Genomic DNA, 72089 nt, shown 5'->3' with positions numbered 1-72089 from the left:
ATATTACAAGTTTTGTCATTGTTTAATAGTCCAATTTTCTACATGAATTAAAGTACCAATAACACCAAATTTCTCGTATGCTCTACCATATTGATGCCACTGAGTTATCTGCCACCTGCTTGACAGAAGATGATCTTTTAAACCAAAAAACATTTCTAACTACTGTAAACATGATTGAACTGATTGAACCCACCACAATATTTTAAAGCAACAAATGTCCGAAGGCCTACCTTTTCCAGCTTTCGGGCTTTTAGGCTTCTTCTTGGGTGGATGCAAATCTGAAAAGAAATAAAAGGACAAAGATTTAAGAATAATCAAAACCTGTCAATACCGCCAAGGGCACAAGTAAAATAGGTAAAACAAAAGAAAATGTTGAACGCACAGACGCTGATGTTACCAGTATATTTTCAAACACGTCAAATGAACAAAATCAAGTTATAACTTTTTGGTTTGACGCCTTTATACATTTTTTGTCTGCTGCTGATATTCCATTCAACAATATCTCGTAAGTTACGAAAAACATTGAATTAAAAATTTAAAATTAACATTACCAAGATCCGGGGCGTCTTCTTCAGGTTCTGGATCTAGATCCTCGCGAGGAGGTCGTTCTTTCTTCACATTTTGCACATTCTCGTTCACATGCACCTTCTGTCGTAAAGCAGCCATGCATTTCGGCCACATGTACACTTTGTTGTCAGATACGTCCAGCTCCTACCAATAGTTTTCAAAGCAATCAGGACAAAAAAACAACAGCAGATCACATGTTGAAATATAGGGTATTGCACCTGGATTTATCACTTTAAACATAAAATTATATTTTTGTTGTCGTGGGGAGGGGAGGGAGAACGCAGCCGAATACTGAAAGTATCTTTTTACTGACCGAAACAACGCCCGTTCAACACCTAACGAGAGCAAGAGACTATGTCTTGAAAAAACACTTTATACCATGCTTGACAAACATGCTTGACAAACACTTTATAACATGCTCGACAAACCCATCAACGACGCCTTGCGTATTGTATCGGGATGCCTAAAACCTACACCTACTGAATTTTTACCAGTTCTTTCAGGCATCGCCCCTGCTGAGCTTTGCCGCAAAGCTGCCACACTCTCCCTGGCTCGCCGGTCACTGGAGCCACACCACGCGCTCCACAGCTACATCACCAGATCGGTAATAAAGAAACGCCTCAAATCGAGAAGCCCCTTTGTCGCTCAAGCACAATCCTTGCTGGAGCACAACACCAGTGCCTCATCCTGGATCGCCGATACCTGGCGAGAGGAGTGGACAGACAACACCTCCAGACTCCACACCTTTGTTCCCGACGCTGGACCCATGCCACCAGGAAAGGAGCTTAGCCCACCTGCCTGGGTACGGTTGAATCGCCTCCGCACGGGTGTTGGGCGCTTCGCTTACTTGATGCACAAATGGGGCCTATCAACATCTGCGGCATGCAACTGTGGTGCAGAGGAACAGACAGCAGATCACATCCTATGCCACTGCCCGACGTTTACTCCTCCAAGGGCAGTTGGCCTGTCAACGCTGGAGGACTCTACAATCAAGTGGCTGCTCGAAGAATGCCCGGACATTTGACCCCAATGAAATGTAGTCCAAAAACAACCTCTCATACGAAAGAAGAAGAACATGCTTGAAAGTTAGTATAAAGATTTTCTTCACTGTCTTCCCGTTTCTTTAATTTTGAATCACCAAATAACCTGAATAGGATCAAAACTAACATATTTGATTGAAATCAAACTTGCAACTAATTCTTTACATACCTCACCTTCAACGAAGGAAGTTTTCCAATAGATTCTGGTAAACTTTCGAGCAAATTATCAGATAAATCTAACTTCGACAGAGACTTCATTCGCCATATGTCATGGGGTAGGGCGGAAATATCATTTTGCGATAGGTTCAATATCTGCCAGCAATTGAGTAAGATAAATAGTTGCAATGTAACGGGTAAACTTGAATAATATTGAGGCATCGCAATTTTACATCACATTACAACGTTGCTATCACAGAAAACACAGCCGTCCAGAAGAAACGAGAGATTTACGTTCTTACGTTCAGTACGTTACGCTATTACGTTTAGCTTACGCCAAGTTTCTTTCTCGGTAGCTAATGACCAGTGAAAAGCCAAAAATTTGCCCAACATCAGCTACCAACTTTTGACGTGGTCTGGTTGTGAGTATACACGACTAGCAACTATAAAGTGGTGACTTGATACCCCCTATAACCTTTCAAAAGCCTGACGTCACGCGGAACCAACCGCAAGTGACAAAGGTGACAACATCTGCCGCATTGCCGGTAAGAGCTACTGAGTTACTCTTTGCAAAAAGAAATGCTGCTACTCTTTGTAACTGTGGTGGTGTTGCACGTGGTCATTTATGACGAACACAAGCTGTACATCCGTTTTTGCTTATTTTCATACTTCTTAACTGGTTCGAACTATAACATCAAATAACTGACTAACATGCATGCGATAAAGATAAGGCATGTCTATCGGAATCGATTTCACTCTGTTGAAGGAAATGTTGAGAGAAATCATAGAAGCCAAAACATCAATTCTGTCATTCGGGAGTTCTGGCAACCGGTTGTCTGTAAACAAAATAAATCGTTCATATGTGATGAAGTATAAAAGCAACTCGATAAAGAGTGCAGACAAAAATTGCTTTTCTGTAATCTTGTAGCCTTCATTGCTCCAAGCAGCCGTTCCAGCTAAAAATGTTCTTATTAGTCCTACATTGATTGATTCAACGTCCAGCCTACGTTGAATCTATGTAAAAATGACTTATTCATGACAAACATACAACACCAGCTCAGTGATAGAGCGGTAACGGTATTCAGTCTCGGTTTAGGCATGTAGGCTATGTTTTGTTTGATTCCAGGTTTGGTTAGATCTTAGATCGATCTTTATACCATAGACTCTCATAGACTTTAACTCGTGCTACCGATGGCGTTCTTTTTTGCAAATTGCAGTGAGGACCAGTCGGGACAATAAAGTGATTACATCACAAATATGACACAAAATTGAATAAGCACGATCGCTAAAAACCTTTTAGAGCGAAAACAATTAAGATATACTGTGATTAATAATATTATAATAATTAATGCTAAGATACAGATTCAGCCAAACTAAAAATACTGGAATTGCAACCTAAAATTTGTTTGAAAAAAGAAGAGAAAGTAGAATAAGTATTCAATCTGGCTGCCGAAAGTTGGAAGTTGAAAGGCTTTCAAAAACAATTCCAAAACAAAACTTCGTTACCTATCGAACTTTTCATTAAATCTTCTTATGATTTTACTGATGATACGATTAGAATACGGAGTTTGATAAAATATTTGAATTTAAATTTGATACTGTCTACTTTGTTTGAAAGGTTTTATTGCTATATTTCGTTGTTCTTAAGACAAGCTTATTATTGTCAAGACTGGCGTATAAGCTTGTATAAGGTTTGCATCAAATTTTGTTCAACAGTTGAACAATTATAGTTACTATAATATAACCGAGTTAATCAAAGTCAGACGCAACTCTGAAACTATACGGTACTATACTGCACAAGATCATACCAGACAGATCCATGGTAATAAGTTTCTTCAATTCTCCAAAATTGCTGGGCAGTCTGGCAATCCTGTTTCCACGGAGATTTAACACTTGAAGAGATCTATCAAAGAACGAAGCAATGCGTATCAACGTCACGTGATGTCAAATGCGACTAAAAGAAGATTTGTCATGTGACTTGTCAAACCGTACCTCAGTTTAACTAAGCTTGCAGTGAACTTTTCAATGTGGTTCTGTTGTGCGTGCAGCTCACGAAGCTGGCCCAACGAGCCAATTTGCTCGGGAATAGCCTCGATCTTATTGTTGGAAACGTCAAGAATTTGCAGCTGCCTCAATCTTCCGATGTTGAATGGAAGACCTGAAAAAAAAAATACATCTAAAAAATTATTCGATTAGAAATTATTTTAGTTTTTAACATCCAGCTTGAATGCCCAGCTCGAAAAAGGTGCCTTTTTTTTGGCAAGGTAGCAATTTTTAAAAGAGGAATCATCGATTTATGGCTGTAGATCTTACCTTTGAGTTCATTCCCAGCAACTCGAAGCTCTTTTAGTCCACGACAAATGCAAATGCTACTTGGAAGTTCTTCGAGTTCTACTGCTGATAAGTCCAGTTTAGTCATGATAATGTTAAGCTCTCTGCGAATTGAAAACAACTCATTGCTTGAATTAAGTATTATCAGGCTACTAAACATAGGTTTTAATCTGTCTCTATAGCGAAGTTTTGGTATTACTCAAATGATATTCTTGTGGCGGTAAGTGAATGATTAAAAAAGTTGCCAAAACGACGAAACAAACTCGTTTAAGTCTGCTATCTAAAACGCTATTTCTTCTCATTTAAACATGAAATTTCTGATTAAAGAAGCCAGCCATTTAGGCCTATACCGCTTAAATCTTTTTTCTACAGTAAGCAGTTTACGTGCTTTTTGTGTGGTATCCAGACTTATGCCTAGTGGTTAAACATTTAGATAAAGTGAATGAAAAGGCGAGGAAGCCAATCTTCGTGCCCACCTTCAAGCATGCCTTTGAGTGATAAATTTGCTAAAAACACAACCGTATGCTCGCAAGCAGTGACGAACCGGCGCCCATTCTAACCGGAGCACTAGCTTACCACTCGGCTATGCAACCGACAGCGAGTCACTATCAAGCCCACATTCTAACTCAATAATTTTACCTGTGAATCCTGGTTATTAGACTTCTGTTGTCTTCTCCTCCAATGGGTGGAAGTCTCCAAGGGTTGCCAGCAAGTTTAAGTGACTTTAGCACTTTGCTGGCTCCGTCCGGAAGAGCAAAAGTGACAAAGTTGTTGTTGCTTACGTCAAAAGTGTGCAACATTTCCAAATGCTTAAAACTTTTCGGCATTTGGCTCAGTCGATTCCCAGACAGGAGCAAAATTTCTAATGTCCTCCATTTTCGAATGTCATGCGGCAAGTCTGTCAGTTGGTTGTCACTCACGTTAAGCGTCTCAAGAACATGCTCGTCTCCTAGAGAGGTTGGAAGAAGTTCCAAGTGATTATTTTGCAGGAATAAGTGTTTCAAACACTTCATCAAGCCTATAGAATCCGGCAATTCGTCCAAGCCATTATTTGCAAGGTTCAATGTACTTAGCCACCTGAAAAAGTAACAGGCATAAAAAGAGTTATGATGACCATAAACTTCAGAAAGTTGAAAGATATTACGTTGACCATGTACAAAGGCCGGTGTGCTCTTTTTATGCTTTAAGTCGGCGCTGAAGTGACGTAATTCTACAACTACACGTACACACACGAGAAATGCACACATATATCGCAATGAATATGGAAGAGAATAAAGTTTAGTTTGCTCATCTTAGCTTTGATTTCTACCATAATCTACTACAATTAGCCTATATCAAGAAGATCATGATTGCTAGCGAATGTGCCGTGTTTACTGTTTACAGCCACACGGGCTTAGAATGTTATATGGGTTCGACACCCTACCAACTTTTACCAATTATTTTAAATAGGAGTAGGCTCCAGACACTTAATTTGCTCCTGCTTAGCAGTTAGAATGGTGGGAATAAACATAAGGAAATAATGTGCTCGACCGTGCTTCCATAAATATTACACAAACTGTCGGGGTAGGACAACGCTCAGAGCGAAGCGTATCCGCGGAAGGTACAGTGTGATATACAATATAACACATACAATCCTATTTTACCTCATCGTTTGAAGTTCTTCAGGTAAAGCACTAATTTCGTTGTGTGACAAATCTAACTTTTCCAGGTACAAAAGACCTATCAGTATAAACAAGATTAAAATTGCACATTCAACATGCAGCGGCACCTAATGAGTGGAATAATTCCCCGGCAAGATCACTTCAACAATCGGAAAACTTCACTCTGCCAATCTCGGTAACCGGCCCTGCGTCAAGAGCCTCTACAAGTATGCGAAACTACCAGGAATAACCTATCAAGGCTTTGTCAGTCCGAGGATAAAGATTCAAAACCAACCAAAACCAACCAACCACTGCTGACACATTATAAAAGGATCACCAACCCAATAATCAAATATTTTAACATGTACACTTTGTACAATGTAGGCCTACAATGTGTACAATAAGTTTGAGAAAAGTTCCATCCTTGCAAATTTCAGCCAATTGCAGTTCTTGGAGATATAGCTCGTAGCTTACAAATTGAGTGCTGTTATCATGCAATCATAAATGTACCACAAGAGAAGTTTTTTTCTTCAACTTTATATCAAATATCACTCTTCTTCAGCCCAAAAAAACACTGACCTATGATGTGAGTAATATCCGTAATTTTGTTGTTTGATAGATCAAGGTCTATTAAAGACACAAGTTCATTTAAATCCGCAGGTAGCTTCTCTATTTTATTGTTCGACATGTTTAAAGTTTTTAGCCGCTTCAAAGAACCTATCCCTTCAGGGAGAGTGTCGATTCTGAAAATAAACTTATTGGTTAGCAGATATTTCTATTTGGTTGAAATTGCGTCACCTCCACGAAAACTATGAGCAATTACAATGACATGCAAAAGTTTATCATGTAGGCTTACTGTGTGGTTCTCATACTACATGTAGTTGGAACAAAACTATTATTGCTCTAACTTCATAAGTTGCGACATTTAAAACATAAGACAAAAGGCTTTTCATCAAAAAAAAGCATAAAAATGAAGTTTTTCAACGTAATAGGCCTATGAGATGATGCTTATCAATTTTGTTCGGTGAAAGATTTCAGCAATTAGCCGATGTCCTTGTTGATTTGACAACGTGCACTTGCAACAGAGCATGATTCATCATTCTCACACAACCTACTCGAGACAATATCTTAGAAGGAATAATTGCATTATGGAACAAGAAGTTTGCTGCTTCTGTATGAAAGTGGTGGAAAAAACTTCACAGCAGATTACTTTCTAATCCAGCAAGTCAGCCTTTTTTACATTGATTCAATGTTTACAAACGTGAAATCAACGTAAATATGGACTAATTTTCTGGCCGGTAATCAGGACCAGACTGCAACCTTAGTTAAATGGAAAATATATTTCAAATACAGTAATCACCTGTTGTCTGATAATATCAACGTTACCAAACTGAAATTTAACGTAAACAATGATGGGGGAATAGCGTCAAGTTGATTTCCAGAGGCATCCAAATAACTTAAATATTTTAGACCTCCAATAGCTGAAACAACATACAACTTCGTAAATTCATTCAAATGAGTTTTAGATCAAACATTCTTAGTTTTAGAACATTCTTCCATTCGAACATCTTTAGTTGTTAGAACAGTTTTAGATCGAACAATAGACACTTTGAATCTAACGTCACTCGTTATTTGCACATGACCAGGGAACTGTGTTTCCAAAGCTCGTGACAAACCGCTATTACCACAGCGAACCAGCAGCATTAGGCAGAAAGAAAACGTTCAATCTGTACCGGCGGTACAAATCTACACTTGTGAAACAATTCTTCATTACATAAAACATTCAAGTGTGGCCAACGTTTTCCAGGTTAATCCCATCTTTTTACAGTTTAAAGTTGATTTATTGCATCAACTGTGCTCTAGTGCCAAGGCAAATGAAACCGATTATTTCTAAAGATCACATATTGCAAAGATTATTATGATTATATTGCACATACCCACAGGAAGACTTTCCACACTGTTTCTAGACAAATTGAGATAAGAAAGACGATGCAATCGATCAATTTCTTCGGGCAATCCAGTCAAGCGATTGTTTGACAAGTTGATGTGCGAAATGTTTCCCTTGTGTTTCTTCGTTACAACAATGGCTGGAAGATTTTCAATAAGATTTCCAGAAACATCCAAAGATTTTTGCAAGCGATAAATTGATTTTGGCAAAGTCTTGATGGAATTTTCTGACACGTTTAATAACGTGAGGTTTGGACTTTGACCAATGTTTTTCGGGAGCTTCTTTAATTTGTTGTTTGAAACAACGCATGTTGCAAGGCCGGACGCTTTGTGAATTGTCTTAGGCAATGATTTCAACTTATTGTCCGCAGCGTTCAAAGACGAGAGCTTTTTTAACCGCGATACGGATGCGGGAATGGCTCCTGTTGCACACAACACAAAGTTGATTGGTAAATTATTCGGCGGGTTATTTAGCGGCAACTGTACCGCACTGTGAAATGTAATCCAGCAAAGTAAAACACCATATACAAATATATGAACGATTAGACAAGGGTTACGTTATGTCTTGAAGCTTGTACAAGCAAACAGATTTGCTCATAAAACAAGTGTATCCTGTGAGAAGAGACATAACTCATCAACGGAAGATTAGCATTATAACTTGTAATAGCTTAATGCCATAATTACGATATCAATTTCCAATAGCAATTTAATTGTAACTAAAAATTATATAAATGATTTGTAGTTAGACTGCGTTTTACTTACACTGCGTTTTACTTACACAAGGGATTTGCAGTCTAATATCATATAGACAAAGCTTACCGATGTTATTATTTTGTATGTCCACTTCTTGTAAATTTTGTAATTCTGCCATCTTTTTAGGAAGCTTCTTCAGTTTGTTGTTTTGGGCGTGAATGATCTGGGTCTTAAATGCCACTTCTTCATTCGCGTATACTTCTTCAGGGAGAGTCTAATGGAAAAAGTAGTAAGGATTAGGTCTAATGACATTGAAGGAAAGTATGGATGGTCATTTATTTTTGTTTGGATGCGAAACGTACATAAAACAAAGACGTACAGTGTGCATTCAATGAGAGAGTAAGAAAGACCGTAGCCCTAAAGGCGTAGGAGGTCGTGGAGTTTGCACTCTCTCATTCAAACAGTTATACGAAAGAAAGTACACTATTGCGTTTTTAAACAGCAAATTGACACAAAAAAGAAGAAGGAAGATCAGAAATAAAAAGTAAGTAGTTTAAGTTAGAAATAAAGATTTATCGGAAACTAAACTGTTTTATTTTGATGCAAATTCGTTGATTTGATCGCGTTTCGAGTTATAGAATACGAAATTCGGCTTAGGCCTATTTGCACGTACACTAAAAAGATCACTTATCATTTCTACTAATTTTTCATGCCTCATCACACGTATACCTATAATCAGAAGCTTAGCATTGTTTTAAAAGTAACTTCACCAACCAAAAATAGTCTGCAAAAAAACATTTTACAAACAGTACAAATGACCCTTCTAGTGGGACAGATAAGTCAAAAGCGGATATAGTCTTGTAATTAATTAAGCAATCCTAAGCCACCACAGACACCTTTAGATTGACTGTATCCATGTTGATGACAATCTTGTTGCTATACAATTTCATGTGGCGCGATACGTTAGCAGGTACGGATTCATATTTGCTTCCTGGGCCTATGCGAGGGGCTGGAGCTTCGTTCTTTTTCCTTCCTTTGGATCCGGCGGATTGGGCCATTTTCCTGTCAGCAATACCCGGATGTTCCGCCGGCAATACGCTGGATTTAGTTATAAGTACCTAAACATACAAACATAAAAATAAGTAAATAAAAATATCAGTAACCTCTCAAGTAGCCTACATGTAGCTCCACACAAAGTTCAAATAGAATCATAATAAAATGATAATAATAAATAATAATCAAATAGACTCTATTTGAATAAAGCACTAATGATGCTCTACAGTAGTAGAGCGAAATGCATATGCCATAAATAGGACACTGCTGATTCTCCATGCATTTTTAATAAAAAATGCTGAACTGATACTTGATAGAGAATCGCTGGCCTGCTGCTTCGTAGTCAGGAGATCCCCTATCCTTAAGGAAACTCAATGAAACATTACAAAATCTAAATCCGGTTAAATCTGGCAATAAACCAACATTATAAATCTAAAAGAAAGAAACGTACACTACCTTGTGGATAGAAGCTCGTTGGAAAACAATCTATTGCAATTAAATTCAATCAAACCTTACACTTACACTGTAATCTGGAAAGAAACGAACTGTTATATAATCGATCACGCACAATTTGACCAACGGAACTTATAGCTTCTCATACATGATGTGTGCACTATACATAACAATAATACTGGTATCACATTAGACACGCTTTCACACTCACTCATGTGTAACGATTATAGTCATTGAAATAAAAGGATCACTGTAGTTAGAGGTTTTCGGTTTTCAATACAAACGATTTTATCAATAAAAAATGACGAACAATCACTTCTAATAGTTTTTAGAAAGACGTTAAAGTAATATCCACGCTAGCAAATGTCCAAATCCAGCTGTGGTTGTTAAATTAGCTCGAATCCAAAGCCGATCCAAATCGTCAAATGACACCAACAGGTAGAATTTAAATCCAATTTCAAGTTCGTCTCTGTTGGGCAGTGGCTCCGCAACCTTTTCACTCGCGGCACATCATTTAATTCTTTTTTAATTGGTGGTGGACTACACTTGGATCAAAAATGTCATCAAAATACAAGCAATGCAAAAGCGTTTTCTGGTTAGTGTTAGTAAGATTTTTACGCTTGTGTCAATAAAGACAATCCCTGTGCATTTGGTTTAACAGTTTTCAATAGTTTTGCATCAACTTCTTTTAAGCAGGATTGATAGACTGAGTTTGCTCAAAAAGAAAAGTAAAAATTTTTGTTGATGTATAGCGAGACATATCTGGACTACAAATTCAATAACATTTTCAAAATTTACTTATATTCTCTTTCAACGTAAAATGCATCAAGTGAAACGTGATCGAGTTTTAAACTTAAATTTCTGCAAGTTTGTAGCCTACTATAAGCACGTTACCCCAAACAGGCAACGATAATCTTGCCTTACTATATTCACAGTATTAACTGCGAATTGATTTCGGGACCAACTGTACAGCGTTGCTACATGTTAGTGGAGAAAACGTTAGCACCGATGAATAAAACGCCCAATTTCTCGAACGTAGTACCACCAAACGAATGTTAAACGTTTGGTGTATGCGCTTGAACCACGCTCTTCGTATCAGAATTCCATATTTCAATTTGAAAAAGAAATAATAGGATCAACCTCGCAGCATTTCTGCTCTAGAATTCATGCTGACTTCTGATAACGCATCACGCAGCCCTCTTGTATGACTAGTCCGCTTAAAAATCGCCAGTTAAAAAAAAAATGTTTACATACATAATTCTGGTAGGAAAAGCAGATTCTTTTCTTGCAGCGATTGTCTTTACTCCTATTCTCTATCTTATTTTGTCCATCACATCTAGGCCTACTTCTTTTAGTCCACCCTTGCCTGCTTCACTCTTCACCTGTTCTATATCTATGTTCTTTTTGGACGTACTCCTTTCGTATTTCCAGCTACCTTCACAGTCAATGCCTTTCGATCATCGATGTAAACTTCCTTCTTACCGTATATAATATATTTAGATATTTTTGCATATTTCGATCTCAGTTTTGCTAATTTCCTATTCTTTGCTATCACAACTTATCGTCGTGTTCGTGCACCTACACTAATTTTGTCGATTAATAAAAATTAATAAGTAGGTAAGACATCTCACATCTGATTCTGATCCACATCAACATCTAACGTTAGTTTCAAATGGAAGATCCTGGTACTCTAACTAGCGACAGTTTAATGAGTTTAGCTAACATCGTGCAATTTTTGTTGCTTGCAAGTTAGGTTTCTCTTTGGAAAGAGCAATGAAACCTTTACTCCCTTTTTTAGACCAAGAGCAACGAAGCAAGCAATGTCATGTTCAGTTGAAAAAGTGTTGTTGGTGATTTCCAAGTGATTCTCATAAAAAGACGAGTGTTTGTGAGGTTATCATGACAAACACATTCCAAGGTAACAAATTGGAAGGGCATTGTTGTAACATTTTCGCACAACAAAACAAGTTAAATGGCTAGAACAATCATAGAAAGCGGCATTTTTCGTGTCTGAACAAATCGCTTTTGTCAGATTTGTTTGCCTTGCCTTGGGGTGGTCTTTGTTCAGCAATTTGTAATAAAAATAATTCTGAATGGCTTTGGCTTGGAAAGTAAACCCTAAAAAATAACATCGATTAAACGTGGTGAAATGTTTGATCAATTAAGCAGTGACAACTTGTAGGTTATGGGATGGGCCCTGGGCATTTAAATCATTCATTACAAACAAAGGGAAAGCATGAAAATTGCTGATTAGAAAGTGCTGTGTAAAGCAGGCTGTCCTCCGATAAACCCGTTGTAGTTTTCAAATGCACCTTCATGGGGTAATTTTTTTTTAAAGTGAAGATGTCATCGGTAAATGTGAAAGCTAGCTCTTTGAGAAGTCTGACTTTTGTTGGAGATCCTACCGAGAAAAACCTTAAACCAATACAGAGGAATTTCGAATTAAAATAAACTTTCCTGTAAAAAAAAAAGGTTTTGAGGAGCTCCATTCACTGAAAAAATGATAAAGCTTTACGCCTAAGCTCCACAATATAAAATATCACCAGTTTGCTATCATGTGATTATAACCTCATGGACCATTGCCGCCAGATAATCATGGATGTATGGATATGAATAAGTTCCATTTCGAGGATAATGAAATTAAGCATTTAAGCAGCATGAACTATACTACTGACGTTCTGAAGGACACTTGTGGAACAATAAGAAGGTACATCAAAGCTGTTTAAGAGTTTAGTAATGAACATTGTAAAACCGCAGAATTAACATATTTATAATAAACAAATATTAAAGCACAGTGGTAAGGTAGAAAAAACGACAAGAGTTCTGTGAGAAACCAATAAAAATACCGGTACTTCACCTGCGGTAATCATCAAACTGCATGACATTTTGACTAAAGTTACGTAGTAAATTAGTTGACACTTTGTATGCGCGCAAACTGACGAAATACTACATTTTCAATCTTTGTTGAATTGAAATGTAATAAGTTTGTTTAAAAAATGCACAAGACTTGCCGTCTAGCGTGTGCGAACAAATTCAAAGTCAAGTACGTTTGGAACTATGATTCGGAATAAACAATTTAAAAGAAAAGTTGAAAACTGTGATTATTGTCCGACAATTCCATCTATAAACTGCTCAAAGCAGCCTGCACTTTTTGCTTTGCATAAACGTGCATTGAAAGCTTAAAATGTATCCTACCGCTGAAATAGGCTACTCTTTAAAAGGAATCTTTTGCAAAAGTGTAACTGTAGAATAACTTGTAGCACAGTTGTTGTCAAAGCAAGGCTTACCTGAGACATGACTTTGCAACAAAGAAATTGAATACAGCGTGAAAAATTTAACCACAAACGAACTTGAGATTGCTGAAAAATTTTTTCCTGGCAAAATAATCCTGCAGCCTTGCAATTTCCACGAGCAAAACATTAAAACTCGCAGCATTTCTTAAACTAATTCAGTTATCATTTTGAATTGTTACGTAACCATGAACTCGTTTGTTGCAAAATAAAAATATTGTAACCGCCACATGGATGGAATGCGCTACTCACTGAACGCGAAATTGGAGACATTAGGCTATCACCTGTCAGTGCAATATGTTTTTCTTTCAGCTAGCTTGAAGATTGACGCCATAAAAGCTACAGCAAGTTTACAATAAATGAAAATGACGCCACAAAAGTTAAATTCATGATTTCTGCTTTAGAAAATTTAGCATTGTGATCCTACGGCCTTAGCAAGAAGTGTAGACGCTTGTATTCAATACAAAACAAAAAAAAACTCACGTTCAAAGACACTGCAATCCTACCAGCAAGAATAAGCTATTGATGAAATTCTCTATGTAGCATCTATGTTACGTCCAGCTAGATGGAACTAAAATTTTACTAGAGTAGCTGAGTAGCCTACGACAAACTCGTTCCTTTTCACAACACAAGAGCTGGGATTTTCGCAGTTGGCTGTTGCAAGCTTCAAGCACCAAATTCAATAAGTAAACTCTCTCTCTGTAAGTATCATAGCTAATTCAGCCCTCCATGAACCATGATGTTCCGGTTGGATCGATCTCGTGTGCCTTGCCAAAGTTTAATAGGGTGTTTGATTAAAGTAGGCTACCGCATTTATAAAGGGAAATATTAATGCACCCAATGACAACTTGGTATGAAAGCTTTAAATATCTTGTTCAACAACAGAAAACAGACAGCCATTGTCCGCTGTGGTATCGGGTTGCTTAGGAACAAGACTCGCGCGTTTAACCACGATGTTTGTTTAGCTCTGGCAAAACCAACAATGCGCAAGTAGAAGAAGTAATCTCCACGTTGTGTTTCTTTCTTTGCTCTGGTTTGATATGACATTCTCATTTCTTTTAAAAGGCATTGTGCAGGGGTGGGCAAACTTGTTCAATAAAAAGTCACTAGCCGAAAACTACAAACATCCGCGAGCAGCAAAATGGGTAGTGCCAATAAAATGGGTAAATAATGCAAGCTTTACATAAAATAACCTAACAGAAACAAAAAACAACAAACACAATATTAGGTTTTGTTTGACCCAGACAGTAAAATCCGTCATTTTTGCATTGATTCGACGTCAGCAGACGTTGAATGTAAGTAAATATGACGGATTTTGCTTTGTGGGGATTTACGGATGTCTGACAATGAGGATGGTGTGTTGTGAAAGCTGAACGAACGGATACTGTAGCCTCAGGGGCGCCGGAAGCGGGGGGGCAGGGGGACGGATCCCCCCTGCCCTCAATTTTTCTGCAGATGGAGGGGCAGGGGGGGCAATGGTGCCCTTTTAAAGTTATGTAAGCTACTGCACATTTTGCAATATAACAATTTCTGCTTTTCGCTTTTAGCCTAATTATAATGTTTCATTTTTGCCTCAAAATAATATGTAGCCTACGGCACAAAATTTTGCAACACAGTTTCAGGCCTTAAAACTCGTTTTTTTCGGCAGCCATCGTGGCCTACCGGGAGCTCCTTCTCGGCGGCCAAATCTGCGTGCTTGCAGGCCAAAATACAAAATAAAAACAACGATAGCACAACTAAATAGCATTAAACTTGCAACAATGCTAAAATGATCACTTAGCGTTGTTGAAGTCTGGGCCTGGGCGACGTCCTACAATAGAATCGTTGCACCACGCAATAACTGCTTTATCGGGATTGTAATCCAGTACTGCGGGACCATCTAACGACACTCGCACGAGTGTCTCCAATGTGGCTGATTTTGAATAAGTTCACCACTTCCCTAGAATTCTTTTTAGCAACGAAAAACAACGTTCGACATGTGTTGACGCCGGCAAGGTAATAAGTATTTCAATGATGTGAAAGACATTACTAAAAGAAGCATAATTTTTGCAAAATATGATCAAAAAATGTTTTCCCCTCGGATGTCAACTAACTTAGTTCTCCTTTTTAACAACAATTCAATGTCCGACAACATCGAATCGACATAAAAACTACAGTATTGCCAGCAGATGCAAATTAGCACTTCGGATTAAGACTTTGTTAAAATAAACGTCGGGAATTACAAACAAGACTTACAGCGCTAGTGATCGCAGATGGATATATACCATCAATAACAAATAATACCATCAATAATATAATAATACATATAGTATAGAAAATATAAATAATACCATCAATAACAAATATTCCCGCACAATACAACAGTGGCGATTATGACGGGCTGACCTAATTTTGCGTCACTCTTTGATACTACATATTTTCGACATTTAATCCACGATCACTCTATTGCGAAATTAAATAATTGGCTAGAAGAAACCGGCGGCCAAACTTGGCCGATTGAGGAGGTAGCACCGGCGGTCATTCAAGCACTACTTCGCGGCCATGGCCGCAGGCTGCTTTAAGGCTTGACAGTAGGTGACATTACTCAATACATAGTGAGCTGATAGATTAGCATTGTCGCTATAACTTATCTTGAAACTTGAAAAAAAATTTGCCTTTTAGTTAAAAAAAGTGCCCTTTTTTCGTAATCCTGCCCCCCCAGTCAAAAATCGTTCCGGCGCCCCTGTGCAGCCTAACCATCTTTTTCACCAGAAGATCTCTGCTCCCCCAAGGGAGCACCCCATCGACTAAAATCAAGACATCCATTCGTGCCAGCCGATCAACTTCTGATCAACGAAGCTAATGAACAAGACATCTCTGCGGCTATTTGGGTGGATCATAAATGGAATTCTGAATGGAAGTCAAGTTCCACCAGACTCCATTCGTTCATCTCCGACACCGACACACGCCTCATCGGCCTGACCAGTGGCGTAGCCAAAGGGGGGGTGGGTTACAACCCCCTTTGGCACGCGTGTGACGTCACGATATTGGGAATGATGCTTTCAGTCTCTTTATGCTTGAGAATGATGCTCTCAGTCTAAAAAAAATTGCCTAATTTTAAACAAAACTGCATTAAAAGAGCGAGTTTTGCCAATATCAAACATTTAAACATCTCAGCTAGGAATTAGCAACAAGAAAACACAGAGACTTAGCTTTATTTTCAAAAAATGCTGAAGAAAGCATGATCTTATCCTTTTGCTATGCCACCGGACAGCACCATTTTACAGGAAGATTCATACCCACATTTTTGTTGGAAATGCTCTCAGAATGCACCAAATTCAAAGTAATTTTTCAAATTTTTCTGGGGAGGCCCCCCAGACCCCCCGCGGCTGGGTCGTCAAACCCCCCCTTTCAAAATTCCTGGTTATGCTACTGGGCCTGACACTACAAAGACAGGCGTGGGTACGCCTCAACCGTCTTCGTACGGGCGTCGGGCTTTTCCGCTCAACTATGCACGCCAATGGGAAATGGCCTCTTTCTCCTCTTGTGAATGTGGTGCCGAGGAACAGACCGCAAACCACATCATCAACTGACTGTACCATCTTCAAGCCACCTAACAAAGTGGATGGTCTGCGCGTCATGAATGATGAAACCAAAGACTGGTTGCTTTCTATAGTAGCCTTCCAGTGTGGTCCGAGAATATCGTGAATCTGGTGTGGTAAAAAGATAAACCCTCGGCCCCAGAAGCTTCCACATGTACCTAGACTCCCCAGCCTGTCCCCGTGATCTAAGCGGGTGGACTTCCCTTTCGAGTGCATCGCCACCCAAAAATCACGTCGCTCCCCGCCGCTGCGGGGTGTGGCAGGCCGGTTCTTTAAAGTCTCTGCCCTGACTATGTTTATTGTGTTCTTTTCGTCGTTTCAATTAACTTATTTTGTACTCGTGCGTTGTTTATCAAAACATTTTTTTCTTCGCACAATGCCCAGAGTTCCAAATAAACACCACTTCATCTTCCAGGTTTACAATTTTCCATATAAAATGGATTTGTTACCTGACTCATCATTAATGCGTCCTATTCGGGAGCCGTCAGTGTTGGGCGCGGTAACTCATTTTTCAGTCAAGCGATAGCGATAATCGATAAACGAAAAATGCCTAAAGCGATAACGATAAACGATAGCCTAAATCAAAAAAAAGTTAAGCGATAACGATAAATTATCGCCGATAATGTCTGATAACGATAGTTTTTTTTTTTTCTTGATTAGCGCTGCCCCATCCCATGCAGCACAAACTGTTTTCATCAACATGACGAAAAATCGAACATAATATAGCCTACTGTAAAGGGACAAAACTTTTTGTAAGTTATGTATGAATAGAATCGCAACAGCGGCAGTGGGTATCGAATCTTCAACCTCTTGATCCAGAATCAAACCACTGAGGTAACCGCCGTGCTTACAATTATACCTTCACATACCAGTTGGGAAAAGTCACCTGCATTCGATATGACCAAAAGTCTCTGAAAAAGTAGGGCGGGATCGATGGATCTATCTTGGGAAACTTTGATGCAACATGAATCACGTAAAGTGTTCACTTTGTCCTTCCGTTGTAATAACTGGCATATGTAAAAACTGACTGACCCTCCATTTTTTCTAAGATTTTCCTTCCGACTGTTCGATAGTCATCAACATTTACGCCATCTTTCGCAATCACTCCAGTGATGATGTTCCTCAGCGTTGGATACGCACAAAATGGACTGAATGATTGGAGTTTTTCTTTGATTTTTGCGAGGTCGACCTGATCTCTCTTCATCCTTGCCCCACTCATTTCCTTATGCTGTGCACTCGTTGTAAATGCATGCTTGTTGAAGTCCTCCATCGCATGATTGTAGGTGGTCACAGCGGTAAACCATAATCTCTTCGTGGGAAAATTGTAACGTAAGATTCCCAAATCCGTTCGTCTGCATGCAATGACCCAAAAATAAACACACTTTCGAAACGTCTATTCAAAAGTGTATTCCAGTAAAATTAGCCCGAGGCTATCGAAATGACTGGTGCAACGCCGTACACCTAAAAACTGTCACTACAATACAAATTACTTGGATAAAAGACGGAACTTTTGTCCAGCTAGCAAGCACTAAGCCAACAGTTAAATGTGCGGCCAACTTTCAAACAATCATTTTACGAATGACCAGAATAGATATCAATATCTCAAATTCACGTAGAAAGTAACTGTGACGCAATAAATGAAAGACAATTATGAAGTCATTCCAACAGGTGTTTAAGCTGATGTAATATTTCCTGTTTAAACAGGCCCAAACAGGTCCAAACAGGTCTTATGAACGATGGTGCAATTTTGTCACATGCTTTAGGAATTTCCATGACGTAATATTCAGTAGACTTGAACGGTTTTTATATGACGTTTGATTTGGTGAAAATTGTCGGGAACAGTAGGCTACTCTGAACAAGCTGGTGAGGATAACACCCACAAGGCTCGCTGCTCCTCGCTCATTCCACCACCCCTTGTCAAGACACCGGTTGTCTTTAGCGATCTCATCAATGTTTGTTCAATTGCATGGTCCGAACCAAGGCCAGCCCAGACTTTGTCGGTTCGCCTGATGACATGTAATCCATCCTGAAATTTCTTGAAGACAGCAGGGTCCTTCATTTTGAGGTTTTGCATGTTTTGCAAGTACAAGTATGCTGATTTTAAGTAGTTGTGGTGCCCTGCAGCAGCAAATATTTGTAAGCACTCGGCAATAGCACTAAGATGTCTATCCCAGGAACCAATTCGATCTGCCATCAGCAGCATTCGTGTACATTTGACCATGTTCATGTAAGAAATCCATGTAAGAAATCCAAAGCTTACTTGTCCTGGATTTACCAGACAAGCCAAGTTTCTTCTTGTCAAGTGCTTGCTGAAGTTTAGCATTTGTCTCCGAAGTAGCTACTGTTTCCAATGTGGTCTTTCCTTCTATCAACAAGGTGTACATGTCCTCACACGACTTCACTGAACCAGCTAACTCGAGATCACTATCCATCATTTCAGAGACCAGCATCCCATTCAAGCATTTTTCTATCAAGAGGTGGTCCCGCAAAGCTCTCTGCACAGCTTTGCCACCCATCATATGCTTTACTGCATTGTCCCCATAAACAGTTTCAAGAATGTCCATCAGATCTGACCCTTGTGGACACTGGACAATGCCAACTTGTGTCCTGTGAAAACCCAAACAATGTCCTTCTATTGGATCAAGACGACACAGACAGTACCGATGATAATTGTGACGACTACTAGTATGTAACAATCATAACTTGAAAAATGGTACTTCATCTCTGACATTCTCTGACGTTTAGTGCATATACTCTTCCATCATAGGCGTCGATTCCCGGGAGGCAGGGGGCGCGCCCCCCAGTAAAAATTGTTTGGGGGGCAGCCATCCTGCTTTTCTGTTCTTTTTTGTAGCTTTGACAGTGTAATTTTATGGAACTGTTCAAATTTGGGTACATATTTCACACTTTTTATCATCTTGCCCCCTCAGATTTTTTCTTAAATGTTAAAAAATCGACGCCTATGTCTTCCATGAGATCATAATGACATCACAGACGGTTTCTGATATGTTTATTTGGTGCATAGATACCATGTTTATATGTGTTTAATACATTTATAGTGTGTTAATTGAACTAAAAAAAATTTTGTGTTCATTGAAAAATTTGGGTGGTCACCATTTTCAAATTATGTAAATTGACCACTTTCCCGGGGTCAGATTTTTGTAGACTTTTTTTCTGGGGTATAGTACAACCTAATCATACACTTGGAACAAAAAAACCTTTTGTATAAATTTTTTTGGGGTTGCCCCCATATTTTTCATATATTGACCCGCTTATATTGTCAGCAAGAGGATTCAATTGTAATGTGGAACAGTCACTGCACACTAGCCTACGTCCATCCGTTTTTTTTTCGATAGATTCGCACATCGTCAAAAAGTCGAAGCCGAACCACGTTTTCGCCAAGTAGCAAAAACAAGAGTTAGTAAAATAAAGAGAGAATAATGAGAGACTGTCGCTCAAGCGTGACAGTGCTTCGCAATGATGACGTCACGATTGCGTCACAATCTATGTTACAACACGGAGACAGATAGCTGGGCAATACTTTCGTGAACACTGACATGGAAAAATCTACCAAGGAAGCGAGGGAGTTACTCTGGCCGAAGGGACCCACTGCGGTAGTAAAATCTGTAAGTGTAAAAAAAGTATGGTTATTGGCTGCCTCAATCTTGTCTTCCTGTCTCAACTTTTCTCTTGCTGATGTTGGAGCAGACTAGGAGATGGCAAGTCAAGATCGAGAACTAGCGCAGTTTGGTAGAGAATTGATTTTAATTTAATTTGAGTTTGTTTGTGTGTGTGCTTCTTCTTGATGCCCGCTTGAAGAAGGGCACCTGCTTGTGGAAAAAGGCCACTGCAGTCTGACATCTCATTTGGCGGAGATGCTAGAGGGGTGGTCAGAGGAAGGGTAACTTTCGCTGACCCCAGAGTCTTCTTTGGATGGGCCGCTGCAATCCCGTCATCCCAGGGCAAGTGGGATGATGGAGAGGGACGGTTAAAAATTTTCCGCTGCATTCACTCTTCCGGCATCGGGCCGTTTTAGATGAGTGAGAGGGACGGGTTAAAGATGGGTTGTTACGGCCTTGGCTGTCTAAGCTTCTTCAAAGATGTTCTACGTCCGTACTGTGCTAGTGAGACTCACCGCTGCAATCAGTCGTCTCTACCATAAAGGACGGCTAAGAGGAGCAGTTGAAGAGAGAGTCTCGACTGGTTCTTCTTTCTTCTGACCATAGGAGGAGGTTTGAAATGAAGGGAAATGTCAGATAACAAAGAAATGTTATGCTTTGTGTTATGTTTTATTATTGTCTTTTGTTTTCGTCATGATCACCCACAGGGCTTGGATGGTGGACCGTTTTGTGCTCCATATATGTATGTGTTGCCAATATCCAGAGATATTTTCTTTTAGATAATGGTATGCTTGGCGACATTCATCATGGTCAAAAGCATTTGGTTCTTTTTTGTCCGCCGGGGAATTGATTGTTAAGTATCATGTTCTTTGTTATTACGATGTCTTTGTTGGTTAGGTCAGAGTATTGTTTTTTCAGGCGCTCCCATATTCCTAGCGCAATTGCGCAAAGGAGCACTCGATGAGGCTCCATTTATTTCTGTCTTGCTTTTTGTTTTGTTGTAAACAAAAGACAGGTAGTTCATCATTATTGGTTTGAATGGTTTCACGCCGAGTATTTTCAGAATTCCATAAAGAGTGATTTACTCTATCGAAGACTTTTTCGAAGTCAGTTATCATGATATACAAGTCCCTGTGTTGTGTTTGAGATGTTTCCAGGGCTGCTTGTATGTTCATTGTGACGTGCTCTATTCTGCGGTTTGGCAATCCATACTTTTGATTTGGACAAATCAGGTTAGTGATCATGGGTGTGAGTCTGTTGGAGAGGATTTTACTCAGAATCTTGTAGCTTGTGTTGAGGAGAGAGATTGGTCTCTTTGTTCAGAGTCAACGGCAGTTTTTACTTTTTTTAGACTTTCAGCAGCTCCGCTGGTTCAGTTGTGTCTTCGTCAATTTTGGCCTCTCCCAGAATGTTCAGGTGTTTGTCCTGTTCTTGAGAGTTGATGTCGTCTTCCACACCCCATAAGGAGTGATAGAAGCTGTGTACTTTTTTAAGTATGTCGTCTTTCCTGATAAGAGTTGTGTGGTTTACATCGTGTATCTTAGTGACGGAGGGGAGCTGCTTTTACAATTTTGTTCTGCTTTGAAGAAGTTTTTGGAGGGTTCTTCATCGCTTATTGGAGTTGTTGTGGATCTGATTTTAGATCCAATTTCTTTGTAGTCGTAAAAGTTATTGATTTTCTCCAAGAATTTGTCCAGGTGAACGTCTAGAGTGTGGAGCATGTTTTTGTCCTGATTGCAATCTTCTCTTCGCTTAAGCGCGACATGTTGTTTCTTTTCTTCTTTTTGCGTCACGCTCAGAATTCATGATGGATACCACTATGATGCAAATTTCTCTTCTTCTGATTGCAATCTTCTCTTAGCTTAAGCGCGACATCTTGCGAGAGAGTCGATTTTTCAACGTTTGTTTGCCTTGATCCCACCACATAAGCATGTCTGGTGGTTTCGTTTGTGGTACGCAAATAGTCCAGTTTTTCTTGGCAGTTTCGAGCTCTATTATGACGTGTGGATATTCCAATACCCAATACGCTGTTATTGATTTTGTATAAATATTCACCCCATTCAATGTGATGTTGATACTGGATATGAATTATGGGTAATGTGGAATGGTCTGATGATGTGAAGTATTTATGTTTTATGTTATGATAAATTTCAAGTGCATATTCATTTATCTATATTCTGTCTATCCTGATCTTACTGTTGTGGTTTGTATACGTGAACAGTTTTTTGTATGGATATTCTTGTCTGAATATGTTTGTCACTTGGTTATGACGTATGAGTGTTGAAAGTGCTGTTCTATCCGGTCTAGTGGAGAAATATAGCGGCTTAGCTGTGTCCAACAGATCGAGGATCACGTTAAAATCACCGAGTAAAACCACATTTTGATATTAATATTCCAGCGTAGTCTCAGAGAGCAGTTCTATACAGGACTTTCTCTCCCTGCTGCTCTACGGAAGGTATACGTTGAAGATGTTATTGTTAGTGTTGCCACTTTTGATGTTGAGATGATGTATTCGGTTTTGTAATACGGTGTGGTGTGTGATTTCGGATTTGTCATGTAAGTCTTTCTTCACTACGAACATCGTCCCTGCATAGAAGGGGTTCTGTCAGATTGGATTTTCGCATATGTTATGTAGTTGTTATGTTATGCCCACGTCGAGTCGATCGGTGGAGGTCCTGTGTGTTTCTCGTATGGCTAGTAGGCCTACAGAAAGTCTGTGAGATGTAAAGAACTGTTTCGACCTTATAAGGTCTCATCAGTGCAATAAGCGAACACTGCACTTGAACGCATTATTACTATATAAGTAATCCAGCGTGGTGATTTTTCCATTTGTAGAAGGAAACATATTTGGCTACTTTCACCCACCTTGCCAGAGTGATCAAACTGTCGGAGCGGTGAGCTATGCACAACGCAACAGCAAGGTGTCTGTTAGCAGAGTGATCAATTGGCGACTGCAGACAGGACGTTACTGTTTCGACCTCAAGGTCTCATCAGTGCAGTCAGTGCAAATAAATATATTCTAATATGTTTTCCCGTCGTCTTGGAACCGTTTCAACGTGGTCACCTCAGCTGTAGCGCAGGCTACATTTAAGTCAGGAATAAAGCTCCTGAAGTTAGTCCTGGGGGACAATTATTCCCAAATTCTTATCTTGCCCAATGGATATGATAAATCCTATTTAACACCAATACAAGGTTGTTTTGGTACTTTTTGTCTGCTTTTAAATTCCATGCTATGAAAAATCTTCGCTTTGGTACGTCATGAGATTGAGTCACTCAAACCTTGAAGTTTCTAATTTCAACGTGAAATGTTACAAATATAACGGGTACTTTTTTGTCACGTTTGTTGGATAGACAAACACTTCTTTTATTAAAGGATAATATTTCCCATATGACTTCAATTGTAAATGCAATAAAAGCCCGTACAAATATTATTTTACAATTTTTGACGCTTTTTGGTCCAGGCGAGACATTAAAAAATATTGATGAAAAATTTTTTTTGATACGCACGCAAGGGATAAATTAGTTTGAAGCAAACCTTTCGGCACTTGTATACGTCCCAAAACCCACAAGGGTATTTCCACCACACAAGAACGTTAATCCATTACCTGTTTATCGAAACGATTATACAAGTAATTTGTCTCTTTAACAAAGGTACAAACTGAATAGTTGTCAAGTCATCCAGATTTTTTTAGTGTTTATGAATGTAAAACCATCTCGACTGAGAACGTAATTAGAAGCATACGCAAACACCTTCCTAGACAGCAAAATCTGTCACTTTTACATTGATTCAGCGTCTGCAGACGTTGAATCAATGTAAAAATGACGGATTTTACTGTCTGGGTTAAGGATGGCATGAAGTCAAACGAGTTAATCTCGCACAAACGTAATACATGCGAAAGCAATTTTCAGAATACGCAGTAAAGCGCTGAAATAGAAAGCCCCCACTAGTAATTTAAGAAAAAGATTAACGAAAAACAAAATGAAAACAACACTTTTTATGTGAGTTATGCAAATTATTATTTATCAGTAAAACACGAAAATCGAGCAAATTTAGAAAAGATGCAATATTTTCAAACCTAGATAATATGTTTGTCACGATTCTTAGAATTGAATCTTTTACGGAACAACAAACTTTAACAATTTCCTGGAGTGTCGAAACAAATCAAAACGTTTAAAACGAAACAAAAAGAAGACAAAGAACAAAACACAGAAAAGCTTTTAACATACTCTATTTCGAACAGGCGTGCATATTAATTTGTTTTATCAGCGCTGTATTTACCCACTTACAAAACGTCATGTGCGTCAAAACGTCAAAAGTGTTTTGTTAGTTGGTTAACGTCATAAAATGAAACGTCATAAAAGAAACGATTACAAAGCTACGCAACCTTTTTCTACTCTTGTAAAACTATTTATTTCTTATTGCTACTTCATATATATATATATTTAAAAACCTAGTCTTCCAACATGAGTGCAAGTCTAAAAACATCTTTTTTTGTATCCCTTCACTTCTTGATTTGTATAGAGCAGACAGGACATATTCATATGAATGTGAACACTTACAAAAATACGTATCTCACACGTTGGTTGTGTGTTTTCATGGTGCAGAAAGTTTTTTAAAACAAATCTGACGCTGTAACTTCAGTAACTTCTTTGTGGAGATTCTCTCGTTGAGAAAAGAATTGGCTGTGTTTGCAAATGTAGTTCAAAACAGCATTCAAAAAGAAAAATTGGGCAAGGGTGATCGGGTATAGACTAAACATCCGGTAATGGAGATTTTTCGTTATTTCTTCAAGATTAACAAAAAGATATGTTTACAACATAAATGTATATATACAGTACACCATAAGTAAAGCTACTATTTTAATACTACGTAAGGGCGCTGAAAATAGAAAGCCGATTTGGTTTCGCTTTGACAAAAAAATGCTTTGTTTCTTATTGTTTCAATAAGTTTCCAAGTAAAAATTTTGTTTAGTTTCATTTTGAAATCAAACAAATTTGTTTTGTTACTTGATCAAAATGAAAACGAAACATAAAAGAGCCGTAAACCCAAAAAGCGACGTGAAATGGAAAAGTGAACTGCTCATTACGATATATGTTCTTGGAATCGAAAGACCACCAATTTGTATTTAGGCTCATGATACAAGAAACCAAAATATTTGGAAAATTTTACGAAACAAAAGAAAATTTCATTTTAGAGAAAGAAGTATTGAGCCGGTTTGTTTTGTTTCAAATCGTGTCTTTTCAGTGGCGATTTTTTTATATAGAATAGATTCTCCTTTCGAGCATTTTTTACACATACGTAAAACTGAAACTGCGGTGTCATACAAGGTCAGACACAGACAGTTCGGTGTCAGTGGGTCAAATCACTCCTTGCAAAATCACGGCGGCAAACCTGAGAGCACGTTTTTAATGGATATAGGTCTAATATTATTTTTGTTGAGCCCTCTCTGTTTGCAAATTGATTGCTTCCAAACAGAATAATCTAGCTACAGCTCTATTGTTATCGTGGATTTAGATTTTATGGACAATACATCTGGATTCCAGATCTGCATTTAAAAGCAATTCAGTTTAATCAATATGGGCTTGATAATTTTCAGACCTTTATACAATTTTTCCAGGCTGTATATCCTTCGTTTGCTTTTTGATTATTTCGGATTTTAGACCAAATAGTTCCAAAAAATTCAGGTAAAAAAAGAATTGAAATACCCAGTTTGAGATTTCACGGCATCCTAACCCTTAACAGTTTGATTATAATAAATTTTGTAAAGTTTTGCCGATTTGACGTTACGCTACTATAATCACAGGCTACCTGATGAAATAGTTGATATGGTATTTGTAAAAATAGTTTTGAGCCTTGGGCTAAAACTTTTCAGCATTATATAGACTAAGAGAAATCGAGCGATATCTGCAGTGAAAATTTCACACATCTTTTAAAAAATATTTTGTCTTGTCAAATACACAGATTTCAAATATGAGCAAAATCCCAAAATACCAATGCGTGAGAAAATTTACGTTCAAAGATAAACACATTTCTTAATAAGTTAGAAATGCTGAATTTTGCAAGAACGTAAAATATTAGGTTTGAATTCAATGGCACAAAGCCAAACGAAACAACGATTGAAATCTAACCCTTTGTAATTTTGTTGACAAAAGGTCTGTGTGGCTTGCTAAAAGTTGGCTCCGCAAAATAGTGCGCAGTCACTACTGGATGTTTTGTGACAACCATGACAACCATGCACATATCAAGCAAGTATAGTTTGAATTCGAAAATAATTCAATTCCGTTTAGTTTCGATTCATTCGGTCGATGCTTATATAATAAACATACCACTCATTGCTACCAATCATCCAGATTGTTTTGTTTAGTAGCTAAGTTATTGAGAGGGTCTGGTACATTCGGTTTCGATACGTAAAAGTCAGACAAAAGGCGTTTTTGACCTTTTTGAATTGGTTTTAACCCTTCATAAAAAAGTGCATACCCATCGGATCACTGTGTGACAAAATACGGTTTGAGCTGTCAGGTGATGAGAGCTTCATAAACTGAAGTGACAAGATTGATTAGACATGAAAATTGTCAACTAAATATCAAGAATAAGGATTAGCACTTATTAGACCTTTACTTACTGTAGATGTGAACACTATGAAAACACTCTCCATAAAAAACGGAATCTGAGCTGAATGCATGAGCGTTTGGACGAAACTATTTAGATTTCCTTTGGTTTAAAAATTTTCAATTAAATTTAATCTATTGCATTGTTTCGTAGCGTACATTTCAACTATTCGATGTTGCTTGAATGCAGACTTACATTGTACTGATGAGTCATTGTAGTGAGTAATTGGTATTTGGTTCCCTCCATTTATCCACAAGCTTCAGATCTAAAGCAAATAAACGTTTTCCTTGCTCCAGTTTCAGCTCCTGAGATACCAGTTTAATAAAGTGGTTACTTATTCGTTAAGAATCTTACAATATATTGCATGCAATACCTTTCTTTTGATCATTTTAGTGTTATGTTACTCACGGAAACTTCTGAAAAAAATATGACGTCATATATTTAACCTGTATTATATGATCAAGTCTATTTAAAAGGAAACTAGGTAAGCTTTACGCAACATTGAAGTTTGTGATGAAATTTTGGTAGTTTTAGCTCCTTTTTCAGAGAAAATACTTGGCTTCACAAACCAAAACTTTCGGCTCTCTAGTCCTGGGTCTGGTAAAAATACCCAGTTCAAAAAATAAAAATTGAAATTATGAAAACTCGCGAGATCTTAATACGAAACCACCATTGCACTAAAATGTTAAAGAAATCTTAATATACATTTGCCAAAAAGAACCTTAGTATTGATAAATTACGTAATATACAGTGACTCTGGTATGCAAAACGATTAGACGTGACATCCTTGACAATGAAACGAGGAACGCAGACAGTTGAACGCATGAACAAGTCAACGATTGCGCTTAATATAAAGGAGGGAACTTCTGCCATTCAGGGAATATTCGCTGAAGAATTCTATGAACAACACATGCCAAATTCACAGAAGACCTGTGTAGCTGCTAAAACAGAGCAAAAAGGTAAAGGCTAGAGATGGAAAGTGATTAAGAAAAATTGCAGTAATTATCAAAAAAGTATAAATTCTTAAATATATTTATTGAGCAAGACTTTAGCCTACCTTACACGTATTTATGATATGAGGCTAACACTTGGCTTAAAATTGCTGACAATTAATTATTATCAAGTTACTCGTTCAATGATGAAAATACACATTTTTGAAATGTATGCAAGATTTTTAAAACACTGGACTTGTTACTGGTGGTCAGGGGCGCCGGAACGGTTTTTGACTGGGGGTAAGGATTATGAAAAAAGGGCACTTTTGTTGCTGAAAGGCCAATTTTTTTTAAGCTTTAAGATAAGATATAGCGACAATGCTCATCTATCTACTCATCACTGAGTAATGATACAAGTGTCCGGTAAACAGGCATCCGCCCCCTGCCCCCCGCTTCCGGCGCCCCTGCTGGTGGTAGGGTAAAGGCTACCGTGGGTCAGCATTTCGCTGTGAATAGTCGCTTGCAGGGCCTCTTTTAAGGAGAATTGGGGGTTTAGCGCCTCCACTAAACATTTTGCCCACCCCCACTTTATACAAACTTTTTTTACTTCAAGTTAAGTAAGATCAGTGATGGTCGCTATAATTTTTGCAAAAAGATTTGTAGTCTACTCTATCTTTTAGACTTTTTAGAATCTCTTCTCAGAATTAATCATTAATTCAGCATTATTCCTTTGCGGTTAAAACACTGTTAACATGATAGACGTGATTATCGGGCTAATAAAAACTGATAATGACTATCACTGATGACATTGCCCCTCAAGTTGAAATCTGTTAAAAGAGGCCCTGGTCGCTTATCAAAGTTTAACGCACTTAATTTAAATTTCCTTCGTGAAAAAACAGCAAGCTTAATACAAAGTTTTCTTGAATAGGAATCAGCTTTTTGTCTCCGTTTTTGTTTTTTCGCTAACGGATTTCCTCCTAAGTGTTTATCCTGTCCCATTAGTCTCTCCTGCAACTCAATTATGACGAGCCATGACGAGCCACGACGAGCCATGGCAAAGTTGGCAACATTCTTCGACGTGCGAGGTCCGACTCGTAGTCTCTGCATATACAAATGTGACTACATGGCTCGTCGTGTCATTTCGTAGTTAATTAAACTGAAAGCACTTTGGCCTAACGTTTGTAACGTTTTTGACTTTTAAAGCAACATATGGCTTAGCCTACTCTATACTGATTCAAAAATCAAAACTATGACTTTACGTACTGCAAGTAAATAAAAAAAGATTTGCAGAAGCATTTTTTTAAAGATTTGTAATCTAGCAAAAAACTAAAAGCAATTTTTTCTTTGCTGCCACTCTTAAAAGAAGACTAGACCTATTTAGTTTAAACGTTGAAAGATTTTTGAAAACGTAAATGTAAGTTGTAACCATTTATATGTCTAATTTCCAGCTTTTGCTCTTTTAGAAAACGTACAGAAGGTGAAGGATTTTTACTGTCGTGTTTATAAACACGTTGTTAAAAATGCATCTACGTAGAATGCAATTAGCAGGGCTTATCAAGTATACTTACCTGTTCTTCAAATTGTATTTCAGAGATGATTTTCCCTTCCACTATTCTTACATTGATCCCCTTTTGGGTGCTGTTGTCCCCTGTATGCTCCACACACACAGAACTAATGGTAAGCAGGACGGACAACGTGCGAAGACATTTTCCATCTTATATGCGGAAGAACCATCGTAATCACAAACGAAGATTGTCTTGTGAACCTAATGAGGACGATTGCCCGTACAACAACAAAGGTTTTCTGGATAGAATGAGCACAACCAAAGAATTAAACCTTCGAAGCATATCTCCTTGGGATCTCTACGAAAATCGCAATTCTTCCAGATCTCCTGAAGTTATCTTTGAAGCGTGTTGCGTGTGCAATCATTGCGTTAACATACGCTCAGGAAAGCCTATGACGCAATATCACAGCGTTGCTATCAAAGTTCCTTTTCGAATCAGATTAAGAAACAATGCAACGTCACATAAACGTTTTGTGGATGAAGATTTTGCTGTAGGTTGTACCTGCGCAAAAGCAGTGACACATCATCAGCCAGCCACCCATTTACCATAAACTTTTGGTTACAGCGGTATAAATTAGCACAAGCATTACGGAAGCACTCTATCTAAAACTTTTTCAAAATTCGCCTGTTAGTGTTGCAAACAAAAACTGTAAACGTTTTTATATGTTTTGTTTGCGTACAAATGTTTTGGAAGGATTCTCAAAGCTCATCATTATTGAGGAGCAATACAAACTCTCAACATAAAAGGTCTTCTGAGCAATATCGTGTGAATTGCATTGGGTTTTATATGTGAATGTTTGATGTATTTAGTATTTGTATTTCCTCTAAAAATAAAATATTTATTCTTAATAATTTTTTAAGAATTGGTTGCTTGATCCAGCGTGGTTGCAACTGACAGTTCAAAAATTACTGGTAGAAAGGATCTCGGTTTAATAATTACTCATCGAGTGTATGCATTTGTGTTTTAGTGAATGCTTGATAGGCTGTGCTTGAAACTGGAAACGGAGACTGCCTTACTTGCCTTTCTTACATGTAACCTGAATCTTCATCCTCCTGACACAGACTGAGGCTAGATTAGAGGGTATACTGTTTAATTATCTCTGACTTGAAACACTTTTTTAAAGTTTATTGAGCATAAACAATGATTTTTTAGAAAACTATTTAGTTTAATGGGCATAAATAATGATTTTGTTTTTAGAAAACTATTTGCATTATTTTTTTCCTTCTTCTACTGTTTTCTTCTAATATTGGAAAACATGCTCCGATGTTATGATACTGGTAGGCTTTAATTATATTTGATAGCCGATTTGGCTTGATCACCATTTTGTGATGTTCTTGCTGTTTTAGATAAAAAAGACAAAGCTTCATACTCGCTTGTTTTTTTTTACTGTTTTCTCGTCTATAATATGGTTTCTATGATGTAGGCTACGTGAAAACTTCTAGCATACGAAATACTTACGATCAAAATTGATAGAAAAGTATTCTTAACTTTAAGTTTGAACTCATTGCTATAAAATGTTAATAGGTTACTGCTTTACTCAATCCAAGTTTTGTAACCATAGTTGACTGTTTTCAAAATAATATTAAGTAATCAAAATTGTAATTTGATTGTATGAGTGAATTAAGTAGTGCATATTAGCCTACAATTACTGTGAAATTTTGAGAAATAGTAAGTAGGCTACAATCGCATAATAAACAAGCAATTGTAATAGCACATGTCTGTTTTGAAATTTTATAATAAATAGGCTAATTGTAATTGCAATCATAGAATGTTTAGTAATTAAAATTAATTACATTAAATTAGTAATTTAGTAAAATTAGCAATTGCATCATCCGTAGTTACACAGTTTTGTCAGCCTGCATATCACCTCTACAACACCTTCGGCTTTCATCATTGGTTCAATGCAGGATTGCAGGGTGACAAAACATATTTCCAAGAGGGTCAGATTTATTATTGCAAAAGTGCCCGTGAGCCAACAACTCTTGATGGCATTATATCGCACCACAAAAGATGTATTTAAAGTTGTGTTTTTCAATGTTGTCATTTTCATAACTTACAATTAAAATATTCTGAAACTTTCTGAAACACAACTGTGTTTATGTGAAGAGTAAGACTGACGACTTCAACAAACGTAACATTTTCAAACTGCAAGGGAATTTGATTTTATGGTGTGTCTGCGAATCATAAATACCGCATAATGCAGCAACAGGCACAGGCCACAGAAAACCGCATCACGGGGTGGACTTTGGAGACCCCTGAAAAACCGTAGCTTCCATCGGCAGCCCAATATAAAACATTACAGCAGTGTACAGTGTATACCAGGTGTAATCTTCTCAAAACACAGCAATAATTCTGACCACAGCGAGGTGGCCATAACTACTTATTACAGTAGTTATTACCAGGGAAATTGAGAAGATAATTTAGACCTGGTACCAGTAAAAACCTTCAGCCCCAAATCAAGATACTTTTTAAAAAAACGCACAATATTCAATAGAATATGATGTCGTGATATTTACCAAACTACCATGCCCCTTGTATCGGTTACGGGCCCTTAAAATCATGCTAAGGCCGGCTCAAAAAATTCCCTACCCACTGGACCACTCTGTCAACGCTACTGATTCCGGTGACTGTTTTGTAAGTTCTTTTGGCTGTTATGATATAATTCTCTCCTATAACATTACCACTGTTTTTAACCTTTATTCCCACTGTCGTCTAAAAATAAAACCAATGTGCTTATGACAACGTGATATTTTTAATCGTCGTAATGGGTTTTGATGATTTAAATTAAAATCACATTGTTACAAATTAGGTGTGAGAGCTATCAGAATGACGTTTAGTTGTGCCAGCGGCCTATTCATAAATTAATGTAGGCCTATTTAATTTGTTAGTAATCTGTTTTTTTTTTTCATTTTTCAGAGCCCTATAAATGTGCTTGAAAAGATATCGTTCCAGCATACAAGACATTATGACAAATAATATACGTAGCCAGGGGCGTACGCAGGAGGGCATTGGGCCATGCCCCCTTTAAAAATATGTTGATTTCTTTTTAGCGTTGTTGTGAGTGTATAGTGCAGGGATGTGCAACCTTTTATTATAGTGGGCCGCATTGTCACTTGAAAGAATTCAATGGGCCGCAGGACCTATCAAATTTCAAGAAAAATGGGTACATAAAGGAACAATTAAAAACCATTCATTTCATCTTTGAGAATAGGAACAAATAGCACACATAGGCTATACAAAGAAACAAAAATTTATTTCTACAATATCTTTGACATTGTTTTCCGGCTAAGATGTTATCAACATTTGCATTAAAGGACGTTGTCTTGATTCTTAGGATGTTTGCTAAGTGTTTGTCGGTCAGTCTATTTCTTTCTGCAGTTTTTTATGTTTTTCATAGATGAAAATAACTGCTCGCAACAATATGTGCTGCTTACTGCTGCCCTACATGCACAATAATTTTCTGGACAAACTGACTAATTTATTAAATTCATTACATGAATGTAATTCTTTATAAAATAAAGGAAGAGTGTGTTCTCTGTGGAAAGTTTTCAAACTTTCTCGACTTAGCAGTTCAATCAGTTCAAGTTGGAATTCGGGTGGCGCATTATCACACTGAAATGAAACTGGGTCACTGAATAATTTTAATTCAATTTCAATCTTTTTGAAGTCAGAAAATCTGACTGTAAATTCTTCAAGCAAATCTTCAATTCTGCTAGCAAACCAGTAATTCACATAACTTAGCATACTTTTCATAGTTTACAGAACAGTCTTTGAGCTCTTTGAGATAGACTACGAAAATATACAATTGCGCCAGCTTTCAGTTGTGCTATGAAAAGTTATAATTTCCTGGTAAAGCTACTTATTCGCTCGAGCATTGAACTGCGTACACAACTGACCTTTCCCTTGCAAATGCAAATTGAGCTAGCATTTTTGTGATGTCAACTAAGAAAGACAAGTCATTCAACCATTCTCCCTTTTCTATCAAGTTCACATTTTGTTTCTTTTTCTCCATGAACTGTTTTATTTCTGGCACCGGTAACAATAATTGAAATCTTTTTAAGGTGGCTGCTCCACTGAGCCATCGGACTTTACGGTTATAGGCAAACTGTTCGTAAGCAATTGTTCGTAAAGCAATTGTTCGTAAGCAATTGTTCGTAAAACAATTGTTCGTAAACTGTTTTTCGTAAAATGAAATCCGTTAAACAATTCTTCGTAAAGCATTTCTTCGTAGCCTATACATCAAATTTTAACTGCATGCACGAAAAAATGCTTTAGGAAGAATTGTTTTACGAAGAATTAATTTTACGAAGAATTGATTTTACGAACAATTGCTTTACAAACAATTGCTTACGAACAATTTGTCGGACACCGAACTTTACATATAATCGGACTTATAATCCTGTTGCTCCCATACTATACTACTACTACGCCCCTAAAAACTGACTGGAACATTTTAATTAGGACCAAGATTCAAAGTTCAAAATACTACTTGGAGTGAAACTGATTAGCGGGCCGCACAAAAATCTCAGGCGGGCCGCAGTATAGTGCAAACATCCCTGGTATAATGCAAACATGCTATTGTTCAAAAGTGATCTTGAGTAGCAGGGCGGTATTAGCCGCTCCTCATATCCCTGGAGAGGGCACGGTTGTTTAGGGGCTCACTCACTTCAATTTTTTTAATGTGTTTTTTTACTATTTGAAATGAAAAAATGTTGTAAATGTTGTTGCAAAAGCTCGATATTATAGCTTAAATTACGCCAGGCCCTACTTACTGCTTCCAAAATCCAGTTAGTGGGACCACATTTCTGTTTAGGGGCCCACCCTGATTCATATGTAGTTGGTTCAGCGTTTTTTAGCATTTAATATAAACAATGTTACTGTAAACTGCTATAAAACTCGACATTTTATAGCTTAGGTTGCATCCATCGGTATTGTATTGTTGATTAATTAGGCTATATTACTATTTGGAATCGAAGACTTTCGCATACTTGTAGAGGCTTTTAATCACTGACGCAGGGCCGGTCACCGAGATTGACAGAGTGAAATTTCTGATTGTTGAAGTGTTGCTGCCGGGGAATTATTCCATCCATTAAATGCAGCTGAATGAAGAGCAGTCCCGTGCGTTGCTCAAGCGTACACCCCGAGAGTCGAACCAGCGCCGCATAATCTTAAAGCTTCTTTGTTCTAGAAGTCACGCGCTAACCAACTGAGCTATGTGGACGATGAAACGACGAAGATGTTAAAAAATAGCATCCAGAAGCGTTAAGGATGATCGAGCGTATACTTTTGCATTCGAGATGATTTTTTTTAATTCATAAACATTTTAGGAGGGGGCTTGCATTTGGAAGGAAACTCCACGTCGCCAATTTATTTTGTAACTACTTTGTTAAAGCTACTTTGTTAAAGCTACTTTGTTAAAGCTGTTTTGCATTCAACCCAGCGTCTTTTTTTTGTTTAAGACAAACACTGCGTCATTCTTTTCTCTAGCTTTTAGTTTTTGTATTTCAAGAGTGAGAAATTACATGTTTTGGAGACGGCCTTTTTCATTACCAAATTATCTTCTGAAAAACCTTCTTCTAACCCTTTACTTTGTTATGTAATTAAAGATGGTGTAGCGAAAAAAAAGGCATTAAAAAGTATGCGTTGACGCTATGCGCTAAAAAACCGCGAAAACTTTACGGCGTAGCCAGGGCCGTAGCAACAAAGAACGTGGCCCCCTCCGAACATAAGTCCGGGGCTTCTTCCAACGCAGAAACTAGAATGTGGTATTTAATTACACAACATGCAGGGTTCATATTATGTATACACAGTAGAGGACACAGTTCCGCTAACCGCTAATTAGCGAAGCTAACCGCGCTTTGGTTAGCGGATTAGCACTTTCGCTAATAGTTAGAAATTTTAGCGGACTCGTCAGCGAAGTAAATTTATTGGAAATCCGCTAGTTTCTTTGTTGAAAACTAGCTTTTACATTAGCTGTGCCCACCACTGTGTAGCCTATACATATGTCTACAGTGACAGTGTGGACATATATTCCATAATTACGCAAAGCGCTTCTTTCGAGCCTTGTTCTGCGCAAATTGTAATGGGTCATAGTCCAGGAATTTGGCAATCTTGTTTTCGATGGTAATTGCAAGAGCAGAAAGCCTGCCATCTGCCACGGTTAAGCGCAGGATATTCTTGATCAGTTTTATTCTGCTGATGGTACTTTCAGCACTGGCGACAGTAACAGGTGTGGTCGGTCAGAAGAATTCTGGTGCAAATGCAAAGATTCGTATATAGCCTATCTCCTGAAGGCTGTTCTTGTACGTTAAAAAATGCTTGCCGTGACAAGTCCTCTCTCTTTCTCGATGACATAAATAAAACGATTCAATTCCATTGTTAGGTTGTTGGCATCAATGTCTCCCATTTTTATTTTATTTTATTTTTGCAGTGATTGTCCAGTTCCATTGTCCGCCCCGTTAGCTCAGTGGTTAGCCTACGTGTCCGCTCAAGACCACGCGGCGCAAGTTCGACTCTCGGGGTGTGCGCTTGAGCAACGCATTTCAGGACTGCTCTCCATTCAGCGGCAACTAGTGATTGGAATAATTTCCTGTCAAGAGCCTCTACAAGTATGCGAAACTACCAGAAATAACCAATCAAGGCTTTGGCAGTCCGAGGATAAAGATTCAAAACCAACCAACCCAACCATTTTCTCTGAAACACTTCTACAGGCTGCTAACATTGTACAGAAATTCAAACAACTTGTACCACTCCACGAGTTGGTCAAAGCGCAAAGAAACAAAAGACATGGCCTGATCAGTGAGAACAAGAAAAAATTGCGATTTGAATTTTTCTTCACCAGAAAGACGACTCCAATCATTAGCACATTCGTAACCAAACATTCTCTTCCTACGTCGCAGTGGCGTAGCCAAGGGGGGGGGGGGGGGGGGGGGTTGGGGGTTACAACCCCCCCCTTTGGCACGCGTGTGACGTCACGATATTGAGAATGATGCTTTCAGTCTAATAAAAAATTGCCTAGTTTTAAACAAAATTGCATTAAAAGAGCGAGTTTTGCCAATACCAAACATTCAAACATCTCAGCCAGGAATTAGCAACAAGAAAGCACAGAGACTTAGCTTTATTTCCGAAAAATGCCGAAGAAAACATGATCTTATCCTTTTGCTATGCTACCAGACAGCACCATTTTACAGGAATATTCGTACCCACATTTTTGTTGAAAATGCTCTCAGAATGCAACAAATTGATTGATTGATTGATTGATTGATTGAATCTTTATCCTCGGACTGGGAAAGCTTCTTGCAGAGCTTAATCCTGGCAGTTTCGCATACTTGTAGAGGCTTTGAGTCACTGACTCAGTCCCGGTCACCGAGATTGACAGAGTGAAGTTTCCGATTGTTGAAGTCTTGTTGCCGGGGAACTATTCCATTCATTAGATGCATTAAATTCAAAGTAATTTTTGAAAATTTTCTGGGGGAGGCCCCCCAGACCTCCCGCCGCTGGGTGGTCAAACCCTCCCCCTTTCAAAATTCCTGGCTATACGCTACTGCTACGTCGTACCGTGTTTTTTGAAAACACCTCCTCAATACCAATAAGCTCTGCTATTTCGCGTGCGTTTGTGACGATGTGGTTATAGCCTATATCCTGTATTTCTATAGTCTTCCAAAAACTTCGGCGGAGGGGCCCTCATTCCTTGCGGGGCCCCTCCGATCGGAGGGTTCGGAGGGCGGTTGCTACGCCTCTGGGCGTAGCCTCAAAGCGACAACTATCCAAAAAAATGTGGCCGTAAGCGTTAGCGTAAACAAAAAGTCTACGGCGTATACGTAGGCCTACATACCTGGGTGGACCATAGTTCCCACATGCAGCCATTTTAGTTTATGAAGTTAGAAATCTAACATGCTTACCTTTTCAGTTCGGATTACTGGACACACAGCTAAAACATTAAATTGCCTATATCCTGAGACAAAATAGATTATCACATTACTTTCTATTTTATCGATCTACACACTTGTTCCCGACAATTTTCACCAAATCAAACGTCATATAAAAACCGTTATGGTCTATTTAACCTAGCTGGCATCTGGTCACAGCGGTAAACCATAATCTCTTTGTGGGAAAATTGTAACATAAGATTCCCGAATCCGTTCGTCTGAATGTAATGACCGAACAAGAAACACTTCTTTGAAACGTCTATTCAAACTTGTATTTCTGTAAAATTAGCCCGAGGCTATCGAAATCGAGATGCAACGCCGTACACCTCTAAAAAACTGTCACTACAGAACAAACTACTTAGATAAAAGACGGAAATTTTGTCCAGCTAGCAAGCACCAAGCAAACAGTTAAACTTGCGACTGACTTCCAACAAACAATTTTACGAATGACTAGAATAATTTGCGATATCTCAAATGCACGTAGACAGTAGGAACTGTGACGCAATAATGAAAGACAATTATGAAGTCATTCAAACAGGTGTTCAAGCGGCTAATGCAATATTTCATCTGGTCTTACGACCGATGGTGCAATATTTGGACATTTTCTAGCAATTTCCATGACGTAAGATGCCAGCTAGGTTAAGTAGACCATAACGGTTTTTATATGACGTTTGATTTGGTGAACAAAATTGTCGGGAACAGCATCTTCCGTCATGGAAATTGCTAGAAAATGTCCAAATATTGCACCATCGGTCGTAAGACCTGATGAAATATTGCATCACTACCTTTGAACAACGATTTGAATTGCGTGACAATGTCTTTCATTATTGCGTCACAGTTACTGTCTACGTGCATTTGAGATATCGCAAATTATTCTAGTCATTCGTAAAATTGTTTGTTGGAAGTCAGTCGCAAGTTTAACTGTTTGCTTGGTGCTTGCTAGCTGGACAAATTCTCCGTCTTTTATCTAAGTAATCTGTATCGTAGTGACAAGTTTTAGTGGTGTACGGCGTTGCATCCAATTTCGACAGCTTTGAGGCTATTTTTACAGAAATACAAGTTTGAATAGACGTTTCGAAGGAGTGTTTCTTTTTCGGTCATTACATACAGACGAACGGATTCGGGAATCTTATGTTACAATTTTCCCACGAAGAGATTATGGTTTACCGCTGTGACCAACACTAACATTCAAGTGCTGAAATTTGCTTTAACCAATCAAAAACACGAAATCTCCTGTAACTCATTTATCTTTTTGGCGATCAGAATGAAACGTCACGATTCCCAAGTTTGGACAAATCTCGACACACCAAATGTAAAAAAAATTCAATTTTTTTTGTTGGGGACAATATACGACGATGGATCATTGATCCCACTGGGTCATTGACCCACATCCCCCCTATAGTCATTTTATCATTTTATTAATATTTGAGTAAAAAAACACCAATAAGTTCAATCTTAATGAAGTTTTTGGAACATGCCCAAAGTTCTTGCCCAAGTTTTACCAAATTTTCAACTAGTTGTAGTTTAGGTGTGGTTTAGGGGTGCGATTGCACTATAGGCTATTTGACATTTGCATATAGGCCTAATCATTATTTGAGCAAAAATCAAAAATAAGTTTAATTTTAATGAAGTTTTGGAAACATGCTGACAGATCTTGCTCAAATTTTTATCAATTTTTTCAAGTTTTCGACTAATTGAACAGTTTGGGCGTGTGGTTGCACCCCATGCACCCTTGGCTCGTACGTCTATGGCACCAACGACAAGTGTTTGTCGTCCTATCTGGACACAGGTGGCGTAGGACATATGTTTGGTTTTGAATCTTTATCCTCGGACTGACAAAGCTTGGTACTGGTAGGTTATTCCTGGTAGTTTCACATAGGCCTACTTGTAGAGGTTTTTGACGCAGGGCCCGTTAGCCTACTGAGCTTGACAGAGTGAAATTTCCGATTGTTGAAGTCTTGTTGCCGGGGAATTATTCCGTCCATTAGGTGCCACTGAATGAAGAGCAGTCCTTAGAATGCGTTGCTCAAGCGCACACTCCGAGAGTCGAACCAGCGCCGCATAATCTTAAAGCTTCTTTGTTCTCGAAGTCATGCGCCAACCAACTGAGCTAAGACTAGTTAGGAAGGGACGACGTCGACACGTAGAAAGAAACAACCTGTCATAATCAAACAAGCACAACTTGATCAAATCAATGGCATTTAGTAATAATTTTTTACACATATTTTCAGAAGTTCGGCTCTTGCTAGAGTTCTACAACTAGTCAGATAGTTTTTTCAAGCGTTAAACAAGACTAAAAAAATTCGGTATCAAGCGGTGTTTGGAAAATTTACTTATTGGAATTTGGCAACACTGACATCTCACGTCAACAACAACAACGTCAACAATAAGCAAAGTAGAAAGTTTCTCAAAAAAAAGTTCATTTTGCTTCTTAGTTTTCCATCAAAAACCCCGACTAAGTTTAAAAACGATAAACCATAGAATGCCCTAACAGGAGGATTCAAACTTAGCTGGGGGTGGATCACCCAAAACTGGAAATTAATTGACAGTTTGCAAGGGGTGCTAAAATCTTGTGGCTGTGCTAACTACTAATATATAGCCTACAGTACTAGGTACATAATTTTTCATTCAGGCACGTTTTAAACCTTTCAAGGTTTTGCCACCTTTTCCCGTTCGTTAACGTGCTGGTAGGTTTATATCGATTTTTGTAGTTAGTATCTTTTTCGTCCCGAACGCGTTAATGACGAAAAATAAAATGATTGATTGATCTCACAATCTGGAGTATAAGCAAATGATTGCTGGATATGCACCACTATCAGCATAGAAAGTACAAAGGTGCAGACAAAAAGCTGTGAACCTCAGTAAATCACTTCATCAGGAGAAGTGGCGGCTCCAGTCAAACAATGTGGGAATTTCTTCGAGGAGTAAGCCACAACTTCCACATGGGACCTTAACTTTTTAACTTAGCCTATCTTTTGTATGTTTATTGTGTTTTTTCTCTGTATTTTATTATTTGCAGTGTTTAATTGCGCCTTTTTCTGTATTTTATTTGTTGCTTTATCTTCATCCTTACACCTTGTGTAATGTGTATCTGTTCAAACAAAAGAACTTGCTAAGTGGGTTCTTTGCTGTATTTGCATAGTCAGGCACTGTCCACTGATATGTTTCAAAGTGAAGTTTACTTAGTAACACAGTGGGGAGAACTGTCACATAATCAAACATTTCTGATAAATGATTATGAGTATAATTTGACGCATCAAATAGCACCTAAATGATCGGCCGCCTCACCTAAGCATCCAGATGCCGCACTGTGTGCACTTATTTGGCAGGCGCTTAGCTGTTTGCGCATGAAAGACATGGACTCGTAAATTAGCACATTATCTGCAGAAGTAAAGAATTAATGCCGATATAGAAAATGCACAAATCTGATCTTGGCGTCTCGGCTATATTGTACAACATAAAGCAATGAAGCCAGGTTGGGTAACAACACTGAACAGGCAATTCAAGATGATTTATCATGGCAAAAAATAATTAATCAGAAATTATGAAGAGAGAAGGTATGATTTTTTATTGTCTTGGAAACAACGTCGTGGTTCTGCCTGTGATTCACAACTATAGGCTAGAAATTGTAGCGTTAATGAATCTATGAAGCCATTAAACAATGTTTAATTTTTTCAACATAACTTCATTGCTGTGTTGTACCAAGTATCAAGGGTGCGTACTGAATTGGGTAAAAAGCAGATGTTAATCAGGGGTCCTAAAATATGGCATGAGGTTCCAGGCGATCTCAAAGGTCTTTCTCCAACTTCTATTAAAACAAGATTTAAACGCTACCTTTTTGATTTAAACGACACTGTATAAATAATAACTGTTTTGTCTATATAATTACATTATTCTATTTGCTCAATGCTCACCTTTTTGGTATGCATTACTTTTGATTTTTTACTGATTAAAATTGTCAATTGATATCTTTTAAACTCCACAATTGATTCATGCAGTAGCAGGGTAGTAAACCTGCTTAGTTTTTTTTTTTTTGCCTAATAAAAACATGTGTACCGTATCTATATATATCAGCAAATGCTTGATTTTTTTGTATGATTGTTTGTGTATTTACTGTGTATGTTACTTAGACCTACCGGTACATCACCTAGCTTGAGGTGGCTGCTGACTAGATGACCGCTTGGTCTTTTCGCAGTCTCCTCGTCATATGACACACAACAGATTATTGCATATTTTGTATTCTTTTCATGTTTGTGACAAATAAATAAACTGATTGATTGTACATTCGTACAATATAGACGCCAAGACCAGATTTCTGCCTTTTCTATAGTGGCTAACAGTGGATTTTTGCTTTTTCTACATCACCATTAGTCTTCACGTTTGTGGATAATATGCTATTTTTACCAGGGGATTTTCCATGCTTCCATCTTTTACTGGTGCCCAAAGAATCTCTAACCATCATTTGAATAAAATAGATACCGTATCTGCAAACTTATGGTTTGGAAATAGTACTTTGAAAGAGATCACTCATTAATCTACATGTTGATTGTCAATTGCATTGGTACAGGCCAAGAAGGTTTTGCAGAACAATCCTTAAGTGTATGACACAGTCCTATCTTGTATATATATATATTATATATTAATTCATTTGTTTTTATTTGTACTTACTAACTTATACACTTTTGTCATGATAAACTTATGTGAATAGTGTAAGCTTCAAGCAGTTTTTTGCAGTCCAACATTGTTACCTGCTTATTTAACAACCAAGTACAAAAAAGAGTGATGTTATGGCAGCTAGAACATTGAAGTGTGATATAGAAATTGAAGAAGATTCTGAAGAAGTTTCTGTATTAACAGAGTCTGGAGAACGTACATGCTCTTTGTCTCATGTAAGTAAAGCCTAGTTATACTCTTCACTTTAATTGGATGTAAAAATTCAATCTTTTAATAATAATTAAAGCTTTGGTAGAGAGTTTGCTTTGTTGATCCATAGAGAAATAAAACATAGTAACTTTAGCGGGTATAACATACTTTTATGTTATATTTTGTGTGAAATAAAGTATATTAAACCCGCTAAAGCTACTATGTTTTATTTCTCTATGGTTTAATAATAATTTGTTATGATTTTTAAATTATCGGTAATGTTTTATTTAGGTTGAAGACTGTGAAAATGTGTTTGATAAGCCTGTGGAAGCATTAAACATTGTGGATGTCTACAATGTTGCTTCTAGCGTTGGACAAGAATTTGAGCGACTGACAGATGCATTTGGAGGTAAGTTGTTTACACATAAGTGAAGTTTGTGTGCACTGTTTTACGCGTCAATGAAATAAATTGACGATGTCAGCAGCGTCAGCGCGAATTGCCTAAAAACTTTACGGTGTAAAGTACTGCATCAGCTCTTAAAGAAATTGACGGCATCAGCGCTAATTTCTAGCGCTATTTTAGCCAGGGTCTCACAAAACGGAAGTATTTCAACCAAGTGTAGGCTAACAATAGCTATAAATAAAGAGCAGGTTTTATGTTTTGAGACTGTATTGTAATTAGATGCTTTAGCCTATTAGTTACTTCTTTGTAGAAACACAAGCATTTCAAAACGTTTGTCTGACAATCTGTTGCGTTTGGGACGCATAATGTCCTTTCCAAGCGAAATGCGTTCCACAACAGCGTTGAATGGTATTGGTGTGTTGTATTTCAAAAACAAGCCTTGAGAACATTTACTCGGAAAGATAGCCTATCACTGTTACAAGCGTGCTGTGATGGCTTAGCATATATAATATAGCCTACAGTAAATCTTATTTTAACGAGATCCACTGCACCAACATCGCTCTTTTCAGGGGCATCAGTTTTCAGAGCTCTTGAAATAAACTTTCTTCAACCTCCGCGATGACATTCATTGATTTTTCGCTTTTTCTCTCTGATCCCTCGTCATAGGCGCCGACTTTTCAAAAAACCTTGGGGGGCGAGAAAGGTGATGACGTCATAACCATAATGCTATTTTACTGGATTAAAATAATCTTTGATTAAGCTTACCGAGTTACCGTCTTGTTTATATTGACACCTAGGTCGCAAACCGAATTTATTAGAACCGCTGCTTGAAACGATTAGTTTTACGCATACAGTACGCCTAGTCGTAATAATTTTGATATTATTAGCTCATAATTGGAACAGTTGGAAAACAAGCCGATTCATTTCCTTTTCGTGCGAGTGAATAACAACGACCAAGACAGTGAAGTTATCGAAATAAAACGCAAAAAATCATGATCTCAAGCAGAGTGGAAACCCGCTATCAGTTTTATTAACCTCGTATCGCACGTTTTGCTAATTACTTACCTTCAAAGCGTTAACAACGGCGAAGTGTTTTCTCTTATGCTTTTTATCGAAAGTCAGTCTTTTATCGAATAACGTATATCGCAAGTGATTTTCACCTCAAAAAGACAGGTTCAACTTATACACGGGACAAGCTGTTGTCCCCAGCTCGGCAGTTTTCAAAATTAACGCATTTTTGCTGCGGCAAAATCATTGCCGACGTAGATTACGAAGTGTGAAATGACGTCGGCCGAAGTAAAAGTTTTGAATACGTTTATTTGCAAAGATTCAAACTTAATTTTCAAATTTAATGATTCCTTGTCAATTCTAAACTTTATTCACTTGTTGAGCAATATACAAAGCTCACGAGACAAAACAGCAAAAAGAGCTGTTCTAGAGATCAATTTTTTTATTTTTGCGTGTAGGATATAATCGTTCTTATTACGTAACATTCCATGATCGTTGAAGTCGATGTCAAACCTTAGCGGCCGCATAAAACAATGATGTCAGGTTGGCTAGGTGATAATAGAGGTAAGAGACGTCGTTAATGCAGGCAATATCTGCGGCCAAGACCATTAAACACCCTTTCTTTTATCGGTTTTCGATATAATTCTCACACATTGCGAACAAAACAATGCGTTCTGTTGAATCATAATTGATCTCACAGCGGGAAGACCTCGTTGAAAATAGCTCGTCTAATTTAGCTGGTTTACGTAATACTGCAGTGAACAGTTACGTGACTATTCCAGCAGCGTAAGTTACTCTACGCTCTACTTTGAAATTTCCATACGGTATGATTTCCAAGCTGTATTCACGTAATTGTTCGGTGTGTCGTAGTTGCAACTCAATAAAGTTTGCTAAAATCGATTTCATGTTTGAAGTCACAAAAAATCTAACGGACGTTTGGATATCTCGTGAAATGAGACTAATTATTCAACCTCGCATTCGCTTTTTCGCTACCACGCGTTTTGACTTTGAAGCTGCTCCTCACGCGCGGGAAGATAAGCAGTGTGTGACTGTGAGCGTGCGTGCGGTGTGCATGTCAGTAGTAATTCACGTTCCAGAGAAAGCCATGTGATCAGCTGCTGTTTTGCGGGCAATAGCGTCACTTTCGGCATTCTCTAAGTCCGTTTAAATGATCTAAATCTCTCGTGAAGTATTTTATCTTTGAAACACCACTTGTAATAGCCATTTTTGTTGCCCCTCAACCATAAATTTACGGGGGGCGCCGCCCCTCGCCCCCCCCCCCGGAGTCGGCGCGTATGTCCCTCGTTCTCAATACTGCTCACGATATGAGTGATCACCATTTGGCAAACTTCTTCCGCTTGTATTCCAGGGAGCCACTCCAACCAACGCGAAAGCCGGTAATTCGGATGAGTCGCGCTGGCCAGAATACATTGTGAAACTCTCATTGTAAAACGAGATTTTCCATGAAAACAAAATATGACGCATAGCACTTGACACTAAAAATCGGCAAAATAGTTGACGGCGCTATCACTTCCGTCAACTAAAAAATAAACTGCCTCAGCGTCAACAAAAGGTTGAACGTACAACACTGTTTGTGTGTAATACATTATGTTAAACACGCTAAGGTTACTTTGTTTTGTTTGTCTACATAAGTGAACCTTTAGTGCTGCATTAAGCACTGTGTATTTGGTGTATACAGTGAGACATGATGATCTACTTTATGTATTGTTACAGTATTTAAGGACATTGAATAGTAATTTAACTTAATGCCTAAATGGAATAGAACTGTTGAGATATTTCTTTAGTAGCCTAGTTAGGCTGCACATACGGGAGCAAGTCTTTTAGGCGCAGACAGTTAGGCACCGGTCAAATAGGCGCGCACGCCACACTCTGTGGCGTCAGGATATTTAGGTGTGGAAGTGGAGCACTGTGGCGCCCGTTGGTATAGGTGCTATTCCTAGTAAAGTCTGCAGATTGTATCAGCTTGGCAGGTAGGGCAATGCTTTTCACACAAAATGTTATATTGAACTGAAAAAACATGTTGTTTTGTTAATGCGCGACTACGCGTGCATTTCAGAATGGCCCGTTTCGGTGAGTCCGATCCCTATTCGGTGATTTTTTCAATTTTTTTTTTTAAATTATCGGGTACCGTAGCCTAATTATCATTGCCGTTTTAGGGGTTAGGGTTAGAGGTTAGGAACTCACCGAATAGTAGCAGACCCCGTGCATTTATTTGTTGTTAGTGTTGGCTTCAGTCAGTGAAGCTGCTTTATCTGGCAATGCTTTTCACACAAAATGTTGTATTGAACAGAAAAATATATTGTCTTTTTTAATGCGCGTGTTTGACATTTATTTGTTGTTGTCCAGGTTTGCGTCGGCGACAGCTTTATATATTAGTGACGTGACTATTTATATATTTAGTGACGATTTATATATTAGTGACTTAGCTAAAAGTGAACTAAGTCATGTTCGGAAACTTGAATAAATTATTCAAGTTTCCGAACATGACTTAGTTCACTTTTAGCTAAGTCAAATAGCTTAATAACTACACTAAACATCAGTAAAAAATATACCTTAGCTTATATTCAAGCGGGTGGTACGCTTGAGTGAAGAGAAATTTAGTTTTCCGTCAAAACCCCGACTAGGTTTTGCCAAAGCTGAGCTGATACTATCTGCAGACTTTACTAGGAATAACACCTAAATGAACGGGCGCCACAGTGCTCCGCACCTAAATATCCTGACGCCACAGTGTGCGCGTCTATTTGACCGGCGCCTAACTGTCTGCGCCTAAAAGACGTGGACCGCACATACATATTTTAGTAGAAGAGTTGGTATTCAAATTTCTATTAAAAAAAACTCAGGCAAAATGAACTTTGTCTTGCTACTTTTGGTATATATAACTTATTTCCATAGACGTAGAGTTTTAGAAATTACCGGGGGACGGGGGTGCAGTTATATCAGAATATCACACACATAAACGTCAAATAACAACAAATGACAACCAACGAAAGAACTGAAAACAGCGAAACAAACTAACATACAACAATTCATCCACAAAACGTATTTTTTTGAACTGATGTTTTTGCTATAAATTCTGCAATCAGCTTTTCTCTGTCGAGACGATCGACTTGTTCTTTGCGTACATTAAGCGCACACACGTAGTTTAGCCTGGTTTGGGTCATTGTTGACCTCAAATACGTTTTGATCTTGATCCGTCTGAGTGTGCTGAATGAACATTCAGCCTTGCAAGACGTGCATAGTAAAGTCAAGCACAATCGTATGAGGATTGCCACATATGGAAACATGATTGGTAAGGTGTTGTCTTCACGACGTTTAACGACATTATTGCATTATTATTGGACCCTCAACCTCAGGCGTTGTTGCAGCATGCTGCGTACGAAACGATCTACATTAGTGTGAATTTGAAACAGATATGTTTTGAAGAAGAAAATTAAAAAAAAATTAAAATATATATCGATAAGAGCAGGGGATGCCCCGCACCCCTGCACCCCCTACTCTACGCCTATGCTTATTCCACTTATTGAGAGTGAATGCAAATCCCTCATGCATTAAACCTCTTGTTTTCATCATTAGTACATCTCATCGCCACAAATCCAACTTTATCTTTGAGCATATGTTGCTTTTGCTTTGTACAGATACTTTTGTTTGCCATTGTTTAATTCCCATCACAATTTTTTCATGGACACTTGCTGTGGTGCAAAAGTTATCCAACATATATTTAAAACAAGAAAGCACAAGCTACGCGCACACAAAGAAGAGTACTGTACATCATCAATTCATCAACACATTCTATTTTATAGTTGTTTGTGAATTATATTGTCTTGTTTAAAGAAATTGGACAACTTTTGCATTACATCTGTACAGATTGTTTGACGAAGATGTATTATATGTACTACCGGTATTATGTCACCACTTATGTGACAAAAGCGCTGCAAAAAATTGAATTGTTAGTAGGCTAAGTGTGTTTCACTCTATTTCTGAGCAATATTGGCTGTTGTAATTAATTGATAAAGGCACTATTATTTAACTTGAGAACATAGGACGCTTGTATTGAATAACTTTACAGTTCAAATTTCTACTCTTAAATCATGAGATTTTTCTCCAGTTGTAAACCACTGCATTATGCTCATAATTTTCTGAGAATGTGTTGCAAAACTAGGTGTGGCCGACATACATTAGTAATTTCATATCAATTTGCGACTTGCAGGTGCTGTGTTTTCTGGGGTGATGCCTAAAATTATTCGAATACTGGAGATGCTTGAATCTCTTGTGGCGCAAAAAGAGGCAGAAGCCAGTGAAGTCGCTGACCTCAATTTGTCTTTACAAAAATTGCAAATGGACAGCAAGTTGAAGGATGAAAAACAACAGGAGGTGTGCAATGAGTGTTTTAAACTTAAAGTAATGGAGTTCAGTTAAATTTTCTGACGTGATTGTTTGGTTTGACAGGAAATAGAGGTGGTTGAATCTGTATGGAAAGATGAAACTAGAGGCTTAATGGAGACTGTGGCAACGTTAGAGGAAGATAATCAGAAGCTAACGGCGTTATTGTCAGATAAACTGCAGGTTGGATATGCTATTTCACTTTTGTATGTCAAAAACTCAAAATAGCAACAAACTTTTGATAAGTTCATTGACACCAAGTGACAAACTTTATGTAATGCAGCTAACTGTTCTAACAGGACTAGGAAGGGATGTATTGTTTTTCAACCTTCACACTGATATTTCTTAACTCTAAATAAACTGTTTTGCATTACCAGCCTATTTCGTTGCTTTGATTTTGCACAACCGCGTAGAACTTGAAAGGGTCGAGGTAAGTAATGGCCCAATAGGCTTTGTTACCATGATCATGGCGACAATCGGAATGTTCAACACAACTTTGTTTGCGGTTGAAGTAAAACGAAATCTTTACTAAGAAATTTCATTGACTGTCAACACAAATAAATTCGCCTCTGGCTCCAAGCAAATTATTTCATAATGCCGCATTTTATGTCGAACGGTTTTATTCAACACCCATGTTCCTTATGATTAAATATTTATGATGACAGAGGTGATTGCACCTGTAGTGTAGATTTTACACCTTGATGATTTATTTCCCAGAAATTTGTCAAGAAAAATTAGTGTATCACGTCTGAATACAGCATGTATGTATGCAATGCAGGAAAACGACGAAATACATTTTCAACCGGAACAAACTGCACTGATCAGTAAACTCCAGGAGCAATTAGTGAAACAACGAGATGAAATAAGAGCCAAAAATAAATGCATAGAAGAACAAACGCGTGAATCAGATGCTGTATGTGGTTAAGTTTAGTTTTTTTGCTCAATAGATGTATGTGTTTTTTTGTTTTTGAAATCTATGACATTTATTAGATATGGAAACACTTTAAAAACTCCAAATATTCTGTTATCGTAGCCTGCTCAATTTTCTTGCTTTTATTGTGGAAAATACTTCATTAAATATTCCAGAAGTAGTAATTGCATTTTATTTCATTTATGCTTAAAATAGCAATAGCTTTCCCGTCGTCTAACACTCAGTAAAGGTTCATCGTTTTAAGTTGTTCTTTACTTGGACGCTACAATACTTTCTGCCACATCAGTTTGGCATTCATTAAAAGGAACAATGACCTCATGTGACACTGATTTCAGATTATAACTTTGACTCAAATCGTGTTAGGTGTGAAATTGTCTAATCGATATTTCCCTGTGTTAGCTTCAATCGCAAATTCAAAGACTCACCAAACTTAACGTTGAAATTCGAAATAAGTCATACATCCTCGAGAGGCAGTGTAAGTCGTTGATTGAGCAGAAGATGGACCTGGAAAGTAAGCTGAATGAAAACGGAAAAGGCCTCGCAGAAATTCATCTGCGGTAAATACTTAATAACGACTGTACTTATTGTTTAGAAGGAGTGATCTTCCTGGCGTTCTTCTCGCACTTAATGGCGGTATTTTTACATTTGTGCATACATATTATCTGCAATAAGGTACATTGTTATCACACCCGGTTTTAGCACCTTGTTGATCGTTTTACAACCTGCAGAATTGGCAAATCTGGTGTAATGATGATGTCATCAAAATAGGCCAACTCTAAATACTAGTGGTTCCGCTTGAGTAAGTGTAAACTATTCGACTTTCTGGCGTGAGATTTTTCTTTTGATGCAGTGTGTTAGCTTGCTTTTTCCTTAGGTCGTTGAAGCAGCAGAAACATTCAAACACTCCCGTTGATGTCCCGCTTAAAGAAACCAACACAACAGAAATTGACGTAAGCACTGTGAAGTAATTTGACTATTATCTTCCCGATTTTTATCATTTAATATTGAATCTTTCTTGTGTAGCTGGGTAGTGATCAAATGCTGCAATGTGACTGTTCCCAAGTGTGTGCTCGGTTTTGTGAACGAATCGGAGGTTTTCAAAGGTTTAAGCTTCAAAATTGGTTTACGTTGTTTGTTTCTTAATTGATCTTGAATACGCAATACATCGTTACGTCATAACAAAGTAAGACAAGCGTTGACTGATTGTCTTTATAACAACTGGTAGAAAAACAGCTTTCAAATATGTTTGTCTTTTTAGCCTTGAACTTGTGTTTGTATTTCTCAAAGCAGCATATGTCACTATTAGTTCAACATTCAGAATGACCTATTGTTTTATTTGAAAAGGTTGTCTCTCAAATTTCCAATTAACAAAACATCGCAACTGGCAACGTTAAAACACATTAAACTGATGCAAGCTGATGTTATTTGAAGTGCTCGAGATTTTCGTTTTTAATAAGGCTTGCTTTGCACATGTCGGCCCATGTCCCAGCTTTTAATTATGTTTTTGGAAGACACTTTCAAGGGGCAGGAATTCTCGCTGAATAGAAACTGGTTGTTAACTATGTTTTTTTTTGCTTTTACATGTTTTTTTTTACCGTAAACCTGTTGTGTTGATGGCAGCACTCTCCTATTGTTGATCCATTGTTGGCCAACAAATTAATCATTGACTTGAACGACCCAAACCGTCCCCGGTACACTCTCAAGGAACTGCAAGAGGTTTTGACGGATAGAAATCAGTTGAAAGCTCGCTGTTTCTTGCTTGAAGAGGAATTGATATTCCACAGAGGGTTGGTATTTGCTTTTTATTATTTACATTACACCGAAAGTATTGTGCAATTAAAGTACGAGGTAATGCAAAAACAGCAAAGTTTCGCAATTAAGTCTCTTTACATAGTAGCCAACTAATTCAACATAAAAGTCTCTCCCTCTGAACATCTTCAGTGGTGTTTTAATTATCCCTGATTTTATTTCACAGCTTTGAATGTCTATGATCTAAATCAAAGTGTTGTGTTAAGCCTCACAAGGTGCATTTTCTTCACATGCCTTAAGATTTTCTTTTTCTCCGTGAAATAATTAAGTTAGGCTTAGCCTATCACATATTCTCTACTGAAACACAGAAAACTGTATTTTGAAGCTGCATTTAATATCAAGCGCTTGATTTTAAGTGATGTTTCGTAAAAGGTCTCTTGCATGAAGTATGGTCGTGTGTTTTTTGCAACTTAATAAGCAAATAAGAAAAATGGCCCTCAAGTCAATGAATGATTGCGAGTCCGAATCCAATGGGTCACTTACTTGCTTTCTTTCTATAGGATAGCGAGAAAATACGGAATGTAAGTATGTGACATGTCTTTTGGCTGGTAGATGTTGGTGCTTTGTTGTGTGGTTGTATGTTGCTTGATGGTTTCTCTTCATTTGACTAACTAGTTCTCATCAACATGAACTAATGTATGATTGTTCAATCATGTTAAAGCATGATTGTTCGGTAGTTCACGGTCAAAAGATATAATGTAATGTACAATTGTACAACGTTTAGATTCTAGCGCAGAAAATGACCTTAAACACCGAGTTTCTGGCATGGTTGCTGTAGTCATCGACTTCTCTCTGTGTAGTTGCATTTGAAGCAGAAACGAAACAGATGCCATCACAGTAGTCAGCAATGCCTTTTACGTTGTTTGTACTATGTTGCAATCATGATGATTTTGACTATTGCGACACTGCATTATATTCATATCGTCGGGTAGTAGATCTTGGAGGACTTTTGCTCATTGCAGTTTTCGAGTGTTTTCTTTTACAAGCATTAACATATCAATAATGTCAAAAGGTAAACCAGATAGGTATAAAAATTAAGTACTCAGCTTTAATTTTGTCAATCATTGATGTAACCTGATCAAATAGTGTGTCCACAACAAAATATGACACAGTTACATTGTCCGTTATGATTTTTTCCCGATCGTCTCAATAGTTATCGAATGTCTCAAACGCTTTCTTGTATTTTTCCCTGTTTTGATGTTGATCTTTTTGTTTATGCTTGCAGAGAAGAAACTTGGGAAGAACTGGATGACAACGAAATTAAGGAATCACGTGACCACGTACGCTCAGGAGACGACTCTAAACCACATGAGAGTGGAATACGGCGTTTGTGAGTGCCTTTGGTCGATTGTGCTCAGCGTGTTTTTGGTTATGTGGAACTACACATTCGAAGAGCTTCACATTTGTGTCAAACATTTTATCACAAACGTTATATTCGGTTTTGTTCCCAGTAGTAGGAGTGGCCGATTTTTTTCTAGCAGTAATTGCCTTCACTCTTATTTTCTGCCCATCGCATCTTCCTTTAGTCCGACCTTGTCTGCCTCATTGTTCACGTGTTCTATCTATGTTCTTTTCGGATGTCACCGTTTCCTCTTCCCAACTACCTCCATAGTCAATGCCTTTTGCAAAAAAAAAAAAAACCCTTCCTTCCTTAGCACATGCTTATCCTATCTTGCCCTTGCAAGTTGGTCTATATTCTATAGTCTCCATCCCGGGCATATCCATCAGTTCTTTAGTCTTTTTCTCATCGTTTTTTACCCCACAAATTGCTCTCACTATTGCCCTTTCCGTTCTTCTCAAAATTACTAGTTCACTCCCTCTTGGTGTTATATTACTTGAGAATTGTATTGGGCACGTGTATGGTTTTAACATCTTGTTTATGTTTTCAGTTTCAATTATTTGACTGGCGACGGCTCTTGGTACAAACACGAAACCACCAGACCGTTGGTAAAACGTCCGAAAGGTTTTCACCAGAAGCCTCCCCACTACCGTGTCGTTGAAGATGTAGACCAAAAAAATCTGGTCAGTCAATGTGATATTCAAGAATTGGTCCCAGACCCAAGTTTGGACCTGAATCCAACTGATTTGTATGACGGAAAACACAAATCGTCCGAAATGAAGGTATTTTCTCCTCTGGAGGAAAGGAACGATTTTTCTCCGTAACATTTTGACTTTGTATGTTTTCAGTACATGAAATTTTCCTTCAGTACAAGCACTTTTGTACGACTTGTACACTTTACCCCAACCACTTTACACCCAACCACTTACCCCTACTACACTTTACCCCAACCAGCAAAACCTGTTGTTTTATGTTGATTCAACGACTGCAGATGTTGAATCAATGTGAAAACGACGAGTTTTACTAGCTGGGACAGCATCATGGCATTGGTTCCGTCGCCTAGCCACAGCTCTCATAAGAGCTCATGCCCTACGGATAAACGATGATTAGTTTACTACTGAAGTAATTACATCAGTAGTATTATTTACGTTTCTTGCAAGGCCTAATTATGGAATAGAAGCGCAACGTTAAAATGCGGTTGAAAAAAGCTGTTATCTGATAAAAGTTGTATGAAGTTTCTGTGGGGCTATCGTGAGCAGGAAATTTATCATTTCGCACCTAAAAACTTGTTGCAATGGTTTAACTTTGAGTTAGTTCGTATTCGTACAGCATCAAAGTGTGACTGGTTTTGCCGATTTTTTGCGCAACTTTAGAATCGCTGTCAAGATCCTTGACAGTTTCAGTACTTTCGAACTACGTTGTGTGTTTTTGTCTGCTTTGGTACAAGAAGCTTGCCTGTTGATGCACAATAGGCGGCAATTTTAAATTTTTTTATACGCTTCTGAATTTATATAACAGATTAAATTTTTACCCGTTTGTTACGGATGATTATTTGAGAATGAAATGCCATCAATGTTTCTGATAACAATGACACAACATCGTATCGCATTCTCATGAGCATCTATTTTGCAAAGATTTGGATCCTCTCCATCACAGGGCTTTGTCGATGGCAGATGGGTTCGCCTACTGTTCGTTTACACATGCATAGCTCGGCCTCCAAAATCTGTTTGCTAAACTTTTTCTTGCCTGCTTCATGAACGTTAACCGACAGCAACCAAACAGCGTTTTTAAAAAATAAGTTCAAAAATATATATTACATAGCTTAGCAACAACTGCTCTACATGGTTATAATTTGTAGATTTATTTCCTTTATTTATCAAGTAGTGTAAGTTGCAAAGTCTTCAATGACAAACCGAAGATTAACTTCTCTATGGATGAAGGTAGTTCGGTGTTGAATTTAATTGTGGGATTGGTCAGATCGAAAAATATATGCGTATAAATAGAAATGTCACTGTGTCCTTTGTTTTATGTTGTTGCCGATTTCTTCAGCTTTGTTTAGTATCTGTAATGAGACTACAGCACATTTTTGCCTTATCTTCATTTTCTATTCAATAGGGTTGTATTTTTAAATCACTTCGTAGCCTATGTGCTCTATCAATAGTGCTGCTTTACTGCGTTTGAAAAGAATCGATATATTACACCGTGGTATGTTTTGTATTAAATTGCTTTTTGCTGCACATTCGCATTTATTTTCGTTCGGCAATTACTGCCACCAACTTACTTTTTTGCCATATCCACTATCCAGGCTTACGCCCAGTTGGTGAAGATTTTGATTAAGTGAACAGGAAGCCAATCTTTGTGTTCATTTTCAGGCATACCTTTAGGTGTCTTGTCAAAGACGTCGAACTAGTGTCCCTCGGCTATGCACTCGGCTATGCAGCCGACACAGCAACTTACTGTGAAGTCCTCTCGTTCAACAGGAACAATTGGCTGTTAGTGATTTTTTTTCTCAACTTTTCTTCAAACAGAAATTTGCTAAATCTTATTGCATTTTAACACCAATTCAAGATCGGTAACTTCCTGTTTGTAATAACAACATTCTGTAGGCTACAATGCACTTACATATGCGCCATAAACACACGGGTGGAAGGCGAAAGCAGGAGCCTACAAGAGAAGTTAAGATCGGTCGGAAAGCATGGAAAATAACCCCCTCAAAAATGTTTTTCAACCAAGATATTGTGCTGTATATTCTTAGCTGTTTTGTTTTCTTAGTATGAAATTAAACTGTTTCGGTTTTTGGCAAAGCATTGTCGCATGCGTCTTGGTATGCAAAGTAAAGTAAGGGATTAAAATCAAGGCACCAAATGATAAATCGGTTCATATTACGTGTCGTGGTCAAACATCAATCTTTTAAAATTCAGTGCAATCCATGTTCTGCACTCGCAAGCGTTGGAAGATGTTGCCGACACACAAAAGTTATAGCAACAAAAATATTTGAAAAAATACAGTTGGAAGTTTCCTCTTAGTATGAAGCGCTTCGCACGGGAAAAGGGGAATATTGTGGCGAACAGGACATTGCCACAAGACAAGTGATAGGATATGACCTATATTTTTCACTTCGTTGCAGTGGTTAAGCCTATCAACCTGTTTTGTTGCATTCCTTCCTTTACTTAGTTTGGAGATTATCATTTCTCCTCAGTCGCCTACCTTTGACAGGGTGATACTTTTGAACCCCGGCCTGAGATGATTTTAGGTGCCGGTGGCCTTTCCAAGAGGCCTAAGAACTCAAAGGAACCATCGCGTGTTTTGTTGATATGGCGTGTTTTTCTTAAAAGTGCTTTGATTTGGCCCCCAAGGATCTCATTGGTATCGGCCCAAAATTATCCTTTCAACGACCCTGCCTTCCCTTATTTCCTTAAGTAGGCAGCATAATATGCTGACTAACAGGAGCGCCGGAAGCGGGAGGGCAGGGGGGGCGGATGCTTCCCCGGCCCTCAATTTTTCTGTGGATGGAGGGACAGGGGGGCAATGGTGCCCATTTAAGGTCATGTAAGCTACTGCACATTTTGCAATACGATATAACAATTTCAACTATATATCAGCTTTTAGCCTAGGCCTAATTATAATCTTTCATTTCTGCCTAATATTTACGACACAAAATTGTGTATCGCATGTAGGTTAGCCTACGGTAGGGCTACCATACGTCCTCTTTTGAGGATTTGTCCTTTTTTTCAGGGAAAGTGAATTGTCCTCCGAGGACACTAAAAAATGCTCAAATGTCCTCTTTTTCGACAGTTTGGGTTTTCATGCTTATATTTTCAACGGGATTTTATTGCTTGATGACGTTTCAGCGACGGCTTGTATGCTATTTGTTTTCTAAACATTTTGTATACCAAATGTAACATGCTGATTTATAAGTTCTACAAGAAATTGGCGCATTTTATGGAACTGTTGTTGAACGTTCATTGCCTGGTTCACTGTAAGATTTTATTTTTTAAAGGCCATGCTCACACTTTCACAAAAAATGATTGTTTTACCTACATAGCCTACGTTTTATAATGATACAACGCTTGCAGACGTTGTTGATTACCAACTCAGTTTGGTTTGTTTGTTACTTGAAACAAATCGAAACGAATATCTAAAAGTGCAATGTGTATAACGCCTAACCAATAGCAAAAGAAATCGTGGCACGGATAGGCTTACAGCTTTGCAAGGAAAGGAATAGTTTTTTAGCGCCATTTTTAGCATTTTATCGGTAATGTGCAGCCTATTGTTTTAGTCATATTTCTTGCAAATAATTTAACAATTTCGTGAAGGCTGACCATTCCTTGTTGAAAAAAGTTAAGGCTAGACCTGGAGGCCGTGTCTGATTTGTCACATTTTGCAGATTTTTGCGATCATTGCTGTCCGACTGAAACTGTCTAAAAATTTGGTTTTTTTTCACTGTTTGCTGACTCTTCTCCGCCTCGTTAGCTCAGTGGTTACGCGCCCGGCTCAAGATCACGCGGCGCTGGTTCGACTCTCAGGGTGTGCGCTTGAGCAACGCACTTTCAGGACTGCTCTCCAATCAGCGGCACCTAGTGAATGGAATAATTCCCCGGCAACAACACTTCAACAATCGGAAAACTATACTAAAACTTATCAAGGCTTTGTCAGTCAGAGGATAAAGACTCAAAACCAAACCAACCAACCAAATGAGAAAAAATTAGTTCGTTCAGTGAAATCAGTTTTCTTGTTTCTTTTTTGGTAACATTTGCTGCGTAGGCCTATAGGCCAGGGGTCCGCAAATAGTGGGTCGCGACCCAAATTTGGGTCGCGAGACCATCCACAGTGGGTCGCAAAACGGTTTAAACTTACTATAAATATAACTTGTATGGCAAAAATAAATATAATCATATAGTCTTTGATGCTTTTCGTGCTGAGTTTCGTACAATTTGGTACAAGAAAATACTTTCGATTATAGTACAGTAGTTAAGCCCACGGTTATAAAGCCTGGAAGACACCTTGAGCCAGGGCATGAAAACTCTCTCAGCTTAATACCAAAACTGGCGACTGAAACTCAGCGAAACCAAAACTTTGGCAGCAGCTTTCCACCTCCACAATCGGGAAGCTGATCGTGAGCTACATGTTCAGAACAATGGGAAACCTCTGTCCTTCTACCCGAACCAAAATATCTTGGGGTGACACTAGACAGATCGCTCAGATACCACCACCATTTGATGTCACTGCGCAAGAAACTGACATCGCGCGCTGCGCTACTCAAGCGTCTGGCAGGCTCCAGCTGGGGGCGAGAGCTGACACTTTGCGTATAGCAGCCTTAGTCCTTGTCTACTCTTCTGCAGAGTACTGTGGACCCGTTTGGTGCTGCAGTGCTCACTGCCACAATATCGACACTGCCATAAACAGCGCCCTCCGCACAGTCACCGGATGCCTGCGTCCCACACCATTGGACAATCTCCCGATTCTCGCTGGCATCCAACCTTCTGAGCTTCGTCGCGAAGAAGCCACTCTGTCTCTCGGTCGACAGGCACTAGAGCCTAACCATCTTCTCCTCCACAAGATCTCTGCTTCCCCAAACGAGCACACCCGTCGACTGAAATCAAGACACCCATTCGTGCCAGCCGCTCAACTTCTGATCAATGAAGCTGATGAACAAAAATCTCTGCGGCTTAGCCGCAGACCAAAAATGGAATTGGGCGGACCGTAAATGGAATTCTGAAGGAAAGTCAAGTACCACCAGACTCCATTCGTTCATCCCCGACGCCGACACATGCCCCATCGGCCTGACACTACAAAGACAGGCATGGGTGCGCCTCAACCGTCTTCGTACGGGCGTCTGGCTTTTCCGCTCAACCATGCATCAACTGGGAATGGATTCTTCCTCTTCTTGTGAATGTGGTGCCGAGAAACAGACCGCAGACTACATCATCAATGACTGTACTATCTTCAAGCCACCTAACGGAGTGGAAGGTCTGCGTGTCATGGATGATGAAACCAAAGACTGGCTGCTCTCAAGTAGCCTTCCAGTGTAATCCGGGAACATCGTGAGTCTGGGGTGGTAAAAGGATAGAATAGACTCTCGGCCCCAGAGGCTTGCACGTCGACGACGCCCACGGTTAATAGGTCCACCCGCTTATTAAGCTCAATTTGGTCCGTTTCGGAATTACAAAAGGTATAAAAGTGGTAGAAAATTGTCCCCCGCTTAATAAGCCAAATCGTCCGGTCCCGATGTGGGCTTAATAAGCGGAGACGACCGTATTGAAATTGATATTAATCTGCAAAGTGTTTTGCGCAAAATTACATACTTCCGAAACGTTTGGGTCGCGAAGATTTCGAACGATTGTTTTTTGGGTCGCGCCAAAAAGTATTTGCGGACCCCTGCTATAGGCTACTGTAATGATCTAAAAACATGTAAAAGATTATTCGAGCGTAAAATTTTACTTGCTGGCGAAACGTGTCCTCTTTTTAGGCGATGAAAATATGGTAGGCCTAGCCTACGCCCTACATCATCATAACATAGCATGATGCCCTCCCGTGCCATTGTTCTTTGTATACCGGACACTTGTATTATTACTCTTTGATGAGCTGATGGATGAGCATTATTGCTATTATCTTAAAACTTAAAAAAAAGGCCTTTCAGCAACAAAAGTGCCTTTTTTTCATAATCCTGCCCCCCCAGTCAAAAACCGTTCCGGCGCCTCTGCTGACTAAAAGATTTGAAGCAATGCTTTTTACAATCACTCACTTTGCACCCAAATGGAGCGTCTTTCGATGACCCACTGTAGTTGTACCATTGGTTGTTTTTTTAAACATAGCCTAAGTTAAAAACAACAATCAAGTTGTAAATTAAAATGATTGAGCGATTATCTACTTATCCTAATGAAATTTTTACGATAAAAAGTGTTTTGAGTAAAAGAAGCTACTTAAAGAAGGACACTGTGGCCTAAAGCAAGGGTCGGCAACCTACGGCCCGCCGGCCGGATCCGGCCCGCCATGCAAAATCGTTCTGCCCGAGACATATTAATTAGTTATGACATGAATACGGCCCACCGTTACTTATTGAGTTTCAAACTGCAGCGTTAGCACTGTTTGAAAAAATGGTAGTATTGTTACGCCATAAGTACCTCGTACTAATCTATTGTTACGCCATAAACGTGGTGCGAAGGCGGTAGACTAGCATCTCGTACTAAGTACGAGTTTGTCTGTAGAGTAGACTAGCCTAGTCGTTATTGATACAAAGTGAATATGATTTTGTCTCACAAGCTGAATCACTGACAGTTTCGCCAGATGTTACTAGAAGCAGAGAATCAATATGGTGAATGTCCTGTATTTCTGCGATGTTCGCTGGCTAAGTCGATGAGCTATATGCTTGCACGAGTGTATGAGCTTACGCATGTAAACATCTATTTTCGTCAATGAAGCTCACCAAGAACAAGTGGAGAACAAAATTTACTGCCGACCACTTGTAAGATGTCATGCTTCTTTCCTCATCCAACTTACCGCGTGAACTTCAGAAACTTCCATACCAAAACAACTGCAAATCTTACATTAATGTACTATCAATAAACATAATTGTGTTGTATCTTATTTGTGCTTTAGCTAATAAAATCATGACTTAATCTGATTAAGTTTTATAAATTCGAAGGTTGTAACCACATTATAAAAAAACAGATTTGTTAATGGAAAATTTGTGGGCTACGGCCCGGCAAGAGTTTGTAAATTTTGGTTTTGGCCGCGGTTAGGAAAAGGTTGCCGACCCCTGGCCTAAAGTATTTGATCGAAGCTATCAATTTTTTTTATGAATAGGTAGCCTACCGGTACAATCATGCCTGACGCGACAGTTTATCGAACGACAATTTATCGAACGACAGTTCATCGAACGACAGTTCATCGAACGACAGTTCATCGAACGACAGTTCATCGAACGACAGTTTATCGAACGACAGTTCATCGAAACGACTGTTCATCGAACGACAGTTTATCGAAACGACAGTTTATCGAACGACGAAGCACATATGCAATGGAATACTCAGGGGTTAGGGGCTAGGGGTTAGGGATTAGAGGCTAGGAGTTAGGGTTAGGAGTTAGGGTTAGGAGTTAGGGTTAGGAGTTAGGGTTAGGAGTTAGGGTTAGGAGTTAGGGTTAGGAGTTAGGGTTAGGAGTTAGGGTTAGGAGTTAGGGTTAGGAGTTAGGGTTAGGAGTTAGGGTTAGGAGTTAGGGTTAGGAGTTAGGGTTAGGAGTTAGGGTTAGGAGTTAGGGTTAGGAGTTAGGGTTAGGAGTTAGGGGTTAGGCTTAGAGGTTAGAGTTAGGGGTTAAGGTTAGGGGTTAGGGGTTAAGGGTTAGGGTTAGGGGTTAGGGGTTAAGGGTTAGGATTAGGGTTAGGAGCTAGGGGTTAGTAGTTAGAGGTTAGGGGTTAGAGTTAGGTTTTCGATAAACTGTCGTTCGATAAATTGTCGTTCGGTGAACAGTCGTTTCGATAAACTGTCGTTTCGATAAACAGTCGTTCGATTAATTGTCGTTCGATAAACTGTCGTTTCGATAAACTGTCGTTCGATCAATAGTCGTTCGATAAACTGTCGTTCGATAAACTGTCGTAGTACCCAATCATGAAATGCAGGTTTCAAACATGAAATATTTACTGCGTGTTTAAAAACGATGAGATAAATTTTGATGCTGACCTGCAAAAAAATTATGATTTTGAATAGACGTTTGAATAAACGTATTATCTGGGAACTGAATAGTAGAAATTTCTTCATGCCTGTAATGCTCTTTTCCTCAGAGTGCAAAAGAAGATTGTATGTGGCTGGTCGATTTTGTATCTCAACTTGGAAGATTTGCCTGATGCGGATGCAGCAATTGCTTACTTTGTCAGTAGGCCTACTCTAGTATATACATCGGACGCAGTAGCCTACTGTAGTTGTACGACGTAAAAAATGCTCTGTTGCAAAAAATTGATGAAAAGTGATAGTTCATCAAATTGACAAGACTAGTGTATGCTTGTTAAACATGAACAATTGTTTGTGATGGCAGATCAAGATGGTCTTTCCGAGCCCACAAGAATACTGCTGCTTTGCTGTGACTGCACTAACCAGGGGCTCTATCCACTTTTAGAATTCGGGGGGGTGATTTTTGGACAGTGGGCTAAAATCGTTATAGTCATTTCAACTTCTGGGGGGCTACGCCCCCCAGACCCCCCATTGTAGCATCAGCTTCTTTCTGATCGAAGCATAGGGTTTTCAAGTCGTTTCATAAAGTATGTTCCGGAAAGGGCATTTTTGGGTAAGCAAACTGCGTAGTCACTTACCAAGAAATAATTCTGGCACTGCAAATGAAAACTCGAACCAATCATAAACTACGTTTTCCGTGACGTGAAAAAGGGCGAAAAAAGGATGATACAAAGCAAATCAAGTGCTGGATTTTCTATCAGCTGTTTGTTTGTTTGTTTATTTGTTTTTCATATTTTTACCCTGCATTGCGGGAAAGCGGACTTGAGCGCTATGCAATATGCATCGGTGTACGCCTTCTGACGTAGCCTACACCTGACCCACGCTGCAGCCGACTGCAATGTCTGTTTCCGGTTGTCTACTCTACTTATGACTTAAATTTGGTACTACCCATTACTCGAAATCGATCACTGGGTAGAGGCAATTATAGTGAAGTTTCTTCCCCAGAGAAACAACAGCAAGTGCGGGGGGGTGGAGTCGAACATGCAGGCTCTCGACTGCAAGCCCAACGCGCTAACTACTCGGCCACTGCTGCCGACTAAGTTGGTAGCTGGTCGGCTTTTTAGGGGTTAGGGTTAGAAAGTAGTCATTTCATTGACGTGGGTTCGATTCTCACAACTGCTATTGCTCTTTTTTCTTCTGTAATTACCAAATAAAGTTCAAAACAAAGATTAACTCTCTGGCTAAGTGCGAGAAAGGTCACAATTGGACGGTAGCCTCTTATAACATGTTCTGATTGGTTGGCGGTGTCATTCTAGTCATTTGCAGTGGCAGAATTTTTTCTTGTTAAAGTGGCTACCAAGCAAACTAAGTTAAAACACAGTGTAAACGCCTGGCTCGTAGTTCAGGGTTGCCAAACCAAAAAATTATATTGAAATGAAATATATATTCATATTGATAAAAAATTTAAAATGTGCTAACAGCGAAAATATATTTTTCAAAATTTGATCAATAAAATATCACAGAACCTTTTCAAAGCCAAATGAGTGGGGGGGTGATTTTGCATTGATCACCCCCCCACTCCAATTAGTGGGGGGGTGATCACCCCCCTCACCCCCCCTTGGATAGAGCCCATGGCACTAACTGTTCAATATTGCAAGCTAATATTGAACAAAAATTTCAGGGCAAACAATCAAAAATTATCTTTTTTAACAATGTTATTTAACTACAGTAGTTGTCGTTGAGCAAATCCGTTAGAGTTTTATTTAATCATAGCCTACGCCCTACAGTGTGCTTTTAATTGTTTTGCCAAAATGAATTGAAACGTTTTAACATGATCAATCAAAAAACTAAAAAACCTCTAGAAAACTCTCTGAAGTGCGAAAGCTGACCTCCAAAGCGTCCTGCAAAACATAAAATTTTGCTATTGCTTTTTGGCGTGAAAGGTCGTCCATAATGTCGCTGGTCTGCAACGTCTTTATAGGCTACTTGCTGTTGTTTAAAACCTAGCCTGTATGTGTGCACTGGAGAGTGTTATTTAGACATTATTGTAATGTAATAAACTGTTTTATGGATGACAGCTGCTGCTCTTGATAGGCTATGCCAGGGGTTCTTAAACTGGGGTCCGTGGACCCGAAGGGGTACGTGGACTAGTTTTAGGGGGTCCATGAAGGCCCAATCGAAATCTTAGTGTATAATTTCAAGAATGGAATAAATTTTTCAAAAGAAAAAAGATTAAGTTCAAACAACTATCTTATCAGCCCTATTAAACACGAAGCCACAATTTCATGTTCTTGTCCAAGACAAACAGCAGCATTCTTCACTGTCAAAAATATTGAAAAACAATCTGCGTTCGCTATTTCTTAAATTTAATAACATATAAATTTTTTGACCAATTCATTTTAATTTAATTGCGTTATGTCCAATTCATGCTGATCAAAAAAGTTTCTCGGAATAGGCCACAAAGGGGATCCACACAAACCAAAATATATTTTAAGGGGTCCGCGTTAAAAAAAGTTTAAGAAACCCTGGGCTACGCTGATTACAACATTTTAGTTTGTGACGTCACAAAAGTCACACGCCCCCAGAATTTCAACTTGAACGTGATTATTCGCCATTGAAGTCAGTCAAATCTTCACTTCATTTCTGTTTAGTTGATTGCCACTGAATTAAGCTAATGTGACTGTAGCTTTTTAAGAAAAAGATGTGTTCCATATAACCATATTCTGTTTGTGAATCTTAAATTTTTGTCTATACAATTGTGGCACGAAGCAGCTAAATCCGTTTTCGGGATTTTGCTTTACTTCGTTACGTACCACAAACCTAAGTTGTTTCTGATAGAACAGAAGGGTCGACTTGCCTTCGCTGAGCACCCCAACATCCAGTAGCTCCCACTCTCGCTCGCTAGCGACCCTCCCCCGCACAACAATAGGCGAGGCGTTTTACTGCACATCAAAATTCACAATTGGAAATTCATCAGTTACAAATAAAGCAAAACTTCGCCAGGAAAGTAGACAGTTTGGATAAAGAAACTTGCCAGTACAAGTACAAAAGTAGCCTACACAGTTTTCAGCCATTCGGAAAAATTAAAGACAAAAAAGCTCAAGAAAAATTCATCTACAATCAACAAAGAAGACTAGCTTAATAATCAACCCCTACCCAATCAACGGAAAAGACTTCAGTACCCAACCTCTACCCTTGTTAACCTTTCCCACCCTTAGCAAGCACCGGGATTCGCAATTCCAGCCCGGTCTTGTTACCCTCCATCTTTACCCCGAAGACAGTATTTTTTAGCTTAAGAAGGACAGAAAGACTGTAAAACTGTAATTATTTGTGTTTTATTTCCATTTTAATAACCTTTATTCGTAAATTTAAAAACAATTGCAATATTTAAAAAAAAAAAAATCCTAGCCTAATTTTTGACCTTCTCTGTACCAATATTGTCTCTCAATTTTTACCAATTTCAATAATTTTAGTTAATTTGTATAACCAGCCTGTTGTGTCTTCAAATTTTTGTAAAAATAAGTTATTTTGCCCATTTAATTACCCAAATTCCACCCATTTTGATTATTTTCTTCATAGCTTTTTAGCATCAATTTAAAAAAAAAAACCTAGTGTTGCCAGTTCTCCCCAAATTCAATTCCGTATTCTCTCTTTTTAAGCTTGAATTACGTGTCGTTTTTAATTGTTTTATACTGAATCCTTAATCGTTGATCCGAAACCATTTAACTGATTTATTTCCAATCAATTGTAACGACTATTGGCGTATTATATTATATTTAATTGTTGTATTTTATTAATCGTCGCAGGGTCACTCTGCTAGCTGGAGTAAAGTTTACGAACTGACGTCACAATTGTACATTCATTCAATTGCTCTTAAAGCTTTATCATTTTCCTCTTATTCCTCCCACCAATTCGTAATTAAAATTTTTTTTTAGTTTATTTATCTGTCACTAACATGTTTACATTATAATATTATCCTGTAACGTTAAATCAACGTAAATTGCTTTTTATCAGTCAAATCTTTAGTAAATCGTTGGTTTTTAAATTCATTTCATCACAATCTGCTATAGGGTTGCCAGATTGGGCGCTTTTACGCCCAATTGGGCTACTTTTGATTTCTCCAGGCGCCAAAAATTCGCGTTGGGCGCGCTTTTTTGGTTGGCGCCCAATTGGGCTACTTTTTTTAAAAATATAATATAACTTTTTATGTAAAAATTGTATCATGTTTAAGATGTTTACCTAATTCGTATTTATTTCATTGGGGAGCAGCGTTTTTGGAGGCCTCGGTCAGGCAGGATTACCAATTTGGCACGTATAAAGATGCCAATTTTCAAAAATGTGCATATTTAGGCTTAATATCTGGCAACCCTGGCAACTTAAGTGATCCAGGTTTTCATGAAAATGCAGTGGACATCAGTTCAGTTTGTTTTTATTTCTGACGATCACAACGAAAAACAATATATTTCAAACATAGCAAGGGTCTAGAAAAAGGTAGAAGCAACAAAACACGGACGCTATGTGCATGACGCCAAAGCAGAACAATCAGTTATGGCATGGTCGCAACACCTTAATAAAGTTTTTACAAATGTAGAAAGATGAAAAAAGAAAGGCTAGTGAATTTTTTTTTAACAATTTATATGAGTAAAAAAAAGATAGTTTTTACATTGATCGACCAAGGTGGGTTATCAAAACTGTTGATGGTCTTGAAGGGAACACTCTTGATGCGTTAGCTCATCACGAAACGCAATTAAACCATTTTTTGTGTTGCTTGGTGTGGAACCGGTACTTGTTTGTAGTTTCTCGACCTTTGCTATGTTGACATGTATTTTTTTATATAATGGTCAGAAATAAAAACAACTGAACTGAACTTCGGAACTAGTTATTTTAACAAACAGTTGAGTGAATGCATGGTTGCCAATCTGCCTGAAAGATGTGAAGAACTGGAAAAACACTTATAATTTGGGACTGATGATCAAGCGTTCTTGAAGAATTTGGTATAATAGCCTATCTCTTTGCTTGGGCTCCAATTTGGGCTCCATTTTAGAACCCCCCAAAAAATTGGGCTACTTTTGGGCTACTTTTTGCATAAGCTTGGGCTCTTTTTTATATTAACCTCTGGCAACCCTAATCTGCTACCAGTTCTTATATTGTCACTTTTAAATCTCTAAATTTAGAAACGTCGCCGTAAACTCTAAATCTTTGTAATAACCAGCTTTTTATAATTATTTCATTTGAATTATGTCTCGCTTTTCAAGTAGTGCAGGTTTGAAGACTTCTAGAGATAACCTGGCCGGTGTTGGTTTCTCCCTTCCATCTTCTCAGTCCACTAGCTTAGGCTGGCCGACGAGGAAGCAGGTTCCTGTGAGTGGTCACTCATTCAACCCAGATGGTGAAGCCTCCCCGGTAGACTCACTGCTTTTTGCGAACTCGTCACTTCGTCACGGTGACGAGTGTCCGATCCGCAATTCCGCACCACATCGTGGCTACCCCACCCATTTCGAGTCACCCTTCCCGAGGTCGAATAGACTGCAGTCCGTCTGCCCTATTCGCCTCACCCTCCCCAATCTATTCCCCCTTCTCTGTCCTTTCTCCACTTGCAGGAGGGCATCTCAACCTTACCGAGATGTGCAGGCGTATCAGGACCATATGCGAGCATTTCATGGTTCGCGCGCCGAGTTCCTGATCACCTGCAGCAGGTGCTGCCGTGTTCTCCCTCGAGCTTACAAGCTGGATGGGGCCCAAGAGCATTGGCGATCCTGCCCCGAGGGCCTTCAATTGCCAACCTGCCTTCCCTGGCTGAGCAATGACCCGACACCCTCGGAGAGCCAAACCAGACCCCCTATGATGACCAAGCCTGGGCTTTCCTACGCCTCTGTTGTCAGGCGTGGAAGGCGCCGGCCCTCGACTGCAGGCGCATCGGTCGAGGGGTCATCCCCTCTTCCCCCTTCTTCTGTCATCCGTTCTCAAGTCTTCTGGCGCCAAGGCCTAGACAGCACTTCCACTTTGCCCCCCCCATCTGACTTTATGCCTGAACTTTTCCGTACTGTTCTATCTCATCCAGGCAAGACTTCGCTCAGCCCTGCTGACACTGACAGCTTGCCTGACCTAGATGTGTTGTTTCTTCCTCATCTGTCTTCGGCCGGACCTGGGTCGGAAAGTGGGGACTCTTCCGACTCGTCTGACTCGTCGAACAGTGAATCTTTTTCCTCTTCCTCCAATTCTTTGCCCGATAGCCCGACCACGGACTGTTACGGCCCTACTGTTAGCGCGAACCATTTTCTACATGTACCTCTGCGCAAGCCGACCTCCACCGGAGCCGTGGCAGTGGACTCGCTCGGTTTATCCAAGCCGGCTTCGCGCCCTTCTTCTTCTCTGCCTCTGACGGCTACCACCGGAGCTGAAGCTGGGGACCCCATCAGCTCCTCCAAGCCGCCTATGCAAACCTTTTCTCCTAATTCTCTTCAGCGCTATTCATCTCACTCCTCCTTACCCTTTAATCCTGCTCCCATCTGTCCTATACAACCTTGTACCTCGACGCTGTCTGCTGAAGCCCAACCTTTTATCCCACCTACCCAAACCACCCACTTTAAATTCCTGCCAACTATCTCTTCCCAAACCTTGATTCAACCCCGAAGTGACACCATGACATGCAACCAAGCCACGATTGACTCCGGACTCCCACAGACTACCCCAGGGATGTCCATCTCACCCAACATTCAACGATCCATCCAAGACCCTGTTGAACCAGTCAGGGAAAGTAAGACGAAAAGCTCCAGGCGGGCTCTTTGCAGTTTAGTGAACCTTACTTTAGCGGGTGGCATAAATTTCGACCGGTTCTGCATTGAATTGGAAGAGTGGACCGCTGGCACTTCGCCGCCCAAGAGGACACGTCCTCGCAGACCACGCTTCAATCGTGGCGCCCGGGCTCGCGCGGCTCGCCGTCGTTCGAACGGGGGTTCTCCTCGGTCGGACGGCGGGGGTTCGCGCGGGAACGGAGCCCGATATTGTAGGGGCGTGGGGTTGCGAGCCGCCTTCTCACGGGACGCGAAGGGAACAGTCCGCCGGATCGTTGAAGGAAAAAACAGTGACCGTCGTTGCGAAATCCCACCTCAAGAAATTGAGGAGAGATTTCGACGCGACATGACCGCTCCTGAAGCTGGGAGTTGCTCGCAGATGCCCGAGTGGATGAACTCCCACCGTTACGAGCATGATAGTGTGAACCTCTTCCCCGTCGATGACGGCGAAGGTCCCATTACGGCCCGGGAGGTGGAGGCGGTCCTCCAGTCGCTTGATGTCGGTTCCGCCCCTGGTTCTGACGGATTGTCCTACGGTTTCTGGAAGACCCTGGATCCAAGAGGGGGACTCTTGGCCAGCCTTTTCGAGACCTGCCGGATCAACCGTCGTGTACCGGACCAGTGGAGAACCAGCAGGATCACACTCATATGTAAAGACCCTGAGGGTGACCTGCACGACGTCAGCAACTGGCGGCCCATCTCCATCTGCCGAAACATTTACAAAATCTACGCCGCCGTATTGGCCCGGCGCCTGCAGCGATGGGCGGTGGAGGGGAATGTTATCAGCCGAGAGCAAAAGGGATTCATGCCCACAGAGGGCGTCTATGAGCATGTGTTCATGCTCGACACCATCCTCTCGGATGCACAGTCACGCAAAAGGCCTGTGTCAGTTGCGTTTCTGGACATTCGAAACGCCTTTGGCAGTGTCCGGCACGAATGCATAGCCGAGGTCCTGCGTCATTTCGACGCCCCCACAGACCTTATTGAGTGCATCTCCGACATATACGTCGACAACACCTGCACCGTCCGCTGCGGCAATGGTGAAACCGACCGTATCCCTGTGGGGCGGGGAGTCCGTCAGGGCTGCCCGTTGTCTGGGCTGCTATTCAATTTGGTCATCGAGGTGCTCCTCAGGGGCGTCCGTGACAAAACGGATTGCGGCTACAACCTTCCTGCCAAAGAAGACGACATCAAAGTGCGTTGTATGGCTTATGCGGACGACATCTGTCTCGTTTCTTCCGATCGCGAGCAGATGATCTCTCTTCTATCTGCTACTGAACCCTTCTCTTCCTGGTCCGGGCTACGGTTCAACCCACGCAAGTGTGGCACCCTTTCCTATGGGAAAGTGTCGGCGTCCCGTTTGCGGGTCGACCCGAAACCTTTCTCCCTTGCCGGGGAGAAAATTCGAGTCATCCCCAAAGGCGAGACGTATAAATACCTCGGCGCTCGAACCGGTTACGCCTCGGACGCATCCCTAACCCAACCCTTCATCTCCACTCTGGAGAAGCACATTTCCTTATTGATGAAATCCTTTCTTACCCCAAGCCAGAAACTTCTGGCACTCACTTCCATCATTCTCCCGTCCGCGTCATACCATCTGCGAGTGCGGCGCTTTAGACAGTATGAGCTTCTGAAGCTTGACCGACTGGTTTTGCGGTGTTTGAAGGTGGCGTGGCGTCTTCCCAAGTGGGCCTGCAGCGCGTTCTTTTACTGTAAGCCTGCATTGGGAGGTTTGGGCATCACGAACTTGTGTCGCGAAAGTGACACGCTTTCGCTAGCTCATGCTTTCAAGATGCTGACGTCACCTGACAGCATTGTCTCTGCCGTCGCTCTCGGGCAGCTTAGGCGTCATGCCTGTCTGAGGTTCGGCACTCCAGATCCCACGACTGACCACCTGGCCAGTTATTTGAATAGTGACCCCCCTCCTGACGGCGCCCGTCCTAGACCGTGCCCTACAGGCGAGAGCCTGTGGGGCCGTGTCCCGGCGGCCACCCGTCGCCTGAACGTACGTTGGTCCGCCCGCCCGGATGGCGGCCTTGAGTTGGCCGCGGGGAGCTCCACAATCACCCCTCCTATAAGGAAAAAAGTGGTGCCGACCCTCCATCAACACAATGACTTGTGGTGGAGGAGACAGTGGGAATCCAAACCTGACCAAGGCAAGACGGTCAGTGCTCACTGCCTGTCCGGATTTTCAAATTCCTGGACCCGGCGCCCGGAGCTCCTGGATCACGCGGACCGAGTATTTGCGTACAAAGCTAGATTGAATCTAATGCCACTTGAATCAAAACCAAGCCATGGCCGCCGTTACCTACCTTCCATGTGTCGTGCGTGTGGGAAAGCGGAAGAGACTCTCCCCCACATATTGAATCACTGCCCTACCGTGATGACTGTCATCACGGAACGACACAATTCGGTATTAAGGGAGATCGTGGGGCACGTGCCTGCCGAATGGCAACCCGGGCTTTCCATAGATAGTACGGTTCCACAGCACGTGGAAGCGGGCGGTGCCGATCTGCGTCCTGACATCGTCCTGCAACGCCCTGACGGTGTCGCGGTCGTATGTGACGTCACATGTCCGTTCGACAACGGCGCGGATTCTCTTCGAAAAGCCGCCGACAGGAAACACGACAAGTACGGCGAGTTATGTGTCAACATAAAGGAAGACAGGAAGCGCCCTTGCAGGGACGTCCTGTCACTTCCGTTCGTCGTAGGCTCCCTCGGGAGCTATGCCCCGATGAGCTCTCGAGCTCTGACGGCCTTGGGCGTTCCTACTCGTGGGGTAGCAGAGGTGGCTAGAAAAGTGGCCTCCCTCTCAATCAAAGGATCCTTCCGCGTCTGGAAAGCTTGGAACGCCGGGCTCACTTGTGGAGGGGCTACGTCATAGAAAAGACGACATCAGCGATCAGAAACTTATTCCCTAATAACGTTACAGTAAGTATCCGGGCGCGCAAGACAGCAAACCGTTTAGACGTTATAACCTTATAACAATATTGGCTTAAAATTGATCACCTTATGTCATCACCTTATTTCTATAAACCTGCGCCATTTCTTTTATATGATACTCCAGTCTCTTCAAAAACAACCATTCTAAAGTAAAAAGGAAGGAAATAAAATACCTCATGTACATTGTGACTTGAGACTGGTTTAATAACAATTAAGCAATTTCAATCATCACTAGATTCTCTATGTACTAATCAATCAATTGTTTCGAACTGTCATACGCTGCTTTCGCCTTGTAACGCTGTTCTTGCCCGCTCGGATCAACATCGCTCCGCTTTCAATGCATTGATCAACACGATCCCCTGATCAACTCGATGCAGCCTCAAAAGTTCTACTCCAATTTTCTATTTTTACCAGTAATGCAGTCTATCAGTGCCTCTGGTTTCGATCGCTAGCCTCCCCGACCCAGCTGGGCGAACCTGCCTCAACGTCTGGCCAGTGCACATCCGTGCTCGCCGAATGAAAGCTTACTCTTCTCCAGTGAGTATTAATTACACTCCCACCTATATATATATATTTTTTTTTTTGATTACAGTATATTGATTCATCGAGCCTCTGCTCCACATTTTTATTGATTATTCGTCTGCCACGAGAGCCAAATTATCCTTAAATGGTTCGACTCTCTTCCTCGTGGGAGACCCCAATTTTATCCGCTCTGCCTACTGGCAGACCGGGTATAAGAGTCAAAGTACCTGCGCGAGGACGCGTGAAGGAGACGTGGGCGCTGCCCGGCGGTCAATTACTGCCGGTTCCAGCGTCCACACACGACGGGTCGCCCGGTTCGTCGCAGGGCTTCTTTCTGGGCTATGCAGAAAGAGCCTGTCTCCCTGGCCCGCTCCGCCATTCTAAATTTGCGGACGGGCCATATAGTTTTTCGATCCACACTCTCCCTCCACAGGTACCTCGACTCCCCAGCCTGGCCCTCGCGACCTAAGCTGGTGGACTTAACCCTCCGGGTGCATCGTCACCCCATAAATCACGCCGCTCCCCGCCGCCGCGGGGTGTGGCAGGCCGGTTTCTGAAAGTCTTTGACCTGGCTATGTTTGTTTGTGCTCTCTCGCCGTGTCAATTATTTGTACCCGTGCGCTGTTGATGCAAATAAAACAGTTTAACACATGTTGGCAGCAAAACCATTCACATTTATACATTTTAAACCAAAAAAGAAAAACAATAATAGGCTACTACTTAACTTAAACACCTTCAAGCAGAAAAGTGGCCTCCCTCTCAATCGAAGGTTTCCTTCGTGTCTGGAAAGCATGGAACGCCGGGCTCACTCGTGGAGGGGCTACGTCATAGAAAAGACGATTCCAGCGATCAGAAGCTCTGCAGTGAGCATCCGAGCGCGCAAGACAGCAAACCACCTCAAAACCTGCCAGTAATTGTGTGACGTCATAGTATGTTAAATCCATTGTTTCATTATCAATTTATCTGTAAACAATTGTCGTTTCATCAACATGCTGCAGCTCAAT

The 72089-nt window shown here is 39.7% G+C and overlaps 2 protein-coding genes across 6 annotated transcripts in view; one reads left to right on the top strand and one right to left on the bottom strand.

The window, feature by feature from the left end:
- LOC145775252 (uncharacterized) overlaps positions 1 to 13284 on the bottom strand; it is a 14477-nt gene extending 1193 nt beyond the window's left edge. The window contains exons 1-15 of one of the 3 annotated variants that reach the window (XM_082586508.1): positions 13168 to 13284; positions 9271 to 9492; positions 8501 to 8648; positions 7672 to 8103; positions 7095 to 7215; positions 6314 to 6477; positions 5738 to 5813; positions 4734 to 5171; positions 4077 to 4198; positions 3756 to 3921; positions 3572 to 3666; positions 2475 to 2599; positions 1782 to 1919; positions 552 to 711; positions 231 to 278 (exon numbers count right to left, since the gene is read on the bottom strand). In XM_082586508.1, coding sequence (XP_082442634.1) covers positions 231 to 278; positions 552 to 711; positions 1782 to 1919; positions 2475 to 2599; positions 3572 to 3666; positions 3756 to 3921; positions 4077 to 4198; positions 4734 to 5171; positions 5738 to 5813; positions 6314 to 6477; positions 7095 to 7215; positions 7672 to 8103; positions 8501 to 8648; positions 9271 to 9492; positions 13168 to 13176 — 2464 coding nt within the window. In that variant the 5' untranslated portion in view covers positions 13177 to 13284. Of the gene's footprint in view, positions 1 to 230; positions 279 to 551; positions 712 to 1776; positions 1920 to 2474; positions 2600 to 3571; positions 3667 to 3755; positions 3922 to 4076; positions 4199 to 4733; positions 5172 to 5737; positions 5814 to 6313; positions 6478 to 7094; positions 7216 to 7671; positions 8104 to 8500; positions 8649 to 9270; positions 9493 to 9883; positions 9960 to 13167 lie in introns of those variants that run through there. The other 2 variants (XM_082586509.1, XR_014290141.1) reach the window with 2 other exon arrangements.
- A 28837-nt stretch (positions 13285 to 42121) lies between these two features.
- Positions 42122 to 54397, top strand: LOC145775405 (RILP-like protein 1). Of its 3 annotated transcripts, XM_082586698.1 has the most exons (12): positions 42122 to 42295; positions 42561 to 42678; positions 47909 to 48072; positions 48148 to 48264; positions 48860 to 48994; positions 49412 to 49536; positions 49730 to 49754; positions 49903 to 49962; positions 50633 to 50799; positions 51322 to 51342; positions 52047 to 52151; positions 52711 to 54397. In XM_082586698.1, the coding sequence occupies exons 1-12, from the start codon at positions 42194 to 42196 to the stop codon at positions 52982 to 52984; spliced, it is 1413 nt and encodes a 470-aa protein (XP_082442824.1). In that variant the 5' UTR covers positions 42122 to 42193; the 3' UTR covers positions 52985 to 54397. The 3 variants fall into 3 exon arrangements, with proteins under 3 accessions (XP_082442824.1, XP_082442822.1, XP_082442823.1); XM_082586696.1 differs by lacking the exon at positions 49730 to 49754 and having other exon boundaries at positions 49412 to 49569; positions 49887 to 49962; XM_082586697.1 differs by lacking the exons at positions 49730 to 49754; positions 51322 to 51342 and having other exon boundaries at positions 49412 to 49569; positions 49887 to 49962.
- Positions 54398 to 72089: the final 17692 nt, after the last annotated feature.

This window comes from Aplidium turbinatum, chromosome 8, assembly GCF_918807975.1.
Source record: "Aplidium turbinatum chromosome 8, kaAplTurb1.1, whole genome shotgun sequence".
In the NCBI taxonomy this organism is placed as follows: domain Eukaryota; kingdom Metazoa; phylum Chordata; class Ascidiacea; order Aplousobranchia; family Polyclinidae; genus Aplidium; species Aplidium turbinatum.
This window is presented reverse-complemented; position numbering and strand designations above follow the sequence as displayed.

Coding starts and splice junctions, on each gene's coding strand:
- LOC145775405 (XM_082586696.1), top strand. CDS start 42,194: ATGGCAGCTAGAACATTGAAGTGTGATATAGAAATTGAAGAAGATTCT. Junction 48,265..48,859: donor TATTGTCAGATAAACTGCAG/GTTGGATATGCT, acceptor TATGCAATGCAG/GAAAACGACGAAATACATTT. Junction 52,152..52,710: donor GAGAGTGGAATACGGCGTTT/GTGAGTGCCTTT, acceptor TTATGTTTTCAG/TTTCAATTATTTGACTGGCG.